Source organism: Henckelia pumila, chromosome 2, assembly GCF_033568475.1.
Source record: "Henckelia pumila isolate YLH828 chromosome 2, ASM3356847v2, whole genome shotgun sequence".
Classification (NCBI taxonomy): Eukaryota; Viridiplantae; Streptophyta; class Magnoliopsida; order Lamiales; family Gesneriaceae; genus Henckelia; species Henckelia pumila.
Window position 1 is genome coordinate 159548840 of NC_133121.1, and position 72089 is coordinate 159620928.

Here is a 72089-nt window from a genome sequence, read left to right on the forward strand (position 1 = left end):
TAAACAATATTTAAATTTCCTTTATTTATCTTGATATAAATTTTAAATCATATTTAAAATGAGGGATTTTATTTATAAAAATATTTGTCTCATCATATTTAATTTATTGCATGCATTGCCGGATTCACGCAATTTATGTCTAAACATGCATACAATCATAATATCACATATTATATAGGATGATCGATTCCATTTCTAATTGACCCGTGGTTGCCAATCACGGGTCTTAGTCCAATCCTAGGTAATATGCAGTATGCAAATGCAATCCTATTACATATGCTTCCAATTTACATTTCTTCAGTCTTCATTGTCTGCTGGGCCCACCATCTTCAAATCTTGATCTCCCACTAAATCTAATGTATTTACAATTAAATAACAATGACAAGTAGGGGATACATTTTAGGGGGTGGGAACGGGCTATAAACCAAGCCCACTTTTATTACATATGACATTCATATCGGGCCATAAACCAGGCCCATTAATAAAACCAACAACAATAAAGACAAAATGTAAATTCCTAACATACACCTACAAAATTGGTCATGGCAATCGATCATCCTTATCCAATAACATTTAATTCAAAATTAATTTATTGGATAACATGCTGTGGCAATTCAAATTTAAACAAGATAAAATCATATTTTATATATAAAATCACATTTCACATATAAAATCATATTTTATCTCCATATCAAATAAAATCATATTTTATCTATAAAATCCAATTTTACAAATAAAATCATATTTTATCTAATATATCATAAGATCATATCTTATCATCAATTGTAACAAAATAATTGATTTCAAAATTCAATTTACGGATAAAATATTAAAATTTTCCAAAAATTCAAATTTATCCAAAATCAATTTTAAAATTTACGGACTCGAACAATTCGATCCGAAATCTCGTGAACCAATCAAAAACAATTTTTGATCGGACCAAAAATAAAATTTTAAATATTAAAATTAATAAAAATATAATTTTTCCCGCGGGCCGCCCGGGACACTCCCGGGCCGGCCCGCACCCGGGGCGCGGGCCGGGGCAGCCCGGCTGCCCCCTTAGGGCAGCAACGTTTGCTGCCCTGGCGGCGCCTGGCGCCGCCGCTGGGCGGCGCCGTGCGTCGCCCTGGGCAGCGCCGAGCGCTGCCCTGGGCAGTGCCGAGCGCTGCCCTGCGCAGCGCCCAGCGCTGCGCTGGGCAGCGCACAGCGCTGCCCTGGGCAGCGCCGTGCGCCGCCCTGGGCGGCGACGGTCGCCGCCCTGGGCGGCGCCGTGCGCCCCCTTTGGGCGGCGCCGTGCGCCGCCCCTGGGGGCAGCGACCATCGCTGCCCCCTCCGGGCAGCGATCCAATCGCTGCCCGGGTTTCGCCCCCCGGAAAAAAAAAATTTTTTTTTATTAAAAATATTTATTTTGTTTCAAAAACCGAGACTCAAAAATTTTGTACAATTGATTAATTCAATCGATTGATCTGAGCAACCTGGCTCTGATACCACTGTTGGAAAACTGGCGAGATCCCAGACCAATTACGATTGATACCCGGTGCAGCGGAAGTTTAAAAATTTTTCATGGAACGTTTCCATGGTGTGGGTATCAACCGTTCATCAATTGAATTACGTGTGTGTAAAATTTAAATAACAATTAAATAAATTTTACCTCAAATCTCGCAACGAGATTAATGGACACCAACAGAACAATTCTGCTCTTGTTGTCTCTCCCTGGAACCGATGAACGCCTTCAATCAGGTCCACGAACAGAGGTTTAATCCCTCTGATAGATTGCACTAGAAAATCTATCAGAAGTTTTCTGCGAAGAGAATACACGAATTTGATTCGTTATTCCTTACTGCGATTCAAAATCACAGACCGGAATTTTCTCGGTGACAGAGCAAGGGGGCGGCCGAAATATTATTTGAGAGAGCTAGGGTTTTTCGATTTTTTGCTCTCAAAATTATGACCTATTGTGTGTAATTTCTGTACTGAAATAACTTATTTATAATGCAGGCCACTAACTCCTTAGGGCCCATTAATCATAAGCTGGGGCCCGACAAGCAAAGCCCGCTCGTTCAGAAATTAATATAAAATTTATCGTGACTCCGATTGATGAACTGATTTCACCAATGTGTACAGAAACCATTTCTGCACGTTTTAAAGTCAAAATAAATTTTCCTGAATCCGAATTCAGTGGTTTCCAAAAATGTCCATCCCTATGTCATTTTAGGAAATCCTACTCCCTTACTCTTATTTAAGAAGTCCAACTCCTTAGTTCATTAAATTTAACTCTTTAAATTTAACTATCTCAACGGGGATTAAAACTCCATTACACTGTGTGACCCTCAATGGTTCAGGGATACAGCTAGCCGTGGGCTCACAACTCCTTGTGACTCGGAACAACACTTTCCGACTTGCCCAACGAATCATGGTAAAGCGCCTAGCAACATCGCCCCATGATTCCCTAGGTATCACTGATAGTGCCTACAAGAACCAGTAGATTTTGGTTAACGTACAGTACGGTCCCTTCATCCATATATCCCGATCGAATCAACAACCATTGGTATATCGAGAGTCGCTCAAGATTCGATAACTATGCAATGCATCTTGAAGATCAAATTAGTGACATCGCATGTGCTACTAAGAAACCATTTCTTAAATCACATCAAGTACTCTGGCCAGAGATTTGTCACACTAATATCTCCTCAGATCGCATAGGATATCCACACTCGCAAGTATGTGGTGAATCCTTGACAACAATGCATTGACTCCTATATGTGTCGTAACTGTACCCAATCTCGACACCTGATGACCCCCTCAGAGTCGGTAAACGAGTCAAAGCACAGTACTAGCATATAGAGTCTCCATGATGTTTCAAGTCGTAAGGACTAATGGTGTACAACCAAAACCGCGGACTTTATCCACTCGATAAGTGATAACCACTTGGAAAGTCCGGATAGGGTAGTTCGACTATTCATCCTATGAATATCCATTTGCATGCTTCGAACATCTCCATGTTCCCTACCAATGAAACGTGGTACTCCGCATCGCAAATGCTAGTCTCAAACTCGAGCGATCCTTATCCTTATTATCGGACGGCTCAATCGACTAGGAACGGTTTTAGAATATACAGTGACTATAAGATGTATTTCATGATAGACATCTCCATGTTCTACCACATCTTACATACACTATAGTATATTCAAGGTCTTTATCAAAACAACAATAGTATATCACAATATAACAATATGAAGTAATATAAAGTCATTGCCATAAAAGTGTAAATAATATTAAACAAAAGATTGTTTATACAAAGAGTCAACAAAGCCCATAGCCACACAGTTGGCTCACTGGGCACCCACTCTTACAGAACTTGTTCCTTATTTTCATGATTTTTGACACTTATTCAGGAAAGTGCTCTTTCCTGCAGTTTAATATTGTTCGTGGCAGTCGAGTTTTGTTGGAACATCTACCCGTCTAATGTTTACTCATCCTCGTTACTGCTCTGTGCCCACCTAACTATACTAGTAGGCCTCTGGAAGGCATCACCCGTGTAGTGACCCTACATGAAATCACCTACTAACTGGCAACTAATAGCATGCATTAAACTTAATACAACAAAATACTTAACAGAGTAAAAAGTGCGGAAACTTAATCCATAATTTACATATCATCTTAGTAAAACAAGTCCAGGCTTAATACTGTAGTGATACAACCATATCGAAAAAGCTTTAAAATAAACTGTCTAAAACATTTATACAGCTAAACAAATCCTGCTGTATAAAATCCCCTGAAAAGCTTCGGCTCCCTAGTCCTGCCTCAAGCCACCGACTCCGTCCATCCTATGACCTGCCCCGTAGAATGGGGTGTCCAAGATAATAACTAGGACGTGAGCGCTAACGCCCAGTATATAAACATGAGTAAACATATGTATATAATGCATGCAACATGATGACTGATAAAGGGTCATCTGAAAATTCATGCTCAGTACCGGCGCCACATGAGTGCTGCCACCGCACGGATCAATCTCTGGGTGCAACCACACTCGTCTAGTACACCAGAGTAGTCATACATACATGTCCCCGCCGTCGCGGTACTCTCAGTGACAGACTATCGAGTATAGAGCTGAGCGGCTCTATAATCAGGTATAACAAGGTATAGGCTCAACGTGTATGTGCACATGATATATGAATATAGAAAGCGATAAAACATACATCATGCCACATAATAATGCCAAATAAATGCAACATATAAACATGTATACTCGCTGGCAATCTCAGTTAATGTGTACGTACCTCTAGGCTAGTTCAACTCTAGTAGGATCCTAGGTTCCAAGCCTATATTCAAAAGTTCACCGTATCACTACACAAGTTCTATAAGCCTTAGCTAAGCTAATAAGTACTCCCAAAACTTAAATAGATTCCCGGACCATACCTTCATCCGTAGTAAGCCCTTTGAAGTCGCTAGTCCTGGATGACTATAACCACACCTTGGCTATTCCAGAACCTTTATAATAATTGATAGGGCCCTCAAGTGTATATCTCACACTATATAACTGAAGAAAGAAACTCGGGAATTCGTATTCAAAAATGAACTCCAGAGGCCCTTATTTATAGGCCAAGACCCGGCCTAGGTTCGGATCCTCCGAACTCGGGTTCGGAGGTTCCGTTCTAGCTCAATGCATGCATTCAAGACACGTCGGGTTCGGAGCCTCCGAACTCAGGTTCGGACTGTCCGAATTGCTCTACGTCTGACACTTGTCAAAACTTAAGGCTTAGTCATCGTGCATTGTTGGCTGAAGGAGTTCGGACCGTTCGATCTAGGGTTCGGATCGTCCAAAGCTGCCTTAAACCCAAAGTCATCAAGACCACGATCGGAGCTCCCGGACTGCTGAGTTCGGACCGCTTCGGACCGTCCGAACTGGCCAAAACTTTGAAAGCCCAATTCTTAATTCTGAAGTCCGATTGAACCCTGGAATTGGTTAATTACCAATCCTTAATCATGTTTAACATATTATTAGCTTAAAATGGAATCTGGGTTACTACATTCTCCCCACCTTTAGATATTTCGTCCGCAAAATAAAATATAAATACAAATCAAGGTAATAATATTAAACATCAAACCATGTTTTATTACAACAACTGTAATGATAATCAAAAGTACAAAACAAACAACTCAGGATATTCCACTCGTATATGACTCTCGGTTTCCCAAGTTGCTTCTTCAACGCCTCGACGTTGCCACTGTACCATCACAAGTGGTATAGTCTTGTTCCGAAGACCTTTCTCCTTCCTGTCTAGGATACGGAGTGGTCGTTCAACATACGACAGATCTGGCTCTAGCTGAACATCAGTAGGTTGAATAATATGAGATTCATCAGCTATGTTTTATAGAAGTAACGACACATGAAAAACATCATGTATACTGGAAAGATATGGCGGTAACGCCAAACGATATGCAACATCTCCGATCTTCTCCAGTATCTGGAAAGGCCCAATAAAACGAGGTGACAACTTGCCTTTCACACCGAATCTCATCACCTTCCTGAAAGGTGATACTCGCAAAAACACATATTCACCAGGCTTGAACTAAAATGGCCTGCGATGAATATTAGCATAACTGGCTTGCTGATCTTGAGAAGCTTTAATCCTCCTCTTGATCAAATCTACCTTGTCTACAATCTGCTGCACCAATTCAGGACCCTCGACTTGTCATTCTCCTATCTCATACCAGAATAATGGAGTACGACACCTTCGACCATACAATGCATCGAAAGGTGACATATCAATACTACGATGATAACTGTTATTGTAGGCAAATTTGATCAAAGGTAATTGATACTGCCAAGATAAACCAAAGTCCATGATAGAAGAACGTAGGATATCCTCCAGCATACGAATCGTCCGCTCGGACTGCCCATCAGTCTCCGGATGATATATAGTGCTCAAACTCATAGTGGTACCCAACGCCTGTTGAAAACTACCCCAGAAACGTGAGGTAAATCTTGGGTCTCTATCACTAACTATGCTCATTGGAATCCCATGTAATCGCACTATCTCCTGGATGTATAAGCGTGCCATGCGATCATAAGAATACTGCCGGTTGTAAGGAATAAAGTGTGCTGATTTCGTCAAATGGTCAACAACAACCCAGATAGCATCACAGTGACGTGAAGTCATAGGTAAGTGGATGACGAAATCCATAGTCACGTGCTCCCACTTCCATTCGGGAATCTCAAGATTCTGTAGTAATCCACCTGGTCGTTGATGTTCAGCTTTGACCTGTTGACAAACCAAACAACTCGAAACAAACTGATATACACTCTGCTTCATCCCTTTCCACCAGAATCTGATTCGCAAGTCCTTATACATTTTCATGCTTCCAGGATGAACTGATAATCGACTCCTGTGAGCTTGAGAAAGAATATCATTCCTGAGCTCCGCAACATCAGGTACAACCACTCGATTTCATAAGCACAATAAACCATCTGCTTGAAAATGGAATCCAGATGTATTAACTCCATTGGCTAGACGTGCCAAACGCCGAGTCTTAACATCAGATATCTGAGCTTCCCTGATCCGAGAATACAATGATGGCTCAGATAGAATAGTATACAAACTAATCCCATTTCTTCCTTTCTTGTGCTTGAGTGTAAAAATCAGTGAACAACACTCCTGAACCATATGAGATATTTCACTAGTCTGAAGTGCAGAAAGTCTTACCTGCCGAATCAAGGCATCAGCAGTAAGATTAGCAGAACCAGGATGCTACTTGATTTCACAATCATAATCCTTCAGGAGATCCATCCAGCGTCTCTGTCGCATATTCAACTCCGCCTGAGTGAATAAATACTTCAAACTCTTATGGTCCATGAATATCTCAAATTTCTCGCCATAAAGATAATGCCTGCAGATCTTGAGCGCAAATATAATGGCGGCTAACTCGAGATCATGCACTGGATATTTATTCTCATGTGTATTCAATTGTCGAGAAGCATAGGCAATAACATGTCCATGCTGTGTCAGAACACATCCTAACCCCTAACCAGAGGCATCAGTGTAGACAACATAACCTCTTGACCCAGAAGGTAGAGCTAGCACAGGTGCAGTAGTAAGACGTCTACGCAGCTCATGAAATTATTCCTCACAATCCGAGGACCATATGAAGGTAACATCTTTCCGTGTAAGCTGTGTCAAAGGTCTGGCCAACTGTGCAAAATTCTCGATGAACCGACGGTAATATCCCACTAAACCCAAGAAACTTCGAATCTCAGCAACCGTTGTCGGACGAGACCAGTTCAGCACTTCCTGTATCTTACTTGGATCTACAGATATTCCTTCATTAGAAATCACATGACCGAGAAATACTACCCGATCAAGCCAAAATTCGCACTTACTCAATTTTGCATACAACTGCTTCTCTCGTAACGTCTGCAAAACAATCATCAGATGTTGTGCATGCTCATCCTTGTCATGAGAATAGACAAGAATATCATCAATGAAGACGATGACAAATCTATCCTGATATTATCGAAATACCTGATTCATCAAATTCATAAAGACTGCCGGTGCATTCGTCAAACCGAATGGCATCACCAGAAATTCATAATGTCCGTATCTTGTCCTAAAAGCAGTCGTAGAAATATCTGAGTCTCGTACCCGCATCTGGTGGTATCATGATCTCAGATCTATCTTAGAGTAAACATAAGTACCCTGTAATTGGTCAAACAGATAATCAATTCGTGGCAAAGGATACTTATTCTTGATGGTGACACGATTCAACTGTTTGTAATCAATACACAATCGCATCGATCCATCCTTCTTCTTGACAAACAACACAGGTGCTCCCCATGGAGAAACACTCGGACGAATATATCCCTTATCAAGCAGATCCTGCAACTGCTGTTTTAATTCCATCATCTCTGATGGTGCCAGACGATAAGGTTCTCGGGATATAGGCATCGTTCCTGGTACTAGATCAATACCAAATTCAACCTCTCGAATCAGAGGAAAACCAGGAATCTCATCAAGGAATACATCAGGAAACTCGCTGACAACCGGTAACTGATCAATATCCGTACTACTCGTGGACATATCAACTGCATAAATAAGGTAGCTCTCCCCACCTGACTCTAAGACATGACATGCCTTCAGAGCCGATACAAGTGGCATCGGAGGTCGCGCACCCTCACCATAAAAGTACCAGCTCTCACCCTCAACAGGATGAAACTGTACCAGACGCTGATAACAATCCACAGTAGCGTGATACAAAGTCAGCATATCTATTCCCAAAATACAGTCAAAATCTGACATCGCTAAAATCATCAGATTAGCCGATAACACATGACCCTCAAACTCTAGAAGACAACCCATCACTAGACGCTTAGTTACTACCTCCTGCTCCAGCGGAGTAGATACAACTAAATTCATATCTAATGATACATAAGGTAATCTATGTCTTTTAACAAAGCGACTAGAAATAAAGGAATGCGATGCTCCAGTATCAATTAAAACACATGCAGGAATACCACATAACAAAAAGGTACCTGCCAACATGCGATCGTTTCCCTCAGTAGCCTGCTCCTAAGACAGAGCAAATACCTGCCCTTGAGCCTATGGGCGGTAACCAAAAGAACTCTATGGTGCTGACTGCTGACGTGGAAAAGTAGAAGCCTGAGATCCAACCTGTGATCCCGATCCACTAGCAGAACCCATGCGCTGAGGACAATCTCTCTGCAGATGTCCCTGCTCACCACAAATATAACAAGCACTAGTAGCCTTCCGACACGAAGCTGCAGGATGCTTCCCACCACAGTGACTGCAAAACTCCTCCTCCTTCTTCTTTTTCCCAAAACGGAATGTACCTCGTGAGCCACGAGAACCATACAAAGTAGTAGTAGAAGAAGACATAGGTCCAGATTGCACAACAGATTGAGCCCTAGGCCCAAGAGATCCGCTAGGATGTCCTGGCATCATCAACAGTGCCCGTCTGTTGCTGTTTTCCACTTGACGGCAACGGTTTACCAAAGTATCATAAGATGTCGGATCATCAAAAACGACAAATTGTGAGTAGATATCTTGATTCAGACCTTGCAGAAAGATATCGTACTTTGAAGCATCACAATCACTGATATGAGGACTGAAAGATAGCAGATCAAGAAATCGTTGCTGATATTGATCAATAGTCATTGATCCTTGCCTCAGAGTCAGCAACTCCATTGATCGTGCCAAACGAACTGCTGGAGAAAAATATAATTTCTGAAACTGCTGACAGAAATCCCCCCAAGTCACTTGTCCTCTCTCTGTACGTGCCTGAGTAGCCTTGTCATCTCACCATAAGTGTGCTCGATCTTCTAGAACAAATTCTAGAACTTCCAGTTTCTGCTCTTTAGTACACTCAAAAGCTCGAAAAGCACTCTCGAGTTTGGACATCCAACCTCTTGCTTGTTCAGGATTTTCATCACCCAATAAAGGCTTCGGTCCTACTTGCATAAACTTATTGATAGTGTAGCGACGTCTACCCTCATGAGGACGATGTCGATCCTTATGATGATGGCAATGGTGACGATGATGACCAATGGTCAATATTGTGTAATTAATTTGATCAAATTGTCTCTTATTAATTGCATTTGAGCGATATGTTATTAATAATATCTGTTTATTAGATTAAGTGGACCGAGAAAGAGGACAAAGAGTTGTGACTGAAAATGATTTGGGTTGATCAAGAAGAACAAATAATGGCAGTTTGAATAAGGGAATGAACAATGTTTTGAGAAACTTTGGCGACACAAATATATGAAGAATATCGAGCTCGTCGAAGAATTTAGTTGTTGAAATTTTCTCGAGTTTTTTTTTCTAAAAACCATTGTTTGAAATTTGTCTTATGAAATTCTTTTGTATTATTTTTTTATTTTTCCAACATATTTTTATCAATATTTGAACTTTATTACGAGAAATTTTTATGTTATTGACTATAAAAGAGCATTAACTATTGATGGATTTGATGATTTTATTATTAAAAAAATTCGATTATTTGATGTATTAGATTATATTAGTTATTTTTTAGCTTAAAAAATATTTTTTTAAAGTTTATAAATGTAAATTTAGTATTTAATACAATTTAAATAAATAAAATGTAAATTTATATTATTTTAAATTAGACATGGTTATTTTGTAATAATAATACTTGTTTTAATTTCAAAATATATAAAGAAATTTTTCTAAAAAAAAATATATATATATAAAGAAATAAAAAATAATAGAGTATATCTTTTTAAGATTTGAAATTCTTAAATTTTTTAGGCAAGCAACATATTTCTAATTAATAGATTTAAAATTTACTTTGAAATTCTATGTTTATCCAAGCAATGTATTTAATAAAAAAAAAAAAATTCAAATCAATAATTTTCAAATCCATTAATTTGAAATCCTCTCTCAAATTCAAATACCCCATCAAGCACAACTTAAATAAATTACAAGTTGTTTTTTTTTATAAAAAAAATAAAATAAATTCAGCTATATTTCAATCAAAAAAAGAAAAAGAAAGTCAATACTTTATTGAATATAGGTAAACCAGCAACCTCTCCATCGACTCGAAGGCCGAAGCTCTATAGAGTGATGGCCAACGCTCTTGTACAGGTACGCTTTCTCTTCAATCCTTCTACCCTTCCATTATTGGTGATTGCTGCATTCTCTTTCGTTTTCTTGCAGTCTCGGCGAGTTTCAGGCCGTATTTCGCTGCATCTGACGCCTACTCGTTCGTCCCTCGAGCTTTCCTTGGAACCTTCTTATTGGCCGCTGAAATTGGTGCGTCTTTCTACTTTATTGTTTCTAAATCAAAGATTAAAATCGATGTATATATGCAATATTTCACATTTGGTCCTATTTATTGTATTTTAATTTCATTGTTCAACCTTTACCCCTAGACTAGATACATGTTCAATACTATTCTCATGTTATGATAGAGCCTAACGATTTTGGCAAAGTATCTGCTCTGGTCTTTTACGCTTCTTGATTCACGTTTCACAGTGGTGACCAAATATTCAACAAAATTTGAGCTGAGTGGGTTGTGCTGCTACCTTTTTTAGAAGTTTGTCGCCTTCATTGATGATAACTCTTTGTCCATTTTTATTGACAAAGCACCGGAAGATTTTGAGAAATGACCTCTCTCCACATGCATTTATATAATCGACCTCCCCTTCCATCATCCCTCACTGGAGGCCAAAGGATACCCACTTATTGTTTGTCTGACGCCTTATATTTCCTAATTTCCAGAAGTAGAAAGATGTCGTAGAAAATTGTTGACTTCCTTTTTGTCTTTTCTAAAGATGCGGACAACATTTGAGTACATTTTCCAAGATGCTACTGCATCCTCTCAAAAATACTTATTCATGGTTGGGCTTGATAATTGGTCTCTAAATATTATCCTCCTAGTTGCTCTTATTGTTAATTTCCATTCATTTGTGACATGCCCTATGTTGCTTGATAGGAAGCCAATTCACCAAATTCAAGCTGGGTAAGGTTGTTTAGTATGCAAGCAAAACCTCAAGCTCAAGTCCGACAAATGGTACGATAATGTCTTCCAACTTATGAATTATAATAGTCTTCATTAATTCAAGAGCTTTTGCACATATTTTTATCAGATAGCTAATGATGTGCATCGTGAAGTGGGAGTGAACATTGATGCATGATAAAATTTCACCACTCTGCCATCCAAAAAGTTTAATGACATCATATGAGAACTAAACATGCTATTGTAAGTAAATTTGAACTTCTTATCGTATTTGAGGAGAAAGTTTATCAGAACCCTCACTTTTCTTGTTCTGTAAGCTGTGGTTGAAAATGAAGAAAGGGCATACATTTATATATAGATATATATAACATCACAAAAGTTTTTTTCCCAAGTTGTAAAGAATACCTACCCACTGCTGTCTGGGCTGTGCACGTGTATGTTTCTTAAAAAATTCTCTTAGTTTCACTCTGCCTGTTCATAGGGAGTTAATTTTTTTTTATAAAGATGGATAGAAAGTTTGACATTTTTAATTATTTTGATGTTTTAATGGTATGGTGATCTTGAATTAAAATTTTCTCCTCTTCTAGCATTCAATTCTGGTATTCTCTTGGCTCTTTATCCAGAGATACACTATGATTTTTAAGTTTCTGTAAATTTCCCTTGTTCATCAGCTCTTTGATGAATTTGACACTGTTTTCTTGGTTATTATTATGATGATTATGATGATGATAGTCATTTCATGTTATCAGTAGAATGGTTATCTACTCTGTTAGCCTTAAACATACAGGCTAAACAGTTAATTGGCTCATGCTTACATGTTCTGGCATGCAGGGTGCTCTTCAAGTGTCAATGTCAAGTCCTGGATTTGTGTATGAGCCTTATTCGCCTCGTGAACCAATCTCTTTTTGGAGTAGGTGAGCAGGACTATTGACTAATGCAATTTGCTCTTAAGTTTTTTTATCTGAGATCATTTAAAAAAAGAGAATTTAATTATTTTAGCACTTCTCAAAAGGGGATATTTGGGAAAATGGACCTCGTCAACCATTTTTTTAAAAAATAACCTCCCTAAGTATATTTGAAATACAATACAGGAGGTCATTTTTTTTAAAATAATGGTTGACCGAGGGTAGATAACAAAATACCCTTCTCAAAAGGCTATTGTTAAAAATAACCTTTTTTGTTAAATATTTCACAATATAGCCTTGTTTAATCACTTTAATGTAATAATCCTACAATACCCTCATGAGATCGACTATGATCCTTAAAAATTCCTTAGTTATATGTTGTGCTTATCTATTAACATTTTTTGTATGGGAATTAAGATTTGTTTTGCCATATTTAAAAAATATATATTTAAATTTTTTAATAATATAGTACTGAAATATAACTTTTAGTTTTTGAATAATAAATTTATAACATAGTGTAGCCTATAGGTAGTTTTCGATTTTTTTGTTTTTAATTCATAATTTTTCCATTTATATTCTTAATTTTTTTTAACAATTATAAGAAATATAAGTTTATGATATGAAATCCATAGATAGATTTTCTTAAAGTCTAATATGCTTAATTCAATGATGGTACAAAATCTTAATTTTTTCTTCCATATTTCAAATTATTCATATCGACATTTCAATTTTAACTTGAGAGTAACAATTCACCAATTAATTCAGATTCTTTAAAAAATAAATTTGAGTATTATTAATTTGTTATGAATGATGTAATTTTTTTTATTTAATTTGCTATAATACGTATTCTTATCTTCATACATATTTTTATTATTATTTATTTTCTATTTAAAAATAAGAAAAATAAAAAAATAAAAGTTTTAACTCTGCACTATCTATCTCATATTGCAAAATAAGAATTGTTCTTAATTAACCAATCAATTACTTTTTTTAAATGCAAATTTATCTTTTATTTGACTATTAATTTTGGTAGAAAATTCATTAATATATTTTTAGTTGTTTCTTTTATATATAAACTTTCAGATTTTAATTATGAACTTGTATTTTTGTAATTTAATAAATATGTTTGTTGTGCTTATGTAAATGGGTTAAAAAAAAGACTAAAAAAATATATTTTAAAGGTTATTTTTGGAACTAAAGGCTATTTATAAAAATTAACTTACTTGAAGGCCAAAATTGATTATGTTAGTTTAAGGAAGGCCATATTGGAAAATCTCTCTTTAAAAAATCATCACTTCATAAATAATTAATGATCTTGAAATATTTAAAATTATGCATGTCTGTTAAGGTTGAGCTAGTATAAAAAATTCAATCCAGAAATATCGGGAATTTCATGCTCGTTTGGCTAGCTATAGAAACATCATTTTATTTACTAGTACAAAACTCTTATGTGTTTAAGGTATCATCAATATTAGCAGAGTGGTTTATTGAGCTAGTTATTCATACTATAAAAACCATAAAGTTTGAATATATTCTATAGATTGAAATTCGGAAACTTATTTTAGCAGATTGAGACATGTATGTTCATTCATTCTCCCATCATTTTAGTAATTGGCCGCCGTGTTTTAGGAAAGCTTTGTAATGACAGTGTGGGCCCTGTTAAATAGAACCAAGAGAACCTTTCATCAGGTTTTAGGGATGTTTTATACCTATTCAGTGAATGGTGCAGGAGTTACATTATTGGTAAGGGAAAATATAAGCTAACAAAATGCTGTACCCTTTATGATAAAATAGTATTCAGAGTGATAATAATAAACAAAGAAAAAGAACCTTCAGAAATTAGTTATCAAGTCACGTCACAGGTAGAATTGATGTTACGGCTTGAAAAGGCAGTGATGGATTAATATTTTCGAGTAATAAATTTTGTGGATCTAATCTGAATTATTTGTTTGATCTTAATTACCATAAATATCCTAGTTCAGTAACCATGAATTATAACTCATTTTACTTTTTATTTGATAAAATTCTGTTCTAAATTTGGATTTTGTTCATCATAGGTGGCGGTTGTTGGTAATAAGTTTAACGAAGAATTATATTTTCTCCAATAAATCAACAAATCAGTATTTCAGAATTTACTTCGTAAACGGCCTTCTTTATTTATTTTGCTGTGGGCAAAAACTTTAACCATTATATAATAATTCCTTCAAGATGTGATTTTTATCTATAAGATTTTACAGTCATAATCATAATTTGTTAAGTTTAATCTGTAGAGTTTCCCAACATACTTGTGAAATTCTCTCTGCGATGGGCTTTACTGAACCGAGATACTGAAAGATGAAAAATTTGTGATTTATTGGCGTGGAAAGACAGGAGTTAAGGAAAACAAAATATAAATGATTATTTACCATCGCAGAGTCATGGGTACTTTTGCTGTTGGCAGGTCTTAGCTTCAGATTCTTAAATTTTAATTTTGTGGGTTGTAGTTGTAATACTAGTTGAGGAAGAGTGAAAAGTAAAAGCTTGTGAGAAAAAAAAAATCTAATCATAAACTTTTATACAAGAGAGTACAAGATGTAAATGCTGATTTGTAGGCAAACTACATTTAGAGTAGGAAACACGTAAATCAAGAAACGAATTACATTATGATTCTAGAACTTTAACATGATATATTCATATTAAAGCACACTAATCATTTAAAAAAATCTTATTTTTCAATATAAGAAAAAAGAATAAATGAAAAGGAACGACAAAGCTTTGTTTTCACAAGTTCTTCGAAGTTACCATACAAACTAACTGTGCATCTGAGTTAAGAACTTTAAAATTATGTGAATTTATCAGCCATTTTGGCATTTGAAAATCATGTAAATTCTAAAATTAACTAAAGATGACTACTAAATAATAGTCAAATGAGAGTAAAATTCTTTTGTAGGACCCGTGCATCTGAATTGCTGACATTTTAACATCATATAGTTTCCCTGTCTATATTAGTTATTTTCCAAAGAGCAATATCTGAAGTAAAGAATTCCATAAATTGTCTGTCCAAATTTTTTAATCAATTTTAATGTTTTAGTCATTCTCCTCGAATTTGAAAAATATTTAAGCAACCTCTTGAACTATCTGTCGTGCCTACTTACCCCCTTATTTCATATTTTCACCACTTTACCCCTTTCACCTTTCAATTGTATGCACAACCCACTTTGTCGTCTTATAATATTAAGTGGACCTCTTACTTAATTCCTTACCTCTTATATATATATATATATATATATTTTCAAATTGAAATTAATATTTTTCAAGCCCCTAGTTGGATTGGGAAGCACAAAGACTTTAAGTTATTTTCGATTTCAGATTTATAGGCATTGGAGTTCTATATGCTGTTAATATTTTCAGATCTTGGTGTTAGGTTGTGCGGACCACTTGTCTGCTTTTTGTAATTATTCTCATATTAATATAATATATTATCGTTTCTTATTAAAAACAAAATAAATACTTTTTCAAAGTTTATTGAATTCAATATAAATTTATCGGTTGAAGATAATTCAAAAAATTCTACCCAGTCCATTGTGTTGATAGACAATTGATCATGCTTACTCTTATTTGGTTTTGTGATTGAGTGTCTTGAAACTCTTATGATGTGGATTAGATGGTTCTCAAGAGATGGCTGGAAAAGGACAAAAGAAGATATCATTTTAGAGGTACAGTATATGCTCACGTTTTTTTTGGTTCATGGACCAAAGTTATTAATTATTTGTTTAAGCTTTGTGGTTTTTAGCATATTCATAGCGCTGATTTTTTTTGAGCTTTGGCTACGAAAACTGTTTAACATTTCTGTGCTACTGGTAAATTCTATGTCAAATTTGGTTGCATTTCCAAAAACATGTTGAAGTGTTTTTTACCTATTGTTGTGTCTCCTATGGTCCCACGACTTGGGAAATGTGATTGGATCTTCATCCCCAATATCAGGTATTAGTATTTTGGGAAACATTGCAGTGATTTTGAAGAATCACAAGCATTTCTTGTACATAGTTACTAGGAGTACCTTTTTTTCTGGTCGATCTCATCTTGCACCTGGTGTGTATGTGTCTGTCCTTTAAGAACTATGAATCCATCATTGTTCCAGGGGGGATTTGCTAGTAATAATTTTTATTATTATTCGTTTTACTATTAGAAAATGATGTCAACCTAGCAAACAAAAACTTGGGAGGACGAAATATCTCGTACCTTGGGTGAAGTGGTTGGTTTTACCTTAGATAACTGAGCCGTTAAAAGATTGAGAATGTCTGAGGAATATTGTTTGCATGAATTGTGGGTCCCATGCAAGGTTCTAAAATTCGCTTGGCGCTAGTCGGGCGACAGAACAACGCCTAACGCCTAGGCGGGGATTAGGCGCCACTAGATGGATCCACCGGAATAAGCAGAAATTGAAGCATTATCCGTACAAATCGATTTCTCCGCCTTGGTTCGAAAGATAGGGCAACAGAAATTGAGAATTGAAAGATATATAGTGGACTCGGGCGAAACATGACCTTGGTAAGAGGAGGAGATTGCTTTGAACAGTAGCGGTTCATTGTATTTGTTGGTCTGTCTGGTTGTAAATGAATAGGAGAATTATTGAAGATATAGTGGACTCGGGTGAAACGTGTTGGGACAAGATCAAGCTACGGGCTTCACATGGATTAGGAATCACAAGGGGTTTGCCACGTTTTCGGTTTTAGATTTAGTCAGAGATTGAGCTTAATGTGTTGTTGATATTGTTTTGACTTTTACGGGTTCCGTGTGCGGATATCTTATCAACTTTTTGTATATGTAACACCTATGTTGCATAGATACGAGTATTGGTATCGGATCGGATACGATACGGGTACGGCGATACGGAAAATTTTGAAAATATAGGACACGATACGGCTAGGATACGGCTAGGATTAAAAAATAAATAGTACATATATATATATATATATATATATATATATATATATATAAAGCATTAAAAATCCTAAAGATAAGGCAGCTGAGGCGGCGGCGTGCGGCGGAACAGTTTAGAAGTGGTGTTGGTGATGATCGATGATGAGAAGCAGAAAGAATGGGGAGCGAGCAGTAAGGACTATAGAATGGAGAAGTAACGGATTGAGATAGGGCTTTTTAAGCCCAATTAAAATTAATATATTTATTGAGAAATCCTTATAAATTTATTATTTTTCATTTGAACCCTCGAAACTTTAAATTATTTGTAATTTAGTCCAAAACGTACCAAAAAACGTACCCGGGCCATACCCACGCCGTACCCAAGTCGTACCCAGACCGTATCCAACGGGTCAAACTTGAAAATGGTCAACGACACGGGTTTGACCGTATCCGACACGCAACCCGCACCCGATACTCCGAAATTTTTTTTTCCTGCAGCACCCATGCTACATAGTGTAACACTAAATTTTATATATATAATATAATCTCGTTCCCTATATATATAAAAAAAAGAAAATTGAAATATGAAGATGGAGTTTGTGTTAGGGCAAGCCAACACAAATAGGTTTTCTTCCAAGCCCAACACAAAAAAATATAGGTTTTAAAGTTAAAAAAATTACTTTTGAGTTTATTTAAGTGCCTTCCTAGGCACCTTGGGTCGCCTGGACCGATTAGTCGGTGCCTAGGGCCGCCTAGGCTGGCCAACTAGCATTTTTTCGGTGCGGTTGGTCAGCGCCTACTGCCTAGGCCGATTTTTAGAACACTGGCCCCATGTAACAATATTTTGCAGTGTCCAGTGAATTTTTCTATATTTGTGCATGTGTGATCAAAGAGAGACAGAGAGGAAAACCTAGATTATGGTTGTCTCCTTTACCATGTTGAGATTGAGAAAATAGCGTGAATAGAACTAATTTAGGTTATTTTCCTGACACAAAAGAGTTATAAAATAAAGTATATATATGAATATCCAATACCTAGAACTTCAATATGATAGAAATTTATGTTCCAATCAGCCAAAAGCAATTTTATCAAAATCTACAACTGGGAAATAGTATGAAACTCTGGAAATAACTTTTGCTTTGCTTGTGTACAAAGCATTTTATGGCCCATTCTATTAATGGAAAATAAGAATTTACTCCTAGATACCACTCATGATACAACGGCTTTCCATTGGGTAAATTGAGTTCTACAACTGGAAGGTGGAACTAATAATTTGATGCTGCTTCCATCTGCGTACAGACCTGGTACGAGGGCACAGGCAGAAGTTATTTTAAGTTTGAGATTATATCATTTTGTATTTGCAGCTAAAAAGTGCGTATGCAATTTCAAAGTTGAGAAAGTCTGGATATTCAAAACAGAAGTTCTATAAAGAGGCTGTTGATTTATACAAAGAGGTTTGTGTTTGCCATGTGAACTGCATGGTTAGAATTACACATTCATGCATACTATTGTTTTTTGGTTCTCATTACTTGTTTTTTCACTCTATACTCAGATAAATACGCAAATGGCCAATGGCGATAAAGTATTATTGAGAAAATCAGCTACAGAAAACATGTACTCTGTAGGTTTTCACCACTTCAAAAAAAAAAAAAATATTATGTCCGTCACCTTTTACAGTTCGCAAAAGATACAAAATTTTTCTATTACTTTTTTAAAGATTTTACTGAGAGTTTCTATTTGTCTATCAATCTTCAAAAAACAGGCTCTGAAGAATGAGATCAAGCACAGAGAGACACTTTGGAGTCATGTTTACTGGGAACTAGTGATGCCGTTACAAAAAATTCGAACTCTGAGGGCTCGACTGGCAAGTATCCATTAAAGTTGAAATAAACAAATGTCTTCTTTGTTTAGGTAGCCTTTTTTTTCCATGGTTTATTCAATGTATGTTATGTTTATTTGAAAGGGCAGCTACTGAAAGTGGTCCTATTTCCCGTGTCAAGTTTCTGACTCATGCTTCTAAATTTCCTTTTATTTTTTCTATGTTCACGTTTTAACTTTTAAGTGGGTTTTTTAGTTTGATCCTGTCAAGGATGGGTATTGTGGGTTGAGGAAATACATGGAGTATTTATTGGAAAACTCTATCTAACAAAAGCCCAAAAATCATGGAAGTCTATGCAGAATTTAATACATGATGTAGACATGAGAGGAAATATCCTACCTTACACTTTAAATAGATAAAATACACACAATCAAATCTGAATCAAATCCTACTAATTCTAGGAAATACTACCTTACCAATAATATAAAATCTTTATCTAAATTAAACATATTAAATCCGAACTGTCCGACACTCTCCCTCAAGTTGGTGCGTAGATATTCATAATGCCCAACTTGCTTACTTGTTCCTCAAAGATTTGTTTGGATAAGCCCTCGGTTAGGATATCAGCAACTTGGAATAAGCTTGGGATAAATTAAATTCAAATTACTCCTTCTTCAAGCTTCTCTTTCATAAAGTGCTTGTCAACCTCGATGTGTTTGGTTCTCTCATGAAGAACAGGATTGTAAACAATACTAATGGCCGCCTTGTTATCACAATAAAGTTTCATTGGAAAACTCCTAGATGTTTTCAGTTCCTCCATAACTTTATTGAGCCACAGTAGTTCACAAACTCCGTTTGTTAAGGCCCTAAGCTCAGCCTCTGCACTGCTTCTTGCAACTACCTCTTTCTTCTTGCTTCTTCATGTTACCAAGTTGCCCCACACGAATGTGCAATAACCAGAGGTTGATCTACGGTCCGTGACAGATCCTGCCCAATCTGCATTAGTATATACTTCGATTTCTCTTTTTTTACTTTTTTCAAAGAACAATCCCTTCCCTGGAGTTCCTTTGAGATATCTCAAAATTCGATGCACAGCTTCAAGGTGTTCTGCACATGGTGAATGCATAAACTGGCTGACCAAAGTTACTGCAAAAGCTATGTCAGGACGTGTGTGAGACAGGTAAATCAGTCTTCCAACCAGCCTTTGATACCTCCCTGTATCTACTGAAGTTCCATCTTTGATATCTCCTAGTTTAGCATTTGCATCTATAGGAGTTTCTGATGGTTTGCAACCACTCATACCTGTGTCATTCAAGATATCAAGGATATATTTTCTTTGGGACACCATGATTCCCCTTTTTGATCTTGCTATCGCCATTCCAAGAAAATACTTCAGCTGACCTAAGTCTTTCATCTCGAATTCCTTTGCCAAGCTTTTCTTTAATCTGCTCATTTCTTCAATGTCATCTCCTGTCAGTATTATATCATCAACATAAACAATTAGTACATAAATTTTTTCAGTATTTGATCGTTTTGTGAATAGAGTATGATCAGATTGTCCTTGTTGATAGCCATGGCTTTTCACAAATTTAGTGAATCGTTCAAACCAAGCTCTGGGAGACTGCTTCAGTCCATAAATGGATTTTTTTGACTTGCATATTTTTTATCCAAATTGATCGGTAAACCCTGGTGGTCGTTCCATGTACACTTCTTCTTCTAAATCACCATTTAGGAAAGCGTTTTTCACATCCATCTGGTTTAGTGGTCAATCTAGGTTTGCAGCAACAGAGAGGATAACTCGAATTGTATTGAGTTTAGCCACAGGTGAAAATGTTTTTGTGTAGTCTATCCCATACGTCTGGGTAAATCCTTTGGCAACCAAGCGCGCTTTATATCGTTCCAGGGATCCATCAGAGTTGTATTTTGGGGTAAAAACCCACTTACAGCCTACAACAGATTTCCCACTAGGTCAACCTTCTCCCAGGTAGAGTTCTTTTCTAGAGTCCTCATTTCCTAATAAATCGCTTCTCTCCACTTAGGTATCTTTAGAGCTTCCTGTACATTGTTTGGAATCCTAATTGTATCTAACTGAGAGACAAAAAAACAATAGGAGGATGACAATTTTTTGTAAGATACAAAGTTGGAAAGTGGGTGTTTTGTGAATGATCGAAAACCATTTCTTAAAGCAATGGGAATATCAAGGTTGTTCGAGGTGTTTTCAAGAGTACCAGGAATTTGATCATCTGGAATTGTTGAGACTTCATTATGAGTTCCATGATTAGGCCCAGGGGTTGATTCATGGTTCTGTTGCGGGACAGAGGCTCCCCCTTGCTTTACACCCTTTTTCCTTGTATACACAAACCCTTTGAACTGATTCCCGCTTGGCTCTATTGTGTCAGAATGATGGATAATGGGTTCAAGTCTAGGCATGTAAGATATTTCGTTATTTTCCAATTCTATATTAAAATTAGAATTGGTTAGACAGTCATCTTCACTGATGCTAGACTCCCCCTGAGGTGATCGTGGTAATACGACTTGCCTTCAATGAATGTTACATCCATTGAAATAATTTTTTTTTGTGTAACAGGGTCAAAGCATTTGTATCCTCGTTGGTTTGCAGGATAACCAATGAAAATACATTTAACTGCTTTTGGGTCCAGTTTAGAACTATTAGGATCGAAATTGTGAACAAAAGCGAGGCTACCAAAAATTTTAAGAGCGATTTTTGTGATCAGGCGTGTATTGGGAAAATGCTTCTGAAAAACGTTCATGGGAGATTGAAAATTCAAAATTCTGGAGGCTAATCTGTTTATCAAATAGGTAGCTGTCAAAACTGCCTCTCCCCAAAGATATTTCGGAACTTTAGTTTCAAAACTAATAGCCGGAGCAACTTCAAGGAGGTGTTTATTTTTCCGTTCAGCTACACCATTTTGTTGTGGTGTATGGGGACATGAACTTTGATGAATGATTCCCTGCTCTCGAAAGAATCCCCCTAACATATTATTAAAGTATTCCGTGCCATTGTCCCTTCGAAAAATTTTGATCCTAGTTTGAAATTGAGTCTGAACCATTTTGTAAAAATTTTTAAAAGTGATTCCTGCCTCTGATTTATCTTTCAAAAGAAATACCCAAGTTATCCGTGAATGATCATCAATAAAAGATACAAACCATCGTTTATCACTAAGGTTTTTACTTTGCATGGTCCCCAAATGTCGTTGTGAGTCATAGTAAACGGTGCTGACCTTTTAAAGGTTGAGATGGAAAAATGGATCGATGATGCTTAGCTAATTCACAAAATTCACAATGCAAAGTAGAAATATTTTTATTGGTAAACAACTTGGGAAACAACTTTTTCAAATAAATAAAGTTTGGATGACCTAATCGACTATGCCATAATAAAATGTGACTGACACTCGAGGTGGAAACAGAGTTGAGACATTTGTTCTGATCAGGTCTTGCAAGGAAAGAGTGGGCAGCAAGATAGTAGAGGCCACCATCCTGTCTAGCATTGCCAATCATCGTCCCCGAGGCTAAATCCTGAAATTCACAATGTGAAGACACAAACATGACACGGGAGTTAAGATCAAGAGTTAGTTTGCTGATAGACACAAGGTTATAGGATAAAGGGGGGACATGCAACACATTTGTAAGGGTCAAGGAAGGAGAAATAACTACAGTCCCTTTCCCAGCAACAGAGGCAAAAGAGCCATCGGAAATTTTAACCTTCTGATTTCCAGCCCAAGGGACGTAGGAAGAAAAAAACATGCGATGATCCTGTCATATGATCCGTTGCACCTGAATCTAAAATCCAGGGGTTGTTAGCCATTGAATTTGCAACATTTGCAAAGAAAGATATACCTGTCTGAGCTGAACATGAAGAATTTGGTTTTTCTAGGCGAGAGTCAAATAGTTTGAACAGGTGCTCTAACTGATCCTTTGTTAACGGAAAGGGGTCTGAGGATGATGAGCGTGGCCCAGAATCGTTACTTCGTGCTTGAAGAGCATGACCACCAGTGCTAGATCTGTTGGTACTAAACCTTTTTTTGAGGTGGGCTGGCTTTCCATGTATCCTCCAGCAAGTGTCTATAGTGTGCCATGGCTTGTTGCATTTCTCGCAGTAAGGTCTAGATGCCCCGTCTGGTTTGTTGGCCCCAGAAGTGGTTTCTCGACTTACAAGAGCTGAACCCTCGGACTCTACATTAATTTCAGTGTTTCAGCATCACAAGGCGGCGAGATTTTTCACGACGGACTTCAGAGAACACTTCCCGAAGGCTTGGCAGAGGTTTTCGTCCTAGAACACGACCCCGTACCTCGTCAAGTTCCTTATTTAGTCCTGCGAGGAAGACAAATATCCTGTTACATTCCATTTTTTTTTGTAGCGGGAACTGTCTTTGCTATTCTCACACTCATCGACATCAACAAGATCCAATTCCTGCCATAGAATCATCAACTCATTGTAATATGTCGTGACATCTCTATTGCCTTGTTGTATCTTCCATAAACGAGAATTTAACTCGTACAATTGAGAGTAATTCTCCATGTCGGAGTAGGTTTCTCGAACCGCCTCCCAAACATCACAGGCAGTAGGAAGAAACATGAAAGGTTTGCCAATTGTTGGCTCCATAGAGTTAATTAACCATGTTGTGACCAAGGAATTCTCGAAACGCCACTGCTTATATTTTTGGTCAGAAGAATCTGGGGGTTTGACCCTCGCCGTTTATGAACCCTACTTTGCCTTTGCCATCAATCACAAGTCGAACCGATTGTGCCCACTCCATATAATTCTTCCCATTCAATTTGTGGATTGTTATTTGAAGGGAAGAGTCGGACTGCACATTCCCGGTCGTAATGGTTACGCCACTGGAGCTGCTTGAACCGGCCATACTGGTTGAGTCGTTTGCACTGCTGGTCGTGGATGAAGAACTAGAGCCAACCATAGCTGCTTTATAATTCATGATCGAGCCCGCTCTCTGATACCATGCAGAATTTAATACACGATGTAGACATGAGAGGAAAAACGATCCTCTTCACTATTTTTTCATATATACAAAAGTGCAGAATGTTACACTTTAAACAGATAAAATTCACACAATCAAATCCGAATCAAATCCTACTAATTCTAGGAAATATCTTACCTTACCAATAATATAAAATCTTTATCTAAATTAAACATATTAAATCCTAAGTGTCCGACAGTCTATCTAAGAAATCTAATCCAATTTCTGAATTTGAATTGCAAACCAATTATTATCCTAGCTGCTAACTTATTAGATAATAAGATAATATTTTATTTTCAAGTTTCAACACTCCCCTTCAAGCTGGGCGATATGTTTTAGGTACCTCAGTACCGGATACACACCATCCATGTAAACTTTGGTTGGGATAGAGAATAATTTTCCAACGAGCCTTTGGTATCTTCCCTCGTCAACTAATGGATGTGTGATGTGTCCCTGGTTTGCTCCCGCTCCCTAACATACCAGTTTCTTTCAATAGGTCGAAAACATACTTTGTAAACTTGAAATCCCAAGAGATGATCTGTCTACTTCCGTCCCAAAAAAAATATTTGAGGTGTTCGAGATCCTTCATTTCAATTTCCTTCGACAATAGTGGTTTTAAATAAGCCATCTCATCTTCTTGAGTCCCTATAAATACAATATCATCAACATAGACAACGAGGACCGTGATTTTACCTTTTCCTGCATGTTTGACAAACAAAGTGTTAATAGTTTGACTCTTGGTGCATCCATATCCTTTCAGGACATTGGTAAACCGATAAATCCAGGCTCGAGGTGATTGCTTTAGGCCGTATAATGCCTTCCTTGATCTGGATATCGTGGTGGTGGTTGATCCTATTTTGGAACCTGGAGGGGTATCTATATAAATTTCCTCCTCGAGGTCTCCATTAAGAAAAACGTTCCTGGCATCAAGTTGATACAAGGGCCATTCCCGATTCGCAGCTACTGACAATAGGACTCTGATCTGATGGTATTGAGTGTGGCCACTTGAGCAAATGTTTTTTTATAGTCAATCCCATACTAGTCGTCTGTGTTGCACGGATACGGGTATCGTATCGGATACGACACAGATACGACAAATTTTGAAAATATAAGACACGATACGATTAGGATACGACAATTATTAAAATATATATAAATATTATATATAAATTTAGTATTAAAAATAAAATTGTAGAGATAGAAAACCATATTTAATAATCTTTCCAGAAACCGGCCGAGCAGGAAAGAACAGAAACTGACTATTAATTATTTAATTTAGGGCTTTTAAGCCCAATTCACATTTATTTATTTATTAAATAAGTCCTCAGAAATTTAATTTTTTTTCAATTTAACCCCTAAAAATTTTAATAATTTGAAATTTTGCCAAAAACGTATCCGGAAACGTGTCCTTGCCGTGTCCATGTCGTGTCCATGCCGTATCCTAGCCATGTCCAAAACGTATCCGATTGGTCAAACATAAAAAGTCAACGACACGAATTTTGCCGTATCCGACATGCGTATCGGCGTGTCGTATCCGTGTCCGATACTTCGGAATTTTTTTTTTGCAATATCCGTGCTACATAGCTAGTCGTGCGTAGATTCATTCTACACTAACATCAGCTTTGCATTTAATAGAGAATATTCATTTGCATCCAGTTGTCCGTTTATCTAGGGGAAGGTCAGTGATGTACCAAGTCTTGTTTTTCTACAGTGCTGTAATCTCATCAAACGCTGCGGTTTTCCATCCTGGGTCTCGAATCCTTTATGTTCGAAGGAATCTGAACTGATCCAATCTAGGTACAAAAACTCGATATGCAGGTGATAGATGTTCAAGAGATACAAAATTACATATAGAATGTTGTGTACAGGATCTAACTTCTTTCTGTTTTTTGATAAGAAACGATAATATATTATATATGTGAAATATATAATTACAAAAGGCGACGAGATCCGCAAACGACAAAAGAAAAGACCGACTTCCTAATCATATCAAGTAAACAAAAGCCCAAACTCTTAATAAATATGATTGTGAAACATTCTTACACTTTTTATGTGATCCACTCCAAGTAGTAGTTATAATCTTGATATTTTCCCAACGCTCTTCTACTGATTCTTCAATATTTTCGATTATTCTTCCGTTCCTCTCCAACCACACCAACCAACAAATACCCTGAACCACCATTGTCCAAAAATTCTCCCTCTCTTACCAAGACGCTCTTCTACTGATTCTTCAATATTTTCGATTATTCTTCCGTTCCTCTCCAACCACACCAACCAACAAATACCCTGAACCACCATTGTCCAAAAATTCTCCCTCTCTTACCAAGATGTCCAAGATTTGTGGCGAATAAATCTTGCGTTCCAAACTAATCTCATCTCCAAAAAAGCTCTAGTCCACAAACCGCTCGTGAAAGGACAATGTATTGGCATGTGATCCTGCGATTCCTCTCTTTCCAACGTAGCACACACCAATTTGGGCTCAAAGCACATGAAGGCCATCTCCTCTACATCATATCCGAACTCAACAGCCAACACTGCTGACCATGAGAAGACTTGAATCTTTGTTGGAACCCAAACATTCCAATTAACATTAAACAAAGAAAACACATGGAAAACTCTTATTTGGAAAGAAAGATTCAAAAAAAGATTTGACTAAGAAAAGACCTGAATAATCCCCACCCCACACTCTAGTATCGTCAACCCCATCAATCAATCTAACCCTTGAATCTCCTAACAATGCGCTCAACTCAACTATTTCATGGTCCCTCAAATCTCTCCGTGAATGAAAATCCCATGAATGGGGGAAGGTACTCAACGAATTGTCACATGCCACAAAATGAGAAATAGGCATATTATGTGCCGAAGAAATCTGGAAAAGAGATGGATACAAATCCTAAAATAAACAATCCCCCGCCATCTATCTTCCCAAAACCTAACTTTGATACCCCTTTAACCAGTGTCCTCCCTAGAGAGTGAAAAGCTGGGTAAGATCTAGAAATAAACTTCCATGGGTTCCGGAACGTAACATTCCTTGCCAAACCAGCATTCCAACCATATCCTGTAACCCGTACTTACTCCTAATGACCTTCTTCCCCAACGGCTCATTTTCAACAGGAAACCTCCACCACCATTTCCCCAACAAAGCCCTATTCATCCAATGATTCAAGAGAGAACGAAAGAACTTGGTGTTGTGATCCCCTTATTTCACCCCATTCACCTTCGCCTTTCGATTGCTAATCTGATTCCTCCGACATAATAACTGCTCTACTTCACATCTAACTTCCTTTCTTTCGAGACCCACCTCTTCGGAACCCAACCCCTCACTCTCTCTCATCCAATCTTCGATTTTTTTTCTTGCAATTCCATCAATTTTACTTCCACAGTTCCACTAACCCAAAGACATCCTTGTTTCATTTCCTGGGATCGTTCTTGATTGTTTCAAGTTTCCACATGAACATATAACCCTCCCAAACCTGGGAATCTACGATGTTCAACCAAGATAATGCAGCTGATTTAAAACTTTCATGGAAAGGAACTGGACCCCACTTGACCTTCGTCGTATCCAGTATAACTGGGAAAATGTCCGAAGTAATATGAGGTAATACTGTTTGTCTATGGGAAATGATAAATCTCCGTCCACCCTGTCAGAAAAAAGAATCTGTCTAATCTACAACAAGTAGGGGATGCCCTCAAGTTCGACCAAGTGAATTTAGCATTCACCGAAGGCGGATGGCATAACTCCAATTCATGGATCAAAGAATCGAAGCAACACTTACTCGTTGGCAATAAATCTTCTGTCCACCGCCGCTCGTTTAATTTCTTGGAGAACAACATCCGGTCTCTCCTTACGTAAAACTGCTCGAATAATTCCCCTTCGTTTCCCTGATCCTCATCCTCTAATATTCCAATTGCAAATCTTCATGTAACACAAATAGATCACTTTTGACACAAGCCTTTCTCACATCCGCATTTCACTCTTGGCCTCTTAAAAGAACTAATAACCCCCGCACTCTGCCTACTCCCCTCTAGCTGCGTGAGTGCCGCCTTATTGACTCCCATCTTGAAAAGACAGTCACCACCGCGCCTTCCCTTCATCCCATAAAATGTTACTATCTTGCTCAAGCCCAAGGAAATTATAACCCGACATACCTGTCTCATCACCCAACAGTGGCTGCTAACTCCTTTCCTCAATGTAATGGGCCTATGATTAGGGTCAATATGCTCAGTTGCAGAAGACGCACAATCAGAATCAGTAGTACCTGGAGTGTTTTCGATGGATTTTGACTCAGAGGAGTTGTGGTGAGGCTGGCATTGTACAGGTAGCTGTTGGCTCTCTTTTGGATGCTGTTTCCTTCGAAAATAAACATGCAATGGTAGATCGGTGGTTTTGCACGTACTGTAAATTCTTCTGGATCAATCTGTGTGGGTTGAGTAGTATTGTTGGTTACTGGAACTGGTGCAGGAGAAGGTCTGGAATTGTGTGGTTCTAACTGTGGAAAGGTGGGTGCGATGTCTTCCCAATTTTGAGATCCGGATATATGCTCCCCCTGAATTAAAGCATTTGGGATAAAAGACATGTTCTTGAAGAATGTTGCATCTATGGACACGTAAAATTTTCGAGTGATCGGAGGGGTAACTCCCAATTTAGTCTTCTTTGTTTAGGTATATTCTCCAATTAGTCCCTTTTTTTTAATGGCCCAATTTAGTGTAAATTCTCATTTTATCCTTGTTTTCTGTTTTTATTTACTTTTTCTTTTTCTTTTTTTTATTCAGCCCATCACGCTTCCGTAAAATAAACCAAGTCTTGTGACTTTTTGATCAAAATGTCGTCGGGTTGTATTCACCGGATTTTACAGATTGTTCCTCGCAGTCTAACCACAATTGCAACCGATGGGTCCTGTCACGGATTCCTTCAACAACACTTAACACAGCCTTTTCTCGTTTCCTACCTCAAGACGTATAGTAGTAGACTTAATTTGTAAATGAAATTCCCATGAGAGGGGCAAAAGCCTGGAATTTTATTCAGACATACTAAAATTATTACAATAGTAACCCTGTAGAGGAGGAGATTACTGGTTTAGCTACTTATGGTAGCGGAAAATGCAACACATAAACTTGAAAAAAAATATTACAATTTTATTTTGAAGAAAAATGATGTCATCGTCTTCCTTTTGCTTGGTATTTATAGGAGTCTCTCTCGAATTTGAAATCCAGACTTCAAACTTGTGGATGACTCTTTACATTATTGCTGGCATAGTTGTCAAAAGCGTGAGGCGCAAAAAAGCGCTCACGTGCCTTGGGGCTTAAAGCGCAAAGCGAAGTGCACGCTTTGCGGAAAAAAGCGCAATAAACAAAATATTATCAAAATAATTAAAAAAAAATCAAGAATCTTTGCAAATCAGCAAATATAATAGATAAAACATCAAATATCATAATAGTCATCTTCATTCTCCAAATCTACGACATCAGCCCCATCGCTTGATTTGTATCCATCGGTGTCTTCTTCTTCTTCTTCAGTTTCATAATAAATGTTCAGCTCCTCTTCTTCATCAGCAAGTCTAGTTCGAGCTAAAGATTGCTTTTTCTTTGCTGAAATTGATGATGATGCTCCTTTTGAACTCGATGCATTTCTAGATCGAAAGCCATATGCACTTTCACCAACCCCAGCCGCTTGTGCTACATCACTCCAACGCAAATCATCATCTTCAAAGACAAAATCATTATCCTCGTTGTCTTTATCACTGTCATCCAACTTTCCCAACAACCATTCATTACAATCATCTATTTCTGACAAAGAAATAGGATCGATCTTATCTCGCATGACATATCTCCGCTTCAATGCTCTGTTGTATTTGATGTATAACAAATCTTTCAATCGTTGTTGAGACAACCTATTTTTTTTTTTAGAATGTATCTGCCAAAAAATTAGAACTAAGAAGTGAAATTTCATATTCTATAATCTGAAATTTTAAGAGTATTAAAAACACTTCAAACTTACATGTTCAAATACACTCCAATTACGTTCGCAGCCTGAAGAAGAACATGTGAGATACAAAATCTTCATTGCAAATGATTTCAACTCAGGTGTTGATGCACCATAAGAGGACCACTAATCAGCTTGAAAGTTGAAACACAAAAACATATAAGATTAAATTTCTTACGATCCAAAGTTTGTAATGACTAATGCTTGAGAAACAAACATGGGTATTGCACTAAATATTATTTACCTGGTGGTTTTGAAGCTCTTTGTCTGATAGCCATAGGTAAACCAAAAAGTCCTTCTGCATTTTTGTATTTCTCCAATTGATTTGTGATCTTATCTTGCAAATCTTCACCTCGCACCAATCTAGCTATGTATTTGTACAAACCCTCCAACACTTCTTCATCATTTTCTATGTCAGGATTGGAGTAAAAAAACTCGGGATTCAAGAAATATCCCGCCGCATGCAAAGGATGATGGAGTTGAGTATCCCATCTTTTGTCAATTATTTCAAAAATACCACGATATCTCTCTTCATTCTTATTAAATGATACGGCGATAGCTTCTTTGGTTCTATCCATGGCCTCATAGATGTAACCCATAGGGGATCTTTTTTCACCGTCTATTAGCCTCAATACTTTCACCAATGAGCCGCCAACTTTCAACACAAAAACTGTAGATTTCCAAAAAGAAGGCATCATTATCACTTCTGCAACACGTTTCCCAGCCGCCTCTTTAAAATATCGACTTGTTGCCCACTTTTCTGATGTAAATATCTTTCTCAAATTTGCTTGATGCACTTGAAACCGCTTTAAAGTCAAAAAAGCGGTTGCGAAACGAGTCTTTGCGGTTCTTATCATGTCTCTCTGCCCGGTAAACTCCCTCATCATGCTCAATAACTGTGGTCTATTGTAAATATAACCATTCACCATCAATGCCCTTTCATGCAATTTTTTGAAATGAGGAATTTTGAATATTTCCTCAAGCATCAAATCTAAGCAATGTGCTGCACATGGAGTCCAATACAAGTGCGGAAAATTGTTTTCCAAAAGACGACCTGATAAAAATTATTAAATTTTAAAAATCAGAATTAAAACAGGATTTAAATCTAGAAAGTAACTCATACAGGATTTAAAATTTAAAAAATCAGAATTAAAACAGGATTTAAATTTTATAAAATTATCTGCTTTGACATTGCAGCTTGCATTATCTGTTACAACCTGAACCACATTCTTTTCTCCAATTCGATTCACAAATCTGGAAAGTAACTCGTACATTTTGTCAGCAGTGTGAGAATAACTTCAAGCATCTACCGATTTTACAAATACGGTTCCCTTAGGCCCATTTACCAAGAAATTTATCAGACTTCTACCTTTTTTATCCGTCCACCCATCTGCCATGATCGTGCACCCATACTTAGCATGATCTTCTTCGTGGGATTTGAGAAACATGTTTGTATTTGTCAACTCACTCTTCAAATACTTAACCCTTACTTCATGATACGATGGAGGTTTCATTCCCACTCCAAAAGTCCCAATAGCATCAATACAAGGCTGCAAAGAATCATATTTAGCAGCATTGAAAGGAATTCCAGCATCATGCATCCACGTAGCAAATTTCTGGACCGCATCTTCTCTTAATTTCTTCTTATTCTCATCATATTGGCCTTTATTTTTCCCACGCCTTTGTCTGACATTCTTTTACATCTTTCGCAAAATAAAGATCAATAGGCCCTGTTTGTTTACTCTTTTTCCCTTGTGCCGTAGGCCCAAGCCCACTTGAACCGATTGGTCGCTTCCCTTTCCTTTTAGTTTGAAGATCATCTTCATCTTCATCATCCTCCAAATTAACAATATCATCTAAGTGAGGAATATCATCAATTTGATTCTTCAAACTGCTCTTTTTTTTAATGAATTCTTTGATCTCTTCCTTAACATGCTCCGGTACTTTTGGACACTCTTTCACATTTCTATTGCCCCCAACTAAATGTAATTTGTGCCGATAAATTCCACCATTCGTTACTTTACCACAAAAACAGCAACACACATTATTTGGATTTTTAGGATCCCGAAGAGTTGCATAATTCCAAGAAATATCTTTTCGACCCGACGGAATTGTTGTGTTTGATTGTGACATGGTTATAATCACCGAAAAAATAAATAACCATAACAAAGTTTTGATTAAAAAAAAACAAAACACACTAACACAATTTATAAAAATTCATAAAATTAGGGTTTACCTATTTGGGCAGCAAAGAGAAAGGCAGTAGCACGGAAGGGGCGGCGCTGCGGTGGCGAGGCGGCGACGGCAGAGGCGAGGCGGCAGCAGGGGCAGAGTCGCAGAGTTGAAGGGCGAGGCTGTGTGTCATAAAGTTTTGAGAGGGATTATTGGGTTTTTGGTGGTTTTTTCTTTTTTAAAAGTGTGGGTTTTATAAATTAAGGGCCCATCAGACTTAAAATTGCACTTTGAATGTGCGCTTTTAAGTCTGCAAAAGAAAAAAAAATTAAAATCTGCCCCGCTTCTATGAAGCGCAGAAGCGAGTGCCTGTCGCCTTGAAGCGAGGCGCATGGAGGCGCTCGCTTCTAATACCTGCTGTCCGAAGAGTTGACTTGATGGTTCGAGACAAGGATATGGAGCCTCAATTTTTGCTTGGGTCGACTCATCCGAAAATGATCCCGACTTAGTGCTTGTGCTTGGGGTACTTGAATCCCCTGCTCCCAAGTATAGAGTCTTGTACTTGAAAACTCTCATTTGGGAAACCAGTGGTTTCTGAATAAGCTAGAGGATCGGTTGTTGTAACACAGACCATAACTGTGCATAAGTGTGTATGCATCATGTGATTCGATCAGAGACAGTTCTATCATCCACTTGTTGTAGCCTACCCGCCACTTCTGCATTTAGGGCAAGTTATTGAACTCGTTTTGAAGCATTTCAATGTGTTCTCTTGCCTCTGCATTTTCATGATGACATTGATATCAACACTGTCTACCCCTTGTTAAGAAATCTGCAAGAATATTTTCATGTTATCTCATAATAACAATATGAATAATATAATTTTGACAAATCTTGCCATAGTAATAATCTAGCTTTGTGTAAATTTCTTAGCAGGTATGAATAATGACCAATTTCAAAGACCTTTTTCACCGCAAAGAATTCATTTTCCGTGATGTTATCTTGCTGCCTCTGCATCTGAGAACCAGTGTTTTAAAAAGCGCGCAATAGCACAATTTTTACGTTGAGCGCTATATAGAGCTCAGTCTTTTGCGATTTACACAAATAACGCACACTATTTGCCAGAGAGGCGTGCCTTGGCCCAAAAAGCGTGAGCTATTACACTTTTCTGTGAATAGCGCACACTTTCTGGGCCAAAAGAAAAAAGCCCATAAATTAATATAATCTACAACTTGTACGTAGAAGTCAATTCCCACATCCAAGCACTTGAGCCAATTCAGAATTCCTCATGCAAAGTAAACATAGAGTCGATTCAGAATCGAAACTTTCCTGAGCTGATTTCAAATGTGAAGATGAAACCTATATGATTTCAAGGCTGAGCATTACGAGGGTCGAAGGTAAGGAAGGCTTTTATGTCCACAAAAACAAGCAAGATTGAGTCTTATTGATGAGGAAGAGAATGATATGGATCCTGAAAATCATTGTGTAGTGGCTTCAACAAACTTTAATAGTAAAACTTTTCCAACCATAGATAGTCTTGATGAAGATAGTGACGTAGAGTTGGATGATACTCAGAATATGTTGTTTTAGTTGTAAAACTTTTTTAATTATTATGGTTTCATAATTAAGTATATCACTTATCCTTTAAAGTTTTCAGAATTCCTTCTTGGTTTTTTAGGATATCCTCAATTTGTTGTGGTACATAATATAGCTGGTTGCCATAATTTTGTAATGTCTTTTGAATTTATCTAACATCTCCTTAGATCTTACATAAATCTAGAATAATTTCTAAGAATTTATGACTTTGAATCATAATATATCTTAGTATTCTGACGGGCTTTCCACTCTTTCTTGTATCTAACCTTAGATTTTCTTCTTTAAAATATTCTAAAAGTTTGAAATAAATCCTGAAAATAAAAAATCTTGAACATATGTTCGGATCCCTGATTTGAGAAAAATCTCCTCTGCCAAATAAATTACAGAATAATAATAATTTTATATGTCTAAAATAAAAACACCTAGGCTCTGATACCATTTTCAGGCATCTTTTCTTAATATATATGTAAATTTTATATATCAAGGGTATTTAGGGAATTTTTTAAAAATTTTGGCTTGAAGGTTTTAATTGGTCAAATCTTGAAACATTTAAGACTAAATTAGGAATGTTAGAACATTTGGGACTAAACTGGAAAAGATCCAAACATTTGGAACTGAACAAGGTTTTTCCCGTGATCGGAGAATAGCATTTATATCTTTTTTGGTTAGGAGAGAATCCAAGAAAGATACATTTAATGGCTTGTGGTTCATGTTTTCCCCGTCTGTGTTGATGAATGTGGACAAAGGCAGAGCAGCCAAAATTTTTGAGGGGAATGATATGGAGAAGATGAGAGATGGGGTGTGAAGCAAGGAGTGTTTGGATGAGTGTGTTGTGGTTAAGGACACAAGGGTGCATCCTATTGATAAGATAGGTTGCACTGAGGCCGTCACCCCAAAAATTAGAGACATTGTGTGTAAAATGAAGCGATCTAGCCACGTCAAGTGATTGACGGTTCTTACGCTTAAAACACCATTATATTGGGGTGTATCAACACATGAGCTCTAGTGAACTATACCATGGGTTTGAAGGTACTCATTTGAGTTAGGATTGAAGTAAAATCTCGTGCTCTATCTGATTTCAAAACTTGAATGTAGAAATTGAGTTTTGACCATGACATTAAATTTTTTGAATAGCTAACCTGTTTCAGATTTGTCTTTCATCAAAATACTAACGAAAGTCTTGTATAATCGTCAACAAATAGGAGGAACCAACATGAACCCATAATGTTTTTTGACTTTTGAGGGGCCCCAAATATCGCTATGAACAAGTGCAAATGGCTGGAAAGGTTTATATGACTGAGGAGAAAAAAGTGCCGCATCTGTGCTTAGACAATTGACAAACATCACACTGAAATAATTGAGAGTAAGTATTATTATTAATTATTAATTATTAATAAATAAAGATGGAAAAACTGTCTCAAGGTACAAAATATTTGTGTGACCTAACCGACAGTATCCTAACAGGATTGCACCATCTTTATTAGAATGAAAATCTGAACTAGAAAGCAAAGAACAATCATGATCCTTGGGTTGATTCTGGAGGAAAAGTCATCTTCAGGAGATAGAGGCCTGCACAATAGTTAGCACTGGCAATCGTCCTCCCCGATGCTGAACCTTGGAAAACACAAATCATTTATGTACTTTGTGGTACACTTTAAGATCTCTATTTAATTTACTAACAAAAGATTGAATCAATTTCAGGCACACATAAAACTGAATTCAAGGAAAATCCTTAGAAAACTGCACCGTTCCTCAACTGAATACTTTTGAGCAAGACCTATTGGCAGTTCGAACTGAGTGAGTACCTAGGCAAGGGCTGTAGGAGTGCTAGAGCTTCAAGTTCCCAGTCATGTGTTCCGAAGCACCGGATCTACAAACCAATAGTTGGATAAAATTTGTTTAGACAATAAAGCTGTTGAGAAAGTACCTTGATATGCAACATTTCCCGCTCCAATAATCGATGGATTTGCTGATGGAAGGGCCAAAATATTTATGAAGCACATCGAGTTGTTCCTTACTGAAAGGTTGTGGGTCAAGGTTCATGCGTCTGTCGCGAGATGGCCTCCAGTTAGCTGGTTTGCCATGAATCCTCCAACATGTGTCCAGAGTGATTGGGTTTTTTTGCATTTGTCACACCATGGCCGCTCTTGGCGTGTATTGTTGGAGGGCTGGAAATTATGCTCACCGGCAGCCACTGTAGAATCATTATTGCACGAGGGGGCACACGATGGGAAGCTAGGGCCGAAGTTTCCACCTGTGAAGACGGAGAATTGGAGCCCAACATTAATTTTCGTCGACTTTCCTTATGGCTAACAGCAGAGAAGGCTATGCGAATACTGGGCAGTGGCTTGATTCCGATAATTCATCCACCAGCCTCATCGAATTGAGGCTTAAGACAAAAATTCAAACACTCTATTCTTCTCAACAATGCCCTCGTATCAGGCCTCATCATCTGGGCAATTCCCAGTTAAAGGCGTCAAACAAATCTGTTGTTACCAGTAGCGAGTGAGCGTTGTGAAATAGGTGGTGACATGAACATCTCCCTATTTCAAGTCATGAAGTAGACTCCTATTCAGAGATTTGCAGCAGTGTTCTCTTTGCAAGAATAGGTCTCCCTAACAGCGTCCTAGTTATCTGATACCACGTGGTCTATGGAAAATTGCAGTTTTGATCCGGTAATCGTCACTATGTGATTTTAGTCCTTTATGTTTTTAGATTTCAGTTTCAGTCCTAGTAATCCTTTTTCATAGAAAATGCTGATGTGACACCATACACGTCACTTCCACATCAGTGCTGCATTGATGTCACATTAGCGCCACATCGAAAAAATGACTAAAATTACCAAAAATAAACAAAGATAGCGGACTAAAACTGAAATCCGATAACATAGATTACCGAAATCGCAAAGAGACAAACATACCAGACCAAAAAAGCAATTTTCCCTATCGTTTATATTAGAATGTATTTAAGGCTTAAAGTCAGATTTTATTCAATAAAACACGAATTACATGGAGTATTTATGGGAAAAAGTCTATCTCTAAAGCCCTAAAACAGTTGCAGTCTATCTAAGAAATCTAATCAACTTCTGAATTTAAAATTAATACAAACCAACTATTATCCTAACTACTACGTATTAGATAATAAAATAATATCTTATTTTCAATAATATCTATTGGACAATGGCTTTTTTTCACATGGACAAATACTCTATTTCATTAAAATGTCTTGAGTGCCTCAAGAAGATTCATCTTTTTCCCAACTTTTTCATATGGATTGATATTTTATTTAACTAACATTGATGGATCCATCATCCATGACTTGCCTAACTTATATAATGGAGTTTATCGGATAACCATGTCTTCTGTCTATTTTATGAGCCATTAAGAACTATCTGTCTTTTGCAGATTGGTGTTGACAAAAATGACCTCAGTAAGGTGTTTGTACAGCTTACTCTTGAATTTCTTAGCAAACAGGTAAATTTGGGTATTGCTGTTTCTTTGTAGATTGTTTTGTTTGTCGGCAGTCAACTCTATATGTGAATATGCGCATGATGTTGCTGCTACGACTTGAGCCGTCAGCATCTAACCATGTTTAACAATTGAATATTATGTACATGCTGTGATTTAATACTTCTCTAAAATTCCGAGAAGTGGAATGCTTTAGTCACAGTATAGTGTTCTCAATGTTCAATATTCCTTGCTATATGATGTAAGGCTAGGTATCAAATTATTTTTTGATGAACAACTGTACTCATGTGCGTCATTCATATGTGATAGAACAACAAAATTGTGCGCTTGAACTTGAGTGAATTTACCATCCGTAATGATTCAGTTTTTTGTTCTATATGTATCTCAACCATTTATTTGCATATTTAAAGTAGAAGAACAACGATTTTGCTTGATTTTTTTTTTATGTCTTGCTACATGGCTGTTTTTGCATGCTTTAACTAGCATTGTGTGTGTGGGGTCCGAACTGTGAAATGTTTATTCTTCAGCTTCTATTGGTGTATGTTAGATTGTTTGATGTCTTGTTTGTCTCTTATTTTTTTCTCGTTTCAAAATTTAAGATTATTTGAAGACTATGATGTGTACAAATCTGAGAACACTGTGGGATGCGTTTTATAGTTGTTGTAGATGGGAGGAAAAGTTGTTCTGGCAATACTTAGAATTATATTAGCCTCAAAACAATCAAGGCCTTAAGTGGAACTTTCTTTGGGGCTTATTTTCCTTAGAAAGGTGTCTTCTGGGTGGCGCTTTGTGGCTTGTTGTTTGTCTAGTTTGATAATCTAGTAATTGGCGTTTATACTGGTACATTTGTATTTTCTGTTCATTAGGTTACTTTTCTGTGGTTAATGTATTTGCAGAAGTTTGAGGCTTATGACGTCAGTGGAGCTGTCGTTGCTGGTAACAAAGACAAGGAGGTAGGTCATAATGCTCCAATCTTTACCTGTACACTTGCGTAGTCTCTCCTTATTTTTAGGACATTCGTCTTGCTTGCGTTCACATCAAATGAATCATACCACGCAATTAAGTGGGTAGGAACCCATCAAAACCTTGTACAATGTACATGGATGTGCGATGACACCAAACCTGGTCTCTAGACCCAGATATTATCTGAAATGAAACTTTATAAATATACTGTCCTGAACACTTTCTCCATAATTCTGTATGAATATCTATTTCCACTACCTAACACGAATCCGTAAAATCTGGTGGGATTAACGTCCTTATCTTTTCTTCCCCACCTCTATTCTGAAGCGAATTCACGCCTTTCAATTTGCAAAATAATATATTATTTAAGTTGGTGTTATAATGCCCCATGCACATGGATAGATTGGGAAGTGCTTGGCAAATTTCACATTGTACTTGAATTCTTATATCATGTCATATGGACCCCAGGTGCCATGCTAAAAGTTTCTTGACGCGATCATCTTTGGAAAAATACTAGTTGAGCAAGAATCAACTTGGTTAGTGGGGATTGACAGCTCAAGTTCTGGTTTAATATACCAAATATAGTTTCACAAGTTTAGCCTATTCAGAGTAGTTGTACCTACATGATAACTAACAGCGTATCTTCTCAGATTATACTTTGATGCTTCCATTCTTTTCCACTTTCTCCAGGTTCTTGTACGTGATATATGGGTGTTTGAGAAATCACTTTTCCACCAAGGTGCATACTGGCGACTTTGTGGGCGAATCAAACTGTAGTTGTCACTTGGTGATGAGCATTCTTTACTTCTCACGTTGTGTCGTTTACGAATATCTCAGATCGGGATGCAAATAATTTGCATAAATTTTTTAGAAGTTAAAAGTATAGCACCTTTAGTCCTTTTCTATCAAGTTTTTAGATTGATCTCTTCAGATTGGCGTCGCCCGACTCGCCCTGCATAATTTTCTCTGTTTAGTAAAGGAACTTTGCACATAAAGTTGAGGATATCTTTTGTGCCAAATCCTTTAAATCGTTTGGATGCTATCCAAGATTTATTATTCAAATGCTTGAATAAAGATGTATCGCATCGTTGCATTTATGCTTCAAAAAGCAGCAGTGGATGCAGTGGATTGATTCTGCATTTTGGTGATTACGTTAAAATTGATTGGTTCGCAAAAATAAGAGTTTAGATTTTAGAAATAGTAATTAATTTTTATTTGTCTGAATCTCTTCATATTTTGAAAGTAAGATCCACTGAGATTCAACTATTACTTGTGATAATGTGTACGTGTACAATTAGTGATTTCAGATATCAAATTTTAATTGTTTTAAAAAATATATATATCAAATTTTAATAAATTATATCATTATTAAATATGTCATAGATTTTTTAGAAAATAAAAAATATGTACTAAATTTAGGGGGCAAAATCCCGGTTCAGTCCTAAATGTTTGGACATATTTTCGGTTCAGTCTTAAATGATTGGATGTTACCGGTTTGGTCCTAAATCTTTTTCAAAAGTTTTCGGTTCAATCCTATATGTTTATATGTTCCCGGTTTGGTCTTAAAATTTTCCAAAAGTTTTCGTTTCAGTCTTAAATATTTTTACATTGCCGATTTCGTGCTAAATATTTTTAAAAAATTCCCGGTTTGATCCTTCTATCTACTTGTGTGTTAAAATTAACATAGCGTAGTTTTATATCATTTATAATTGAGTTTTATATTATTTATTATATATTTAACATTAAACAAGTTGTAAATAAAACACAAATTTATTAGAGTTTTAATGCAAATTTAAATCAATTTTACACAATGTTCAAAATAAAAATATTAAATTCATGTTGCTACAAAATAAAAACTTAAATAAAATAAACGAAACTTGAGGAATTAAAATTTAATGATGTTATTTCACATTTCTATTAATTTTGTTATATTCTCATTCATGATGCTTGCACATTTAAAAAAAAATTTGAAAGTTGGAAAAAGATATATATCTTTTTAAAACTCTTTTTATAATTTAAAAAATACTATTTGAAAAAAATTTATTATTAAATAAAACTTAATTGCATATCACTACTTCAATGATGGTCAAATACTTCATTATATTTTCTCAATTGTTAACGGTTAACCATAAGTATTCTTTTCTTGAAAAATTTGATGAAAATTTCAAATATTTTGTGAAATAAGTAATACTAGTTATTTGCTAAAATATTTGTTTATTTGTTTGTGATTGATAATGTTTTTAACTATAAGATTGTACGGTTCAATTGTTTTTTATTCTATAATTTTATTTTGCATAATTTATATTATATTTTCATTTGAAAGAAATTCTTGTTCATTTATTATTATTATTATTATTATTATTATTATTATTATTATTATTAGCTTCTATTTTATTTAACTTTGCCTTTTGTTTGTAAGTTTTTTTTTATCACGCTTCGTTTGTAGATGAAAGTACCAAATCGAGAACTATTGGAAAATATTTAGGACAAAATCTGGAACGTAAAACATTTAGGACTGAACCGACAAAATTTTAAAACATTTGGGACCAAATCGGGAACATAAAAACATTTAGGACTGAACCGGGAATTTTTGAAAAACATTATGGACTAAACTGGGAACATTCAAATATTTAGGACTGAACCAGAAATATGTCCAAATATTTAGGACTGAACCGGGATTTTTCCCAAATTTAGGATATAGATTTAATGTTTCATACTTGTGAGGACCAAAGAGTGTGTCAAACCACCTAGAAAATTCTTTACATCAATTTAGAAATGAAAATATCATTTTATATGAACCTAAAGAAATATATCATTTCGTACGGAAAATCTTCATTTGCATGCCCTCATTGCCTCAGTTTCCCATGAAGTTTTGAATCGGGGAAAAAAGAAAAAAGAACATTGGCCTCCCTCCGAGAATATTATATTATATGTTAAATAATTCTGTTAAATAAGGGATCGTGAAATTGTAATTTGATTTTTTGGTACGTGGAGTTTAAATATTTTGAATTGGTCTTTTCTAATATTATAATTATCAATAATTTTTATGCTAACAATAAACTATATATGTCGAATGTGTGAAATTTAAATGCGATCTTGATATTTTTGGTGTGGGTGATTGAGTTAAATGCATGCTTAAGCTTCTGATTAGTTGATGATCATGGCGCGGGTCATTATACACATCATACTGGATGCAGTCTCATGCTGGTCATCTCAGTCAGTACTTACGTACCTTACTAAAGACAGTCCTAGCAGTCCAACTCTAGGTTCCAAGCCTATCATCAGCTCTACAATGCAATTACCCATGCATAATTATTTAAGCTCTAAAAGCTTTAACTAAGCTATTTCATTCTTCTAAAGATTTTTAAGAAGCAAAAACTATACTTTCGTCCGTCGTCAACCCGCTGATGACGATAGTCTCAAAACTTAGGCACAGCTCCGTTACTAGCCTCGTAGCGTTTAGCCACTTCCGGCTCAACAATAGGACGTCTAGAAGCCCCTAAAAGCTAAAATATTACAAGAAAAAGAGAAGAGGAAATGGTGCACTGAGAAATGAGCTCGGCACCCTCTATTTATAGGCAGAGAACGGAACGTCCGAACTCCGATCAGAACGTCCGATAACGAATGGAGCGTTCGATCACCATCAGAGCGTCTGATGTCCCATCCAATTCTTAAGAAATGACCTCACCTTGCTGACCTTACTGATGACATCACCCTAGACATCTGTCCAGTCCAGATTGGAGCGTTCGATCCTGTCGACGGATGGTCCGATCTGCCCATCGGATGGTTCGTTCTTCATCGGACCGTCCGATCCTATGTAACCCTCCTGGCCATTTTCGAATGTCCCGAGTTTGATTCTCAACTCCTTAATTCCTTTAGGAAATCCCTTAATCATGTTTTATTTAATCTAAACATGATCACTCGATTAATTATCTATTAATCATTAATTTTGGATACGAGTTACTACAAGTTTTGACAAATAACTTAGTCAATATGTGATGTTATTTTGAGTTGCATGGTTAAGTTTTTCTAAGTAAAGTTTATTATTGGAGTTGATATTGTAATCTCTATGTTTAAATAAGTAAATTTAGGAACATAAAATTTCGTTTACAGATGTTCGAGGATGGATAAGTGGATTGTACAAGCATGAGTAAATATTCAAGTTGTGGTATAATGTAATTATTGTGGTTGGGAGATGAACATTAGAGTTAACCTTTGAGTTTTATGTATGAGTTTATGTAAGCATGTGTTTGGATCTTAATTATAGTACTAAGAATTGTGTAAAAATCTCAAATTTGGTTTAAAGTGGACCATAGGTAAGCTGCAATAAATCGCAAATTGCTTTACGTTGTGTTTAGCAATGAAAGTTTATAAAGGTAGGATTGATTGAGATGAGTAAGACATGGAAAGGACAAAATATTTTGTCTTATCAGAGCGCGCAGCGGAAGCATGGTTATTGGGACACCAATATTTGGAAGCTAGACATATAAGTGTGGATTTAGTAGGCCAGATTTTTGAGAGTTTTCGTTATTGGAGTTTGATCAATTGAATTTCGAGGACTTTTTAAGGAGGGTAGATTGCAACGCCCCAAAAATCCATAAATCCAGTCACGAGTATTAACGGTATTTTTAAATGAAATTTAAATGATTTTTTTTTATTTATTTATGATTTAAAGGTTATGTTTAATTAAATGATTTTATGTGATAAATTCATGATTTAAAAGTTAAGTTTAAAATATTTCGTGTTATGCATATTGAATGAGATTTTATGTTTCAATGTTGAGTTTTAAGTGTTAAAAATGTATTTTTAAATTTTATGTGAAATTATTTAATATTATGTGAAATTTCTGATGTTTAATGGTTGCAAATTAGTTATAATATTTTCAGGTTGGGATTATTCTGGACTGCGGAAAACGAGACTAGCCTACGAACCAGGTTTAAACAAATTTTTTTTTATGTTATTTTAAATTTTAAGTTGCAGTGTTATTTTAATATTTAGAAAGTAAATTTTAAAAATAAGACCGTGTTTGCAACTAATGAGTCGATTTTCAAGCCCATTAGTTACAAATAACTTGAGCGTGTAATTATTTTCCTAAAAAAACCTTCTTTTCTCACCTCTAGCCGCTTCCTACCCCTTTCCCCTTTCCCTTCTCTCGTTCAAACGATGCACCGAGGAAGAAGAAAGATTTCAAAATCTCGTTTGTGCAAGGCTAGGATCTCCACCAAGGTTCTGGTTATCTCCAACCTACAACGATCAGGGAAGTTTTATACGCTTTTGAAACCATCAATCGAGAACATAATTATTTTGATATGAAAAAGATGTATGCCGATGCGTAAGTTATATATATTGCATTGATTCTATGAGCTTTTTTTATGAACATGATGTAGAACTGTGAAACATGAATCGTTCTTGATGTTTATGGGAAGGATTTTGATGATAAAATGATTTCAAGATGTTTATATTCATATTTTTGGTGTGAGTATGATGTACATGTTTTCAGTTTAAAGTTTTGAAGTTGGGGTGTTTTTGATCTAATCCTTTCAAGTTTTAAAGATTCTTCATGTGGAAAATCAAAGTTTCAATGATTAAAATGTTTCGTCTAAAGGTTTTTAAGATTTGCTGAAAAAGTTGTGCAATATGAAAAATTTTGTGTGCATATTTTTAATGAAAGTTTAGATGTAAATCAATTTAAGATGGTTGTTTTCGGATGAATAGTTTCTATGATTTTGAAGTTTCTCATGTTTTTGATCATAAATTTCAAGGAGTGAGTGAGTAGCATTGAAATGGGACCAAAAACAACCGAAAAGAGCGAATAAAATCGAGCATTACGCCCTTTACGTGGCCGCCTGCATGCGCAGGCAGCCGCACCAGTGCATGGGCGCTGCTTTTCTAGCGCCCCTGCACTGGGGGTAGTGCAGGGGCGCCAATTTTGTGGCAGGTCGAGCTGTCCTGTAGTATTTTTCCCTCGTTTTGAATTTTAAATTAATGTTTATGATATTTTAAGGTGTTTAAGTTTTTTTTAAGATGTTAGGCGCCCTAGCCCCTGCACTAGCACAGAGGCGCCACTTTTGTGGTGGTTCGAGCTGCCCTGTAGTATTTGTTTCGCCGTTTTGAATTTTAAATTCATTTTTATGATATTTTAAGGCGTTTTAATTATTTTTTAAAGATGTAATATGGAAAAAGTTTTGAGTATTAATGGCAAGAACAGAAAGAATGAGTCGCGTGGATCGGTTTATTTATGTAATGCATTATATGCTAGTATGTTTTCACGAAAGTTATGTTCATTATGAAAGAATGAAATTTTATGAATGTAAAGATGATGTTCTCATTTTTATTTAATTAGCACGCATGATTTTCAAGTATGAAAGGATTTTAAGAGCATGACATGATAAGTTTCAAGTTATTTTCAAGGTTCATGAAGACATGATGATTTTAAGATATTTTTAAGTATGTTTCATGATCGAAAAGAATTGTTATGAAGCAAAAGTTTTATGATGATTATGATTTATGAGATATTTTATGAAGAAAATGCTTATGACGATGATGTTTATGATGAGGAAGTATGATGAATGTTATGATGATGCAGAAAATATTTTTGATGTTTTATGTGTTCTTGTGGTAGAAGTACGAGATTGGTACTCCGGGATGAGCTCCGGAGGAGCCTTTTCAAAGAATGAAGGTGCGCATATTGGTCAAGGTCAGTATGGATAGTATTCGCTGCGCATATTCGCCAAGACAGGTATGAACGACAAAGAGATGGTGCACATATTAGCCTATGCCTGTATGGACGGTATTCGGAGCTCATATTTGCCAAGGATAGTATGGACGATATAGAGATGGTGCTCTTATTAGCTAAGGCCAGTATGGACGGTATTCGGTACGCATATCAACCAAGGCTAGTAGGGATGGTACATATATATGCTTGTTGTACAACGATAGTGATCACGAGAATCTCATGTGCTCATACGATACGATATGATATGTTTACCGCAATTGCATGTATCTCATCACCCTTTTATGACAAGTTTTTACTATAGGCTTATGTTATGTCATTGCATTATGTTTTATGCTTTTCCTATACGATATATGTATGTATATTCTTTTTGAGTTTTTAGACTCACTATACTTGATTGGTGCAGTTAGATTTGAGATGTAAATGAATTAAAAACTTTGGTAAAAAGACTGAAGAGTCCAAGAGGCGAAGACTTTGCATGGAACGACAGTTTCCAAGCTTTGATGTTTTAAAGAAAGAAGTTTTTCATATGTTAATTGTTATTTTGTTATTAATTTATTTGATGCACGATCGTTAAGAGTCAATGTTTAAATAAAAGTTTAGATTTAGGTATTTTAAATGACGGTCTCGCGACGATGAATTTAAATGATTTTAAGTTTTTATCTTTTATGTTGTTTATTTCATTATGATAGTTTTATGCTTAAGTTCATGAATGTTTTAAAAGGAATTTTTCGCACTAAGTTTATTTTATCGAAACTCACATTTCGTTTACTTTCCTAAGATTATAATTATCGGTTCAAGTTTTCTTTGTAAGTAGTAGTTTTGGCGTGCCCGTATAGGAACCGATTGTTGATTGTAGGGTTGCATCATTTGTTCAAATATTTTTATGCACGTTAGAGTCATTAGATTTTAATTTCAATCTCGAGTCGTTGAACTTGTAAACGCGATGCATGACCTGCACTTTTATATTTGAAAATTTTTCTTGCACTTTTTCGCATCTACATTCTTGTAAATGTTTAAAAATGCGCGATGTCAAAAGATTTCTATGACTTTTTGATTTATGTGATTGAATTCCTCAAGTTTACTTGTGTTTTCTAGGTTTGATTGTCTTTCAATTTAATGGCCATACATTGAATGTTATATTTATTTGGAATCTGACACTCGAGAGAGGGGATTTTGAATATGATCATAGAAAAACACACAAATGAATGTTTATAGAGTTTGGGAGGCATAACGTCAGCAAAGCATAAGTAAGAACATCGTTTTTCATAATTCATTAAGTCTAGATTTTTAATAGGGATATTGGAATCAAAACTTAATTAATACATTTTATTTGTTACTTGGACAAGATGCGGAGTAGCTGAGGAAGGAGGAGTTGCATGCCAAGACTGTGTATGAACCGCTTTTTAGCAAATATATTATTCTTTCAAAACAAATTTCTTATTATTGGTATTTTGAAATGAGTTTTATAAATTGGAAGTTTTATTTTGGAATGCACCTTGATATTTTGGAATGCACCATGTTTTAGTATGCAAGTTTTCATGTATTTCTTTCCAAATTTATGAAAAGAATTTCCCGCAAATATTTTCCTTTTCCGAATTTTATTTATATATGAGCATGCATGTTGATGAAATCGTGAGAGACGTCACAGTTGGTATCATAGAGGTCGATTCTGTAACACAATATGTACATGAAACCTCGCTAAGGGCTCGAGTACTTCCGTCATCAAGTCAGTAAGATTTATGCTTTAAAAGTTAAAGTTATGAGTTTATTTACGTTATTGTGTACGTATTCTGTGAGAAAAATTTGAGTTAGTGATGTGGATGATATTTGATGTTTTGGATTATGACTGGCCATAGTGATCCGAAAAACAATGACGCTCACAAAATGATAAGTTTATATTTTGATAATTTATTTAAAGTATTTGCTGTTAAATAAATTAAATTTTAATGGTTAAATTGTTGTTTGTGGCTCGTAATTATGGTTTTCATGCCGTATAGGTCCGATCGAGCAAGATGAGTTAAACCAATGAAAAAATAGAGGTTTTCACATAGTTTCTGTACATCGACGTCACTCACCGATGTCACGACACAAGAAAATAAAAAAAGCCCAGCTCGTTTCTCTTATGTTTTTTTTTACTTCTATCATGCAGCATTTTATTATTTTATTTTTTAAAGCTTGACACTTGGTGTTTTAAACTTGACACTTGTAACTCATTCTCCTTCAACTTCCTATTATAAATAGACCTCATTCCAAGTCTATTTCATCAGATTATTTGGTCCAAATTCGTGGCTTTTAGAGAGAAAATTAGGATATTGAAGAGAGGACCAAATTAGAGAGAAAATAGAAGAAAATTCAAGGAAAAATACCAAACCTTGTAAAACAATTCCCAAATTTTCACACAACACTCCTTTTTTACCCAGAAGTTGAGGTGTATTGGAGGTGTAAAAAGATTCGGATCCAAATCTTTCCAGAAAATTCAAATTTGTGATGAACAATTTATGGAAATTTTCAGAAAATACAGCTTGAAGGTATCTAGTTCTTGCTCGATTTTATCATTTTTCTTGGATAACTTTCACTTCGATTTCAACACAAAAGTTGTTCAAAATTGTTTTTAATTTAAAAATATGTTGGCCGATCATCCAAAACATTTCCAGAAGTACTGTTTCAGACGGCCGGAACAAGCATGATCACCATCTTTGTTTTTCAAAATATGGACAGAATCGGCCGAGAATTTCAAAATGTGTTCAACATGAAAGTTGTAGATAATAACAAATTACATCCACCCACCAAAGCTCAGCCACGCGTGGCCGCCAGAGCATCCACACGCGCCGCCCCGCCCCGATCCGGCTTTTCTTGATTTTTGATCATTTCTGCACAATTTTTAGACATTTCTGTAAAGTTTGATGATTTTTGGAGTTGTATTTTAATTGTTATAAATTTTTAAAGCTTTAATCAAAACTTTTCGGTACAAGTTTTGTCCAAAAATGAGTTTAAAAAATTTCGACACTCACTACCGGCCTTAACCAATCTAAGACCACTCAAATTATGTTTATAGGAATTTACATTGGCTTGGGTTCATCGACTAGTTCAGATAGTAAGTTTTTCAGGTGAGGTTTCTTCCGTAAGGTTCTCATTATCGGGTTCTTCAATATTATTATTTGGAACTTGGCCTGAAATTTATGGTAAAATTCTATAAGCTATGATTTATTCATATATCGCATCATCTCGTTCATTTCTCGTTTCATTGATCACATTGTATTGCATATTTGATCTCTGGACTGTTATTAATTCTTGACTGATTACCGATCGAATATTGATTAAATGACTGAATGACTGAATGAATTAAGTCCAGGGCAATGGTCTGTGTAACGGATTTCTAGTCCACTGAACAACGTGACTTCGGTTCGAAAATGTGAGCCCACTTGACTCGTAAATGATCGATTTTACGGATCCTACTTGAGTTTGTGGGGAAAAGTGATACACCGAATGTTGGTTGGAGCCACCTCTTTAGCCTACGATATTCACTTCAGAATCCTTGCCCTTGTCAGTGTTGGGCCTAAGATTTATCTCTTCCTCTTTTACCCCAGAGGCGGAGGGTTTACTTCATGAGTTCTTCTCATCAATTTTTGCTTCATCCAATTCATCAAAAGCTGATGGTAGATTAGCACTTGTGTCTTGGGCATTAGAATTCCCAACATCTTGTTATACAACCAGTGGCTGTATTTGTTCTTGTAAAACCAATGGTTTTATCGTTTCTTGTTTATGAAAAACCAATGACTTATCTATAGCCCTCACAATTGGCCCTTGAATAGTAGCCCATAGTTGAGTTTGAGCTTGCAAACATCCTGTAATACGATTAGATACTTTGATCCGAATAGCTTGTTGTAACCTGCCAGCCATTTCAACATTAATGACTAACTGGTTGAACTCGGTTTGAAGCAACCCAAGTGTTCCCTGAGATGCCTCTGAATTTTCATGATGGAATCCACGTCACTACCTTCCATCCCTTGTTAAAAATCTGCAAGAATATTTTAATGAGATTTAATAATAACAATATCAAAAATATAATTCTGACATAAAGCTTTCCATCTTAATAATCTAGCTTTCTCTGGTTTAGATTCAATCTTATTCCTTAAGAAAGCTTTTACCTGAGTATTATCAACTTTTAAGGTAAATTTTTTAGCAAGTAAAAATAAAGGACATTTTTCAAAAGCCTTTTTAACAGCGTAAAATTCCTTTTCGTTGATTGAATTGTCATATTTATTTGAAATCGGCGCTCGGGAGAGGGGATTTTGAATAGGACCATTAGAAAATACACTGTTAATGTTTATATAACTTGGGAAGGTGTATAAATTTAACAGAGCTTGTGTAAGAACATCGTTTATCATATATCATTAAACCTATATTTTTAATAGGGATATTGGAATCAAATTTTATTTGATACATTCTATTTGTTGCTCGGAAGAGGGAAATAGAAATACTTAAGTGTTCTTGGTTATTAGATGAAATGAATTCATTATCATAATTTAATTAGAATTAGTTGTTGTCGAAACTAAGTGAAATCAAAATCTCTATAGATTTTCTCTCATTTATTTTATCTCAAGTGCGTTATTTGATCATTAGTTTTCTTATTTAATTTATTTGAATATGAAAAAATCTCATTATTAATTTTTTAGATAAAATTTAGCCTATTTTAATTAAAAGCACTAATATAATTTTCAAGCACACTCCTTGTGGGAACGATAATTTATTCACTCTATATTAAAACTTAACAACCGTGCCCTTGCGAGCAAGAAAATACGCAACAAGCGTCAAGTCGAAGGTCCAGAATTAGTCCAGTAGATGACCAATGCGGTAGAGTTGATCCGGCGGAGGATCAAGACTGCTCAGGATCGATAAGTCAGTTATGCTAATACCATCGTAGACCGTTGCAGTTCTAGCCGGGAGAGCATGTCTTTCTGAAGGTTTCACCTTTCCGAAGAGTGATGAGGTTTGGGCTAAAGGGCAAGTTATCGCCAAGATTCATAGGACCATTCGAGATTTTGGAGAAAGTCAGAGATGTAGCCAATTGTTAGGCATTGCCACCTTATCTTTCTGACACTCATAATGTTTTCCACGTGTCCTTGCTGAGACAATATGTTGCTGTTAAGTCTCATGTGTTTCATCCAAAAGAGGTTCAGTTAGAGCAGGACTTGTCGTACGTGGAGAGTCCTCTCAGGATCATCGCTAGGAAGGATAAAGTACTTTGTAATAAGCGCATACCGTTAGTTATGGTATAGTGGCAGCGCAAAGGTACTGAGGAAGCAACTTGAGAGCTTGAGAGCCGGATGCATTCGGAGCATCCAGAATTGTTTTGACTATTGTACTGAATGTTGAACCATGTATTGTTCAGTCGTATTAAATAAAAATTGTTTATGATTATTTGTTTCCTCGGGCTTAATTTCAAGGACAAAATTTCTTAAGAGAGGGAGAATGTAGTGACCCGTACCGTAATTGGTATGATTAAGGGTAATATTAAATATAGAGTTGCTAATTGGACAAATCAAGGACTTAATTGATCTTTAAATAATGAAATTGGACTTAGAAAAAAATACTGATTGTCGAGGACGTGGTGTTCAGCCAAGAGGCAATAGTCAGTTATGCGATGTGTTGTGAAGGTATTTCAGGTATGTTGATGCTAGGCATGTTCTTAGAAGACCTCGGTAACTAGTGACTTGTGATAGTTCCTGGAGTGACGTGTTCGTCAGGGATCTTAGTCTTTTCCAATTCATTTCAGGGCTGATGAGTTTCAAAAGGAACATGAGTTAATTAAAAATGTTGAATCTGTTGGGACTAGTTTCCTTTAAGATCAGTTGGTCAGGTCTTGCGAGGACGGAATGTACGATGATGGTGTTATCAGGGACTCCGAAATGAGTTATACCAGGTGCAAATGACTGGCAAGTTTCTAGACGGAATAGAAAGTGTTTCCATATGCCGATGTACTTTGGAATGTCCCATTCGAGCATTTTGGGTAGAAGCTTGCCTTAGTCTTGACGTGTGTACAGTGATTCAAAGTATATATAACTATCAGGAGGATATCCGAAGATAGTTGAGTCCTGTAGAAAGATTTTTCTAGCCCATCGATTGAAACTCATAGGTAAGTAACCTGTGATCGAGGTGACGTAATTCGTCAGAAATGTTAATCTCACCATTGCAGCGTGTGAGTATGACATCACAGATCAATGATGAAGGTTTGGCCTTATAGTTCTGGTTGTAAAATGATGATCATTTTCATCATGACATGATTGTTGAGTTATATTGAGAACGTGAACTGTGATTTGTACTAGACATGGTGGATTGAGTTCCCAGTATTGCGTGAGAAGCTTGTTTTGCTTCAGGGGAGCATGGGAATGATGAACCAGTTTGGAAAACATTGTAAACAGTTATGTTGGAGTATAGCTTTGTTTCAACTGGATTCTCTTGAAGAGATATTCATGATTTGCTATATCAGGGCGGTGTTGGGATAGATTCTACACCAAGAGCTTTTGGAGCCATTTTGTGGTTGGATCTAATTAAGTAATTCGACGAATGTCGCAAATCAGTTAGGTTACGACGTGGGTTTTGTTCGTATAAGATTTCCTTTGGGTTGGTAATATTGAACAAACGGGTGTTTATATCCTTTGTGAGCAGTGGGATCGTGGTTAGTTCAATTGGTGCGAGATCAATGCCCAAAAATTTGCGAGTGTTAGCTCGACAGAAGAATCTCAAAGAAATACACCTCAATGATTAGAAGACGTATTTGTAACACCCGGTATTTTTAATTACATAAATCCGCCTGCATAATTAGGATATTTAATTATTTAAATTTATGATTTATGGGTTAAATAATTATGTGAATTATTTATGCATGATTTAATTTATTTTTAAGCATTTAACCCATAATTAGTGATTTATATGATTTTTAGTATTTTATTATTTAATCGCGTAGACGGGACCGTGGACGGACGAGATGACAACTTTCTAGCCAAATTATTTTATGAGCCTTCTTGGAGCCTTAAAATATTATTTTGAGTTTTATTATCCCAAAATTTTAAGTATTTAATTTTATTTAATTTTAGGGAGTCATTTTTATCCAAAATTAGTCAAAATATTGACTTTTTAGTATTTTTAAAATTCCCCTAAATTAATATTTCGAGATTTATTTTATGTTTCAGATTTTTTTTAAAGGTTTCTTTTAGAGTTTTAGTTGAGTTATATTTTATATATATATTATATCCTTAATTATATAATTAATTACCCTATTTTCTATTAAAATAAAACCTAAATCTACCCAACCCCACCCAAAACCTCACGTCACTCTCAACTTCAGCCGCCACCCCCACTCATTGTCTTCATCCTCTCGACCCAGCAGTCCCAGAGAAGCCATAGCCAAGAGGTTCGAAGCTCCAAAAGCCCGTATTTTCGTCCCGTCGTCCCGGAACCGTCCCACGTTCGTATTCCTCGTCATTTATCGGTGAAAGGCATGCGTTTCTTTCTCTTTTATCATGCTATATCAGTGTATATTCGAGTGTGTGCGTGTGCATCAGAATATTTTTCTTAAATTTTTCAGAAACAGTCGGGTTTAGTTTTGTATCATGTTCATGTTGAATTTAATTTTTTATTGCATCGTTTTTCTTGAGCCATGATGAGTTCTAGCTGCTGGTTCAAGTGTCATAGTAAGCCTCAGGGTCCCTAGAGTCGGCTGTGGTCAGGGGATCGAGCCAAGGTAGGGCTGGACAGGAGCTTTATCGGCAGATGGTGGAGACGGGCGCAGTTTAGGGTTCGGGAGAAAGAGGTGGTGGCTCGGGTGGCTGGGCTGCATGGGGTTGGACCACCAAGCAGGTTAGGTCCGGCAGGACCTCGGGAGGGTCCTGCCGGCGATGGTCCGGCCAGGGGTGGCCGGACTGGCGCGGCAGCAGCCCTCGAAGGGCTGCTGCACGCAGCCGAGGGAATTTGGGAGAGGGGGCCATCGGGTTGGGCTGGGTTAGGGGTCTGGGTCGGGTCTGAGTGGTCCGGGTCGGGTCGGTTAGTTAGTGGGTCGGGTTAGTGAGTTCGGGTCCGAGTTTGGTGGGCCGGGCTGGAGTTTTTTTATTTTTAAAGTATTTTACAAATTTATGGGTTTTTGAGTCAAATAAATTGAAATAAAATTATTTGGACCCCCAAATAATTTTATTTGGACTTTTAAAATTTTAATTAAGTTAGTCCATTAATTTTATGGGCTTTTGGGCCCATAAAAGTTATTGGGCCAGTCTTCGAGTTTTTGGGCCCAATGGGTCAGTTTAGGTGTTTAATGGGCCTAATTAAATCTCAAAATTTATTTGGGCTCCATTTAATTATTTTGGGTTGAGTTTAATTATTTTGGGCTTAATTAAATTAATTAAGTGAATCCATAAATTTTTATGGGCTTGGGAGCCCATGAAAGTTATTGGGCTTGTTATTGGGCTTTTGGGCCCATGGGGCCAGGGATAGTGTTATTGGGCCTAAGCTAGTCTTAATGGGCTTTGTTATGTTAATGGGCCAAGTTTTAAGTTAATGGGTTTGAGTGTAGGGCCAGCAGTCCAGAACCAACCATGAGAAATTTGCATGTGTCCTGATTATATATTTAATTATTTTTATGCATTTAAGTTATTTTAATATTTATATGTTAGTAAGAAAAATTAAATTAAATATATATGAAGGACACACAATTTATTTAAGTACATGCATTCATGAAATCAATTTTTATGATATGATTTAATTTCTATGGTTGAGCAAAATAAAATATTTTAGGTGGAAATTGAAGTAGTGTGGCCATTTATGTATGGGCAGTTTCTGCCATTTATGTATGGGCAGTTTTCTGCCATTTATGTATGGGTGGTTCGCCACCAGCCTCGTACGATGGTTTCCTAGACTGATCAGTCGCACTATGGGTCACACTTACGGATAGGACCATTCGATGTTCAGAAAATAAATGCTCAACAACTTATGTATGTATGATATTATGTATGTTATGTATGTTTATCCATGTAATTTATGTTATTAATTTTTAAGCATGCTCATTCATGTATATGTATGTATTAGTATTAAATTGATTTAAATTATTTTAAACCCTTGTTAGTATGCATGTTGGGCCTCTAGGCTCACTACACTGATATGGTGCAGGTGAGTACATAGAGGAGCAGGTTACTCCTACCGGTGGTGAGGACGTATGAGCGGCGCCGCAGTAGCCCCGTGACCGTGACAGCTTCCGAGTCACCGTGCTGATGTCTTATGATACATTTTATTATTTTATTTGGGTTGAGGTGTTTGAAATATTTTATTAAATATTTTTAGTGCATGCACATTTTATTTATTTTATTATGCGGTATATTATTAATTCTAGGGTTGACTCAGATGTTTAATCATTTTAAAGAATGCATTTTATTTAAGTATTTAAATTGTTTATTTATTTAATCATGAGTTTATTTTGTGTATTTTATTTGGTGCATATATGTATGGGCATATATGTACTTACATTTATTTAGTAGTATAAAAAAAAAAAAAAAATTTTCCGCATATTTATTTATTAGAGAGTTAGGGTCGTTTCAGTATTAGTGTTGCGATACATTAGCGCCAAGGAAATTTGACTTTCGTAAAGTAGCACAGCTTGACCGCTTAATTCGGTATTTACTAGCAAGTGCACTAGGTCAAGTAATATTAAAGTGGACAGAGAGTCTAAGTATCGATCCCACAGAGACTGTAGTCAATTCTCAAGAATTAATTATTTAGCTTAATCTAGACAAAATCATAAAAAACAATTTGATTTAAATAAAATAAGAATTTATAAAAAAAAACTGCTTAAGAAATAAGAATTAAAATATCTAAAAATAAAATTTAATTAAAACGAGACAACCAATACACACGTAGGTACCGAACAAATCATGTAACATGTAGCCGATTCAGGACTCAGATTTATTCTTAGATTACGGGAATTCTCCTATCTTGTTCAAAGGTCTATTTCTAGAACAATCAAACCTATTCAAATATTGACGGAATAATTTTCGTAATTCTAATCAAATTTGAATGCATTAAATATTTGTGAAAATTCAGTTTACACCCAAACTGCACACTGAAATCGAATTCTATTTCTAGTCGGTTTTACAATATGTTGATTATCAAAGTGATCGAAATCAATCCCTTCTCTGTCGACTTGGAACCGATTAACATGCAAGCAAACAGTTGATCAGGCTATTCAGAAGACAAATATAAATTTAACAATCAATAAAATAAAATCAAGTCTGAAAAATCCCAAACAATCATCCAAGTTTTCTACATAAATTTAACCGGCCCAATCACGCCGTCTTGGTTGAAGAAAAACTACTCAATAATAAAAAAACAATAATTCAAAAATAAAAAGAAGAAGAAAAGAAAAGAGAAATCTTCTCTCCCAAGCCTTGTAGCCGCCTCCCTTGTGTTGTCTGCGTCCTAGAACTTCGGAACCCCCAAAAATATGTTATATCTTCTATTTATAGTGAAACGACTCATATAAAAAAAATGCTAAATTTTTTTTAAACGTTTAAAAATACTTAAAAATAAATAATACTAAGAATACATATATGCCCATACATATATGTATAAATACTTAAAATACAGTTAATAAGAAACTTGACAATTAACATAACTAAGTATCAAATAAAATAAAAATCTTGTAACATACCATACTCCAAATAAAATCTCAAACCATCATTCCACTTACCAAACATACATAATAAAAATAATATTTTGAAACCACCATAATAAGTAAATGCGGAAGACTTGATTAAAAGAACTGATAAAATCTCATGACATAAAAACAATGATAGCATCGGTCACGGGTGCCGTCTGCGTGTGAACTCATAGGCCCTTACCGTCGGTCGGAGCTATCGTGTCAACAACAAACTCACCTGCACCATATAAGCGTAGTGAGCCTAGAGGCCCAACATGTTTTATCTCATAATAACAAAGTTTAAAAATCATGCAAACACATAATCATACTAATACATATAACTTATGTGAACATGCATGCATGATCTTAAAATAATGTGTCATAAAAATCTGTCATCATCAGTCATACATACATCATAACTAATCATACATAGCATAATTGAGCATGTCATAATCATAAAAACTGAGTATGGTCATATCCATGAATGTGACTAATAACTGTGCCGACTGATCAGTCTAAAAGAACCAACGTACGTCGCGGTGAATAATCACCTCTGTGCCGGTGTTAAACCACCTCTGTGCCGCCACATCACTTCAATTTCCATAAAAATATTTTCCATGCTCAATTCTCAATCATAAACACATCATAAAAATATTTCATGTATGCATGCACTTAAAATATGTACGTAATATATATTCAATTAATTTTCATAATAAATATACTTATACTTAAAATAAACTTCATGCATAAAATAAATTAAATATATATTCCGAAATTAGTTATTTTTCATGGGATTGTCCAGACTGCTGGTCCCCTAGACTTAAGCCCATAAATTTTAAAACTGGCACATTAGCTTAATTTAAGCCCAAACATCATAATTTGACCCAAATAAAATATTGGGCCCAAGTAAAATATTTAAGCCCAATAACTTAACTAATCCCAATATTAATCACTGACAGGCCCATAATTCACAGACTGACCCAATAATTTTCATGGGCTCCCAAGCCCAGGAAAATTATTGGGCTTACTTAAATAAATATTTTAAGGCTTAATAAATTAATTAAAAACCCAAATAATATTTATAATAATTAACTTAGCCCAAATAACACACTTAAACTAATAGTTACTTCAAATAAAAAAATACCCGAGCCCGACTAACATAACCCGGACCCGGACCCACAAACTTGACCCATGACCCGACGGACCCGACCCGGCCAGCCAGAAAACCCAAAACCCGAATCCCCATCTCTTACCTCTCTCGGCCATGAGCAGCAGGCCTTTATGGTCTGTTTTCGGCCGGCTCCAGCTGCCCCCCCTCCAGAGCATCACTGCCACTGGCTAGAACACTTTGAGAGCTTTCCAAAAAGCTAAGAACAAACCCTAACCATGCACTATAGGTGGAGAACGAACCCAAACACCATCCCATATCTGAACTCGAGCACACAGGTAAGCGACTCGCCCAGAACTGTTCCTTCTCCATACTCCGGCCATATTTTTCCATGAAACCATCTCTCAATCAACATCTAGAGGTTTCCAACAAGATAAAAATAAGCCCAAACCATGGCCTGAGGAAAGAGAACGAAGCCTAACACTCAGGCTGTTCTCAGCTCGCGTGCAGGCCTGAGCAGTTCTGCCAAATCCGTTTGTTCTCTCTACTCCGGCCATATTTTTTCCGTGAAACCACTTCTCAATCCTAGACAACATCCAGAGGTTTCCATCAAGCTAAAACACATCCCAAATCGTGGCCTGAGGAAAGAGAACGAAGTCTTCTTCCTCAAAACCCCAATCCGCGCGTCCATGAACATCAAAAGAAGGAAGCTTCATTTCCAGCCTATATCAGCCTCAAACCCCGACCTAGCTTGACCCTGGGGACTCTGATACACTCCTTTAACTTTTATCCAGCAGCCCATATCCTCACCATGTCATAAAACATGAGATTCTTGCAAGGAAACATGCAAACCGTGAGCATCCTAGGCATATATGCAAGAACTTCATAAAATTTCATGATGTAACATGCTAGATCAAAAGTTTCTGATGCATAAACAATTATGTAGCTTATATGGTGTTAAAGAAGAGAATTCGACATGCCTTTCACCAAGACTTAACAAGATCGAAGCCTACAACGCGTGTACGGTGCACTGGGACGAACAGATCTTCAAAATTGATTAAAAATATCCAAGGTATGGCTATGGTGGCTGGTTATCAGATGAAGGCGTGAAGAAGAAACTGATGGAGGCTAATGAAGAGGATGAGAGTGTCGGCTGGGTGTTTTAACGTGATGTAGGGTAGGTTTTTAATATAATAATAATTATACTTAGAATGAATAATTAGTTAATATACTCATAAAATATATTTTAAAACTCCTAAATATGCTAATAAATTTTAATTTAAGAATAAATCCCGAAATAATAAAATAAGGGATTTTAAAAGGTCTTAAAAAGTTATTAAATTGGCTTATCTTGGAGAAAAATAGGATTACGTATATCTATAAATATTAATATCACTATTTTCATGAAATAACACCTTAAAATAATATTTTAAGGCTCATAAAAATCTTATAAAATATTTTGGATGAAAAATTAATATCTCGTCCGTCCACGGTCCCGTTTACGCGATAAAATCAATTAATTACTCAAATTCCAAAAATCACGCAATTGCGGGTTAAAAGCTAAAATACTTTAAACCATGCACATAAATCACATAAATATCATTTAACCCACATTTCTAAATTTTTATATAATTATTTTTCCTAATTATGCATGCGGATTTACGTATTAAAAATTCCGGGTGTTACATATAGTGTCCGGATCCCGTACCAATTAATTCCCTAAGCAACAAATAATTTTCCGGACTCAAAATTCTTTCGAATTCGCACTCAAGTGAGTATAAATCTCGCTCGAGCGCGCCATGAAAAGCAAAATTCTGGAAATTTAACTCGCGCGCGGGCGAGTTCAAATCTCGCTCGCGCGAGTGAAAATTTTTGCTCCGAGCGACAATGTTGAAAAATTCATATCTTGAGTTCTAGCAGTCGAATCAAGCTGAAACTTGGACAGCAGCTTTAAAACATCTTGAAATTTTTTCTGAATGGTGCATATCGGATTTAGATCTAATAAAATTAAAAATGATTTGTTTTACCAAGGCTACTCCGTAATTCATTCTTCAAAAATCTTTTTTCCTACAAAATTAACCCGGAGAGTGAAATACACACACATGCACTAAAACACATAAGAACACATAAAAAAATATGAATGCACACAAAATAAACATAAAAATAATACAAAATAATGCACACAAAATGCACTCATCAATAGCAGTTTTCAGTTTCTTCCAAAACAAAAATGAGGAGTTTCGGGAGTGCTGAAAGTGGTTCGGCATTAAGGGAGCTTGCAGGGATTGTGACAAGATTTTGAGTGTGTCAAAAGTTATTCGACCAGACATGCAAGAAGGATATTTAATACATTCTTGGGAATTACCTTAGATTTCTAGGACGAAATCTTTTTTAAGGGTGGGGGGAATGTAGTAACCCGTATCCTAAATTAACGATTTATTTGTTAATTAATCAAGTGATCATGTTTAGATTAAATAAAACATTATTAAAGGACCTCAATAAGGGTCTAAGAAGTTGATAAATGGATCCAGAATGATCGAAAGTGGTCCGGTAAGAGCTTTGGGCTTCAAAGGGAACGAAAGCTCCGAACCAGGTTCGGAACCTCTACTGAGATCGGAAGCTCCGAACTCAGACCGGAGGCTCCGATCAGGTCCCCGATCCAGCTGTCGGAAATATTACGTAATCCATGACGTCAGAGTAGATCGGAAGCTCTGATCATGAACGAAAGCTCCGATTGGACTGTCGGTGACCAGCCAGGGTTTGACACGTGGTTGGCCAAGAACGATAAGAAGCACGGGATCGGAATCTCCAATCGAATCGGAAGCTCTGATCATGTGATCGGAAGTTCCAATCGCCGTCTATAAATAGGGGTGCCGAGCTCATTTGTGAGATACACCATTTCCTCTCTTTTCTCTCTCATTCCTTGGCCTTTCTAGTCAGATCTAGGGATTTCTAGGCATCCTATTGGGAATCCGGAAGTAGCAGAGCGATCCCGGCGTCGTAACGGAGCTGTGCCTAAGGTTTGGGGACTATCGCCATCAGCGGGCTGTTGACGGACGAAAGTATAGCTTTTGCTTCCTAAAAATGTTTACGAGTATGCAATAACTTAGTTAAGGCTTTTAGAGCTTAAATAATGATGCATGAATATCTGCATTGTAGAGCTGATGATAGGCTTGGTGTAACGTCCCAATCTTTATTGAAGCGTTACTCAAACATAGATACTTAAAAGATATAAAAATTTTGGGAAAAATTAAAATCTTTGCGGAAGCGTAGTTTTCTTTATTAAATAAACGAATTTAAATGTGCACAAAGTAATGGAATAAACATTCAAAAGACTTTGCCAATCATGACCATCAAAAGAAATAATAGACTTTTTTTCCTCTCATCAACTTAAAATTGTTTGAACAACTTTCATTCTAAAACTTTCGCACTTATGCATTGCCCGCTGGACCGACCCCTTCCTCCTCTTCATGTCCACCCACGTAGTTATCAATGAATGCATCAACATCATCGTTACCTGCACCATTCAAGTATAGTAAGTCTAAAGACTAAGCAAGAAAAATGCATAAAATAATTTTTCTAAACTTTAAAAGAGAAAAACATTATCATAAACTTTCATGTAAATGCAACATATATGCATCTTAATGAAGCCATAACATAAACATTTAGGGGTGATGAAGTATGTGAATTGTGGTAACCGTCATAATGAGTCATTCATAGGTTCTTGTTGTACAACAAGCATATGGCATTACGCCCATAATCTTCCATTCTTTGGATAGCCGCTCCGGAGCACATCTCGATGTGCATACCCCGTATAATCATCCCGTGATCCATGCTTGTATAGCCGCTCTGGAGCTCATCCAGAAGTGCATACCTCATATAATCACCACAAGATGCATAAATCATCAAAATATTTTCCATGCATCATACCATTCATCGTATCATACTTCATAGTCATAATCAATCTTCTTTCATAATCGTGAACTTTCATAAAACAATGTCGTGCATGCATAAACCAATGCGAGAACCATTCATGCATAAAGTAATTCCTACATTTCATGATTTTCATAAAATAAAATAGTTTCCATGAAGTTTGAAACATAACATGCATTACATAGTATAATCGGTCCGCTTGAGTCATTCCGTCCAACCCGGACTATTCATTTTGAAACTTTCTCCATTAAAATGTCTTATAAACACTTAAAAGAGCTTAGAAGATCATAAAATTTAATTTTGGACTTCAAATGTGAAAACATAAAAATTTGGACAGAACATTTCCCGCCTAGGCGGTAAAAATTTTCCTCCACACTGATACAATTCCCACCTACACGGGAAAAAAATCCCGCCTAGGCGAGAAGCGTGCTGCTTGGGTTTTCCAGGCAGTCCGATGATGCAAAAACTGGACAAAAACATGGCCATTAAACCTCTTCCCAACTCTTCTTGATGAAAATACACACCCACACTTTTAAAAGAAGAATTGCACGACACAAAAACTTCAAAAACGTAAAAGGATTCCAAAAAAAATTCATCTCTTCAAAAGTTGAATCAAAACTTTCTGCACACACCAAAATTCCAAAGCCTTTCATCTAAAATCCATGAAAACATCAATAAACTACACCAAAGACATCAGGAACGCATCACACATCACGATTCTACTTCATACTCCTAAAATCTTTGTGAATCATGCATCAATCAACCAATATGCACATAGGGTTTGTATCAAAATATCTATACTCTTGAATGAGTTTTTTAAACCTTAAAAAAACTTTCCTAAATCGATCGATTGGAATTAACCTGAGCAATAGGACGATCTAGCATTGAGAATCTCACAAGAAACCCAACCTTGAGATCGCAGTGTTTGAGCGAGAGAGAGATTTTGAGAGGAAAGCGAGCGTTCAAAAGAAGAGAAAATAAATCTGAACGCTTGATTTTTAATTTGTGAATAATGAGCTCTCAAAACCGGCCATTAATAACAATTACAAGTTTAAAAAATATTTAACTCTCCCCATAAATAAAATTCACCGCATCTCCTCAAATTTAATTTAAATAAAAAATATTTTCTTAACTCGCTCCAAGGCTAGACTCGTCCCTACGACCCAACTTAAATACCAACCTGAAACTTAAAAAAAATCATTCATATCACATAAAATTTCAGGCATTCAAATACATCACATAATTAAACATAACAATTAAACATTTTAAAGTAACATGCAATAAGTCATATAATTTAATTAATTTATCTTGATTAAGATAATGGACTTTTTGGACCTTACACTTGGAACCTAGAGTGAGACTTCTAGGACTGTCTTTAGTAAGGTACATAAGTACTGACTGAGATGACCATCATTATATATGATATATGTATTGCATGAGTATGTGCTATGTGTTTCCCATGTTGTACTATTTTAGTACATGCATGATTTTACATGAGACTGTATCCAGTATGATGTGAGTCATGACAGTTTCCATCGGTGATGAATTACTCCTTATGAATTCGTGTTTGGGGAGGCTCAGCCCCTGGTTTTGCTATCAGTAGGAGCGACCAAAATGGTGGAGTAGACGCTATAGTTGATGGGTGAATATACGAGTGCCCTGCGGACTATCTATCCAGCACGACGCTATATATTCATGGCGCCCTGAGTAGACTGTTTTACCTATGTTTTAAAGTCACTTATGTGCTACATATATTTTATATATCATTGCTCCCGTATTGAGCGTAGTCGCTCACGTCCAGTATTTTCTATATGTCTGGACACCCCATTCAACGGTGCAGGTGCAGGTAGTGCGCCAGTAGCTTGGATAGGCCAGCGACCAGTGAAGACAACAGGTTTAGCTGTAGGTTTTATTTGCCATTAGGATTATATATTCAATTGGGTTGTATAATCGAATTTTTTATACCGGTTTTATTCTACCGGTCAGCGTTTATTTAAGTCTTTCACAGCGAATCATTTGATTTATTTTAATTTCATGCTTAATTATCTTCTAAACTCTGATTAGTAGTGGATCCGGGTTAGGTCGCTACAACCACCTCTTGGTGCGACGGTGCAGAGTGCTACATATCTTGGGCCCGAGTTCGTTGAACATTATTCTTGACCTTGAGTCTTGGTAACCTATACATTTGCATTCATGCTCACATATCATTAGTATACTCATACTCTCGTGCTGAGCGTAGTTCGCTCATATCCATTTTTCTATGATTCTTGGGCACCTCTTTCGACGGGTCAGGCCTCAGGTTGGACGGAGCAGGAGGCTCAGGGAGAACTTAGTTGCAGGTTTTGGCATCTAGTGGGATTTAGTTCAGCAGGGATTTTTGTCTATATTTTGCTAGTTGGTTTGTTATTGAGTACTTTTATTCAATATGGTTGTACTAAATTCAATATTTACAGATTCAGTACCTTGGGTGTAAAATTGTTTTAGTTTCTGCTGTATTTTATCTGGTAATGTTTTATTAAAATTATTGCATGCTTAAGATTCTGATTAGTAGATGATCACGGTGCGGGTCACTACATGTTAATTAGTACTCTAGAAGTATCTAAATTATAAATTGGTTCCAAAGAAATATCATGATTTTATAATGTTGATGACTTTGTTAGATCCCTTACTTTTTTGTGATAACAAGCAATATTTCATTGTAGTAGATCAAGTTGCATTGTAATACATGTACTCGATCGCACATATTGAAGACTCAAGAAGACTTGTCAACCGGTCTCAAGCAGTTAAGAGTTGTCACCCGGTCTTGAGTAATTAAGACTCCTCAACCGGTCTCTAGCAGCTTGAGTGTTCTCGACTATGCAATCTTCAAGAATATCTACTTGCCCCTTCAAGTAACAGACAAGTACTTGACATCTCACTTTTGGAAAAATATTTGAAAATAGCCATGAGGGATGCCTTCTGATTCAAGCTATACAACGTACAGATCATGCCATATACTTTATCAGAAAATTTGGTTGATAAGACATGCACAACTGATGGGCACTCAGAAAATCCGAATGTTTTCTCGTTTTATACACCGATGAGCTTGTGTGTTGGAATACCTATTATTTTGGTGTTGACAAACTACATAGGAAAAATAATTAGGCTACTTTTTCTACGACTGAAATTAAAGACATCAACTGGACAAGTCAACTGAAGATAGCTAACCAATCTTTAAACTAAAACCACGACTGAACTAGAAAAATCTAAATGGATTCAGTCGTACAGAACTAAAATGAATTATCAAGATTGGATAGCCATCTAGCCTGATCAGTTAAGAAAACTGATCAGTCGAGCCAAATTCGCAACTAAATTCATCACTTTACCTCAATTAATGGATAAATTTTTCCGTACAAGACTGACAACGCCGAGCTATAGAAGTATCGGTGTACTTTGTGTCAGAGAAGGTAAAAGGTAGCAGACAAGTCAAACCAACATATAAAATTCAAACCAAGTTACAATTGCAGATTGAGCGCTATAAATAGAAGATCAGTTGAGGCCAACGACGAGGGTGCAAGAAGAAAGAGAAAAACAGAGAGTTATCAGTATCGAGTGATATCAATTTAACTAGAAATATCACTCACGGACCTCAAATGATATAGCACACACTTCATGGAATATATTTGATCAAGTGTAGGATCAATTTGTGCTAAGTTATCGAGTAGTAATATCTTTGTAATAGATCAGTTGAGGTACTGCAAACCTCCATGTAAATGAATCAATTGAGGACTACATTCAGTCGAGGTGCTAGGAGTTCTGAGATAAGAAGTGGGTAAGTCCTAGTATTGGATTGGGGTGTTGCAAGCTATTGTAATACTCAAAGTCTTCTAGTAAAATCTTCCAAGGAGAAGAAGAGTGACATAGGAGTAGGTTTGTATCCATACATCCATAAACAAACATTTGAGTTCTGTAGTGACCCAACCCGGAATCACTAATTAACCAAAGCTTAAAACATACAAATCAACTAAAAATAAGTAATAAAAATCAAGCAGAAACTTAATTAAAAAAAATAAAAACCATCGACAGAATAAAAACCATCGACAAATCCACCCTGCTGAAGCTCAATGGCCTCTACCAGCTGGTCCGTCCAACCTGAGTCCTGCCCCATGGAATGGGGTGTCCAGAACAAAACCGAGGACGTGAGCATAACAAGCTCAGTACGAAGCATGAGTATACAAGTGCTATGAATGCTAATGCAAATGAAAGGTACCGAAAACCTATCCAAAAATCACTGTTCGGTCAAAGGCGCCATGATATGTAGTACGTTGGGCCGTCGCATCAGGAGGAACTCCCATACCATAAACCATGAACATATCCGGATCCAAAACCATGACATGCATCCAGAAATACAACGAGACTGAGCACCCCTCTACCGGTTATATCAATCAATGATAAAGGCTCAACGTGTAATGCATGCAGCATAATATCTGTGACATAATTCATGCACATAAACAAAATACCACATAAAACATGCAAACATAGAACAAGCATACTCAACCAAAATGTAGAGTAGAAGGTGACGTAGGAGTATTTTTGAAACAACCCTAACCTCTACTTTAAATAAAAATTAAATAAAAAAATGTGAATTTTTCAAAAAATTTCGACATGACATTTCTGTAACTGTTAAAACCCACATGTCTCAAACAACAAAATAAAAATGCAACCAATAACACAAACAAACTAGACCGAGAAAATGAACGAGAACCTAAAGGAAGAGATCTAACATCACAAACATCCAAAGTTTAACAATTTGATATTTACATGCCAACGAAAAAATCTAGAAGTTATTACATTTATATTTACCCAATAAACAGAATAAAAGACTTCAAAACATTTAAGCTTAAATAACTTCTACGGAAGACTAGCATAAGTCGGAGGGATGTGTCGTGCCCGCATCGCAGTCCACTCGATCTCAACGAAAGTCTAACCTGCACCAAGCAAAGGTAGTGAGCCTAAAGGCCCAACAAGTATAAACCATGGAATAACGAGATTTTAAAATACATGCGTAATACTTAAAATACTAGTATATACAATACCTTGAAACTTTCTTGGAAAAGTCTTAAAGGAAAATGGAAGTAAGACTTGGAACACAAAAGAAAAGTCGCATGCAGTGAACTCACGCTTTTAAACATAAAATTTCATAACTGTAACGGGAAATGAGACTTGGAACTGTAAAGAACTCACGCAACTTTACTCAATCTCATGCTTTTAAACATGAACTTTACTCACACCTTTAAACATAAACTTTCTTAAACTCTACTTTGAACTTTCCTCTGTAACTTTCATAAACTTTAACTTTAAACTTTTCTCTGTGAATTTAGATCCTCGATTGTGACTCGTTTTGTTTTGATAGATCAATGGCTAACATACTATACCGGCAGGGACGCCGAGATCTCTCCCAACGCCACATTGCCCCTTTCCTCTGGTTTGGTAGGGGATCCAAGATATCTTCCGACCCCACACTACACGTCTGATTTTGTAGGGGAGCCGAGATGTCTCCCGACCCCACACTACACATCTAATTTGGTAGGGGAGCCGAGATGCCTCTCGACCCCACACTACATGTCTAATTTGATAGGGGAGCTGAGATGTCTCCCAACCCCACACTACACGTCTGAAATGGCAAGTGAGCCAATGCATCCCCTGACTCAACATTGCACGTCTTGCCACAATCAACTCAGTTCATTCAAAACATTACTTTCATTGACATTCAAACTTTTAACTTTACTCAAACTTCAACTTTAACTCTTGCTTGACTTGCAAACGCAAAGACCAAGCCTTCAACTTTTGAAAAACTTTATTCAACTCATAATATGAAACATCAACTTATTATACACAATTCAAGGGTAAAAACACGATTTAAACAAGGAAAGCACGATGTTTAAGTGGCTGCCCTTAGGCTAACTAATCACCCAAGTCACACACCGAGCATTCAAACCGTAAATTACATAACTTTACCATTCCTTAACCAAATCAACTTTCATTTGAACCGACACCCTCTATACATTCTAAAATAACCCAAGGAACATGTTATAGCCTCCAAAGACCACCCGAGCAACCCGATCAAAAAGGATTTCCTGACAGCCCCCAAGCTTATCAAAAATCTGCACAACCACCTCAAATTTACAAGCTCCTAACTTGGCCAAAACTAACCCGATTCGCTACCAATTTGAACCGACATGACCACAACATCCTAAAATTGACTTAGGACCATCCCCTAACCTGACCAGGTCAAACGAACCATAACCCCTGCCCTTGACACTCACAGAAATCCCAAAAGTGTCAACTCGAAAACCCCGCCTATGCTTCCATATTCAACCTATTGGCCTCATCACTCACCCTAATAAGTTCCAGACCTGTTAAAACATCCACAACACCCCTTAGACTTTAAATAACTCATTTATCAGGACCTCCAACCGGAAACTAACTCAACACACCAACTGATTGCCGATACACCCACTACCAAGCTCCAAAACCGCAAGGCCTCACATCACCACCCGGGCAGCCCACTTCCAAGCCTTTTAGCCACATTCAACACCTCCCATAACACCTTCCAAGCCCCATTAACCTAGCCTAGGCAGCCCCATGACATCATCCATACAAAATTTTCAGAAACGAGCTCAAACGGCTCAAGAACACAAGCTGAAATTTTTAAATCGATCAAGCAACCTAAATAATTAACCAATACATGATACATTGCTCATTTTAACACAAAATATTCATCCAATTTTCTAATTAAATCAGAAACCAAGCACTCAACATTCTAAAATTTTGAATCATGCAAAAATCTTGCCAAATCTCAATTCCAACAACACATACAACTCAATTTAGCAACAAATTCAAGAGCAATCCTACTGATTTCTAATGAAAAACCAAAACCCTAGCTTGAAAATTTGGGGAAAACTCGAAATCAACACAAGAACACATCAAAAATATAATAGCTTTGCAAGGTGGTAAAGGAAATGCCTTATACTTGCCTAAGTTTCGAAATGCACAAGAAAGAGGTTGAAATGGAGATGGAAATTTTGAAATACAGCAGCCCAAGGTTCTTGAAGGTGAGTTCCAGCTGGTGTGGTGGTGCTATGGTGGCCGCGACGATCGAAAATTGAAAGGGGGTGGAGGCCGACGGGAAATCCTTGAAGAAGAAGAAGACGTCGAGTGATGGGGCTAGAGTTTGGGGTTTGGATTTATTTTGTATTGTATTTTAGATTTATGAGTATAAGTGTGTGTATGTATATGCGTATGTATGTATACGCATGTGTGTGTGTGGGGGGGGATTTAAAAGTGCTACTCACACTTATAAAAGTGCTACTCTTTTATTACAACTTTAACACTACTAAACTTTACATCTATTAAAATTCCTAAGTTTGAAAATCCCAAAATTAAAATATTAAAAATTGAATTTTACTAGTCCAAGTTTAAAAATGCTAATTTTTGAAAAATTCTAAAATAAACTCAAAAATGCCATAAAAACGATTTTGACCACCTGGAAAATCTTAAAAATAAAAAAATTTGATTTATTTTCCTCAATTCCTCACAAATATCAACTTTTGTAAAACTTTAAGTGTTTTACCGCCAGAATCCACCGTCACCTCATTCCGGAACCGGAAGCCACTTAACTCAAGAACCTCAAGGATAATTAACTTAATAAATAAAAACATAAAAATATGAAAGAATTTAAACGCTAACTTAGAAATTAAAATCAATACTTAAATATTTTGATGTCACAGTGATAAGTAAAATATTTAAATAATAAATAGAGCGATTAAAATAATTTAAATAAACTAAATAAAAGTTTAAAAGTCATTTAAATAAATACACACGTGGGATTAAAAATCTTTAAAACGAATTGGACAGTCAAAAGCAGCTAAATAAATAAGCTAGACATTTAAAATAATTTAAATAACTAACCGGTAAACTTAAGTTATTTTAAATAAATAAGTTGAACAATTAAAATCATTTAAATAGACAAGCCTATACCTTAAAATCTTTAAAACGATTAAGTTGCATAATTAATTAATTTAAATAAATAAACTTAAATAATTACAAGCATTAATTAAATAGTTAGTACAATAAAATTATTTTAGTAAATAATTAATATTTTATTAACACATAATTCAAATAACGATTTTAAATCGATTAAAATTAAAAATAATAATCATAATATTTATTTAATTTAATGCATGCGATTTAGTAGATTGGATTTTAAGTGCTACAATTTCTTCCCTCTTAAATGATATTTCGTCCTTGAAATTTAAACTTACTAACTAGGTCTGGATACATACAACTAGGTCAACACTAATTTTTCTAACTTTGCACCCACATGAGTTGGCCCAAATCAGCTTTCGTTGCGCACTCTGATTCTTACTGATATCTATATCATCAAAGATCTAGCTAAATTTTACTGCAACATATATTCACGATTCTAATTTATTCTCAAGTGATGGTATCCTAAGAGAAATTTCTAATCACTGTTCCAATGTGACTTTAAGAATTCTTTATTCGCCACCTAATGTTCTAAAATATCTGATACTTTCCTTAGTTCGATAACTTTGAATCCTAGGTCACAACTTCAAGCAATAAAGTGCATAAAACTAATAAATAATTTATGTCGACCACAACCATAAATTAAAAGCTTCCTCACAACGAGACTATGCTTAATGTCTATTTACCAATAAGCTTAATACATATAATCTAGAACTCGAGCTCTTGAAAAATCCACAAGTTCCCAAAATACTTAAAAACTAAACACTAAACTTTTCTAAATAGGATATCTAAGGAAACTATACAATTCTACCTCATCGGCCCTCAAGATACGAGATGGATCTGACCCATACTTCCACAACCAAACTATGCGGCATACCCAAGACGATAAGCCAAAATATCAATCTCCTCATGATATGAATTCTTATTTTATGAAAAGCAAACACGATTATATCGAATCGTACCCTCAATTCAATAACAAAAAATCAAAGAATTTACCCGATCTTGAAACAAGTAATAGAATTTGGAAAATCCACCTCTAGTTTACAACAAACTAGCAACAGAAATTCATGAGAAAAACAATTGATCTCAATGGAACCTTCAAAAAACTTGTTTTTGACAATCCACAAAGAAGAGCAATCGAAAAATGCCACAAAGCTATGAACTTTGATAATTTTGATTTGAAATAAAGCTTGAAAGCCTTAATCAAATTCTAGAGAAAATTCTAGTTTGAATAATAAAAAATCTGAAATTTATATTCAATAATGAATGTCTTTTGTTGTATTTATAATACAACTACAAAATAATAAAATATAGCACAAAATAATGCAAAATATATCTAAATATATCAAAGATATCATCCAAAACTTTCCTAGTATGCTTAGAAGAGTCAAAATAGGAAAAATAAAGTCAAAACATCAAAATTTTTGCACACATACAAACACACCAAACTATGTGTAAAAGTTGGTAGCGCGGGTGCACGAACAAGCTGCGCGGATGCACATGGGCATCGCATTCTTGATCCATCCTTTTCAAGCTTCAGCACGGGTGCACATGAGGTTCGCACATTCTTCGTCACAAGCTCAATCGTCAGCGCGGGCGTGCGGATGTATAGGCGCGGGCGCTTCGGAGCTTCGAACCAAGCTTTGTTTTATTGAATTTTTTTCAATATTTTCTTTAGTTTCTTGATCTACAAGAATTCCAGTGCCTTCTTGATAATTCATCATCAACGATTGAAGTGCATCATTGAACTTCTTGCTCCGACCCCTCGTAATTGGTCCTCGTGGCATTTTCAATGGATCTTTAGCTTCCCTAAAAATGTGATCAACACACGAGCCATCCATGATCGCATCATCCTTCCTTTCTTGAAAAGTATTTGTCCTCAAATCTCGATCATCACCTACGTCAAACAACGATAAATCAGAAACATTAAAGTTGTACTCACATTGTACTCACTTGACAAGTTCAATTGGTAGGCATTGTCATTGATTCGTTCAAGGACTTGAAATTGTCCATCTCCTCTAGGTAGAATCTTTGAACGCCGCTTTGAACGGAAACCTCTCTTTTCTCAAGTGCAACCATACCCAATCACCTGGTTCAAACACAACTTTGTTTTTACCTTTATTCGCTTGCTTTGTATATTGCAAGTTCTTCTTTTCAATATTCTCCTTCACCTTCTCATGCAAACTTCTCACAAACTCCGCCTTTTTCTTACCATCCATGTTAACCCTTTCACTCATAGGCAAAGATATCAAATACAATGGAGTTAAAGGATTAAAACCAAACACAATTTCAAACGGAAAAAAATTAGAATGCACACTATGATTATATGCAAACTCAATAAAAGGCAAACATTCTTCCCAACTCTTCAAATTCTTTTTGATTATAGTACGCAACAAAGTTCCTAATATCCTATTAATAATCTCATTTTGGACATCCGTTTGAGGATGACATGTAGTCGAAAACAGTAGTTTAGTACCAAGTTTGAACCATAATGTTTTCTAAAAGTAGCTCAAGAAACGAGTATCCCTATCACACACAATACTCCTAGGCATGTCATGCAATATAACAACTTCATTAAAGAATAAATCCGCAACATGTGAAGCATCATCGGATTTATGACACACAATGAAATGAGTCATCTTTGAAAACCTATCAACGACAACATAAATAGAATCCCTCCCCTTCTTAGATCTTGGTAGTCCTAGAACAAAATCCATACAAATATCTACCCACGGTTCACTAGTAATAGGAAGTGGAGTATAAAGTCCATGTGGTTGTTGCCTAGACTTAGCTTTCCTACAAGTCACACACCTTTCACACATTTTCTCAACATCATGCTTCATATGTGTCCAATAAAAGTGTTCATGCAAAGTTTGATTTGTTTTAGCCACGCCAAAATGTCCCATCAAATCACCCCCATGTGATTCCCTAACAAGCAATTCTCGAATTGAAGACTTAGAAATACATAACTTATCTTCCTTAAACAAATAACCAGCATGCATGTAAAATTAATCCTTTGGTCGCATACACGACTCATAGATCTCACCAAAATCAACATCACTAGAATATAACTCTCTCACCTGCTCAAAACCCAAGAACTTTGAATCTAAGGTAGACAAAAGGATATACCTTCGTGATAGAGCATCTGCTACCACATTTTCTTTACCTTGCTTGTACTTGAAAACGTAGGAAAATGCCTCCACAAACGCTACCCACTTGGCATGTCTCTTGTTCAACTTTTGTTGTCCTTTGAGATGCTTCAAGGATTCATGATCCGTATGAATCAAAAGTTATTTTGGCTTCAAGTAG

The 72089-nt window shown here is 36.2% G+C and overlaps 1 protein-coding gene across 1 annotated transcript; it reads left to right on the forward strand.

Annotated features, from left to right (window-relative positions):
* The first annotated feature begins 10542 nt into the window (after positions 1-10542).
* On the forward strand, positions 10543-39386 carry LOC140883469 (uncharacterized). The gene is made up of 11 exons (XM_073289946.1): positions 10543-10622; positions 10695-10790; positions 11473-11550; positions 12328-12410; positions 16045-16096; positions 18668-18757; positions 18856-18924; positions 19066-19167; positions 37272-37340; positions 38231-38287; positions 38988-39386. Exons 1-11 carry the CDS (start codon positions 10602-10604, stop codon positions 39072-39074), a joined length of 804 nt encoding a protein of 267 aa, XP_073146047.1. The 5' UTR covers positions 10543-10601; the 3' UTR covers positions 39075-39386.
* Positions 39387-72089: the final 32703 nt, after the last annotated feature.

Excerpts from the sequence above, each read along its gene's own strand:
- LOC140883469 (XM_073289946.1), top strand. The coding sequence starts at position 10,602 with ATGGCCAACGCTCTTGTACAG. Across the intron at positions 12,411-16,044 it reads CCAATCTCTTTTTGGAGTAG|ATGGTTCTCAAGAGATGGCT; the intron begins GTGAGCAGGACT and ends GATGTGGATTAG. Across the intron at positions 16,097-18,667 it reads AAGAAGATATCATTTTAGAG|CTAAAAAGTGCGTATGCAAT; the intron begins GTACAGTATATG and ends TTGTATTTGCAG.